The sequence below is a fragment of the Macrotis lagotis genome, chromosome 2 (assembly GCF_037893015.1).
Source record: "Macrotis lagotis isolate mMagLag1 chromosome 2, bilby.v1.9.chrom.fasta, whole genome shotgun sequence".
NCBI lineage: Eukaryota > Metazoa > Chordata > Mammalia > Peramelemorphia > Peramelidae > Macrotis > Macrotis lagotis.
Genome location: NC_133659.1, coordinates 265329252 through 265401340, shown reverse-complemented (window position 1 = coordinate 265401340; position 72089 = coordinate 265329252). Strand labels below are relative to the sequence as shown.

Genomic DNA, 72089 nt, shown 5'->3' with positions numbered 1-72089 from the left:
ACAAACTCTTTTTTAACTAGCTGAGTGACCTTGGGCAAGCTGTTTACCCTCTCTCAGTCTCAGTTTCCTCATCTATAAAATGAAATAATACCTTGTAAAGATCAAATGAGAGAATATTTACACAGTGCTTAGGCACTATATAAAGATTAACAATTTTTATCCTGATTACTGGGTACATTACTTTTTGTCTTATTCTCCCAGACAAATGCCTAAAACTATGAATTAATGACAAGTAGCCAATCTATATTTTTGGAGGTGGTTAAAACTTTAGAAATTCTTTATATGAAAGTTCATGTGAAATATTTCTGCCTGACCTGTGGTATGATCAGCCAAAGTCAGACACACTGTATCTTGACTCCAACATGGTATCGTCATTTTGGTTCTCTTCAAGAACAACCAACCAATCGACATGAAAAAATCACAAATATAACTAAAAAGATATATTTTGATCTATACCTATGATTACATAATTTTCTAACAAAACCCTAAGCATCAGAGAATCCAGAGCTGGAATGGTCCTTTGTCAGGGGACATGCCACCTACTGTGATACGGAAATAATATTAACTGCCATTTATAAAGTACTTTACAATTTATAGTTTCTGAACTTAGAATGATTAGAATCTTGAAACAGTAGAAAAACCTTTGGATTTGTAATCAACAAGCTTGAATTCAAATTCTGTTTTTGCCCAAGAGATGAGTTGCATTAGAAAAAAATCAAAACTCTTAGGGGCCAGCTAGGTGGCATAATGAATACAGCCCCAGTCCTGGAATCAAGAAAACCTGAGTTCAGATTTGACCTCAGACACTTAATAATTACCTAGCTGTATGACTTTGGGAAAGTCACTCAACCCCATTGCCTTGTAAAAAAAAAATAGTCAACATTCCTGAGAGCAGTCCTCCTGACCATACTGGCTTGAAATATTTTCTCTGAACCTTCACTACATACTTCTTTTTCAACCTTCTTGCATTTAGACCCAAGAAATTCCTGGTTTCCTAACCTAGTCTAGCCAGTGACTTTGACTTATTCAGATCCCTATCTGCTACATATCTTTCATTTCCAATCACCTTGGCATCCCACCTGGAGAAATAGGACAGTCCAAATTTTATAAATGCTGTTGTTCACTCAAGTCCAACTCTTTGTGATCTATTTAGGATTTTCTTAGCAAGGGTACTAGAGTGGATTGCCATTTCCTTCTCTAGTTCATTTTACAGATGAGGAAACTGAGGCAAACTTCATTAAATGACTTTCCCAGAGTTAGCTTATTCAAACATTTTGTTTGTTGCTGACTCCTGGTTCTCTATTCACTGCACCACCCCAACAACAACAATAACAGAAATCAATCAGTCTAGTCTCTGATCAACACTTATCCTTGGCATTTACACAAATTTACACAAATCCAAAGGATTTACATAAATCCTTCTCTAGAACCTAGAATCTAGGATGAGTTTTCCCCATCCCAGTAATTACCCTAATTCATTTCCATTTATTTTGCCCTCCCTTCCAGAACAATTCCAAGGCTTAAAATATCAAATGGCTCTCTTAGAGTCATAAAACATGGGGCAGATCTAAGATTACAAGCCAGTCTCCGGTATCCCTATTACATTTTTCCTGGACACTAAAGTTGTTTGTGGGGGGGGGGGGGAGTGAAGGGAGAGGGAGAAGAAATGCCTTGAAATATTCTGGATGGACTACATCATGAAAACATTGTTTTGAGTTGTCTGATTGAAAGTACATTTAGATCAATCTCTTATCCAGGATACTCATTATCAGTATATTTTCATTTATTTATTCAATAACATGAAGCAAACTAAGAACAGAGGACTGGCTGACCATTCCCATTTGTTTGCACATGCATAATGAACCATGCCTGAAAGTTTAATCATGAGGAAACTGAATAGAAATAGCTGTTCTGGTAAGTACAGAGCCCATTGTCATTTGAGAAAACCAAATCTTATATTCTGAGAGATTTATTAACAAAATCACATTGATTTATCTGGAAGCTTCTCGTCCAGTAGATGCCAAAGACAGTAATGTGGTTGATAAAATAGAGATTTGAGGTTATGGTAAAAGAGAAACTTTTTTCAAGAAAAGGAAATTTAAGTAGAAAGTTAACCATAATGCATTATTGGAATTAACATAAGGGGAAAATGTTAGACTATATATATATATATATATATATATATATATACATATATATATATATATATTTTTCTATTGCAGCCCATGCTCTGCATCTATTCTTCCAAAACCCACTCCCATTGGTAGGTTGGATCCATAGAGGCTCTAAGGGACTCTCAGGACCTGGAGTGTGATTTTTTTTAAGGCTATCTATAGTTCATAAGCCCCCATTAGCTTTCTTCCCTCTAATGATTATCAGTTAATATCAATTAGACTTAATTTGCTTTTAGAAAGAGGCATTTACTGACAAAATATTTCTCTCCTCTCCATTCACCCCCAAATTATATTTTCTACTAGCTGATTATTAAATTTTCAGTATGATTAGTTATACCTCAGAAAATACTAATCACTACAAATCAAAGCTTGATTTAATATTTTTGATTGTCTAGACTTAAAACAGTATTAATACTGCAAGTGATTAAACTTAAAAATATGTGTACATACTTCCTTTCCTCCAAGCCCAATTGTTAAATATTTGCCAGCACATCTCTCTATTACTCTATAAACATTTCTTGAGTTCAGCAGCAAGGCAGCAAAAGGTTCAGGGAAGTAAGTCACCATCAGATTGGAGTGACACTGTATTACTATTATCACTACTACTACTACTACTACTACTACTACTACTACTACTACTACTATCTCTATTACTACCACTACTACCACCCCCACATTATTACATTACTACTACTACTACTACTACTGCCATCAATGCTACCACCACCACCACCACAATTACTACTACCATCACCATCACCATCACCATCACTACCACCACTACTACTACCACCACCACTATCACTACCACCACTACTACTATACTACTACTACTACTACTGCTTTCACCACCACTACTACCATAAAATAATAATAATAATAATAATAATAATAATAATAATAATAGGCACTTTAAGGTTTGCAAAGTACTTTCCATCTATCATTCCATTTGAGCCTCACAACACCTCTAACCATGGCTTTTCGAAGTTATGGCTCTAGAACCCACACCCAGCACAATTGGTAAGGAAGGCAATGATGAGCCTTTTGTTTATTAAAGCTGCCTATTTGAATTTTACCAGATGAATTTAACTCTCAATTTCCCATTCCTCAAGAATAGAGCCCAAGGACTGAGCACATGAAGTTGACTAGAAAAAATGGATCAAAAGAACAGTATCTATTTGCCTTTGAAGAAACTGTTATTCTAGGTCCTTTTCTTTCCTTCCTCTCCACAAAATAGATGGCTATGTAGCCACTTTATTATTTATCACTGAATCTACTTATGGCTACTGTAACTTGAGTGGAATGTAGCAGCAGCAGCAGCAACAACATTGGAGCTGAAATAAATCTAGAGAGGTTCAATAGAGAAGTAAGGGATAGGGGCAGCTAGGTGGTGCAGTGGATAAAGCACTGGCCCTGGAGTCAGGAGTACCTGAGTTCAAATATGGCCTCAGACACTTAATAATTACCTACCTGTGTGGCCTTGGGTAAGCCACGTAACCCCATTGCCTTGCAAAAGAAACCTAAAATAAAATGAAGATGGAGAAGTAAGGGATCTAAAGTAGAAGACATCAAAGCATTCTCTGACCAGGGAGTAGGGAAAAAGAAGAAGCAGAATGGTCCTAGGAGACAGACCGTGGCTGCTGTGAAACCTCAGTCAATGGTGAGATTAGGAAATCGGTCCTAACACCCAGTGCTTCCCCATATTTCTTCTGGTTATTTTTAGTAGTGATCCCAGTGAATCATGAATATATAATCTCTTCCCTCATTCATTCCTTCAGCTGGTAGGAAAGAAGTTTGATGGGTTGGGGGAAAATCATATAGAACTAATTCAAGAACTGGTAAGGTAGTTTATCATTTTATGTGAGAGCTCTTTTTTAATTGTGTTTAAATAAAGATCATTTATTCTCTAAAAAGTTAATCTTCTGAATGTGACTAATTGATCAAGAAAAGATTTGAAATTCAGGAGGAATGCAACCACTTGGAGAACCACCTTGAGGTTTCCATAATTTTAAAATTTTGGACTTTTCCTCTTTTCTTTTTCCATACCCCTATATCAATATTGGATCAAGGCCAGTGGGGCTGCATCTCAATGTCCAAGAGAGTAAGATGAAGAGTGGTCTCAAAGTTTGTACACGAGTGATCTCTGGTGAACTGGGGACATAATATGACATTTAGAAAAGGCAGGTACTCTCTCACATAATCACTTGGTTTGTAATTGTGCCCCTGGTGGATAAAATATATAACATACTTACCTTTCTTGTCAATTACTCAGTTAATTGATGAAATTATTTTTTCTATAAATCGTAAAAAGCAGAGACACAAACCTGATGAGGCAGCTATTGTCTCAGTTGCATTGATAAAACAAGAACTATTTTTAAAATAGCTTTTTAAAAAATTTTATAGCATGAATGATTTACCTAATCATTTCTTTGAATAACCTAGTTTTATTCTTATTATCTGTCTTTCCTTTATCAACTCCCTACTGTTTGGAATTGAAGGCAGTTACTGTATAGTTTGGAACATTTTAAAGGACATCTAACCCAATCCTCTCATTTTCTACATAGGGAACTCAAGATCCATAAGTTTAGATGGCTTCTTTAAGTAAAATGAATAGTAAATGCAAGAATTTCAATCCCAGTCATATGACTCCAAATCCAGTGGGGTATTTTTCTATTGCCATATCTCTTTTTTATTTAAAAGGACATTTCTATACCATCTTATACCTTGATATATCTCTATTTAATGGTTGAAAGAGGATGATTTTTCAGACTTTTTCATAATAATCTTGAAGGCCGGGTATATATGAAAAAGATACTAGTCTCCTGAGTTCAAAAAGTCAGAAAGAGATCAAGTTTCTCTCTGATGCTTGGCTGTCTAACCAATAAGACCAACACAGAGTAAGGAAAGCTGTGATCAACTGAATCAACACAAAGTCTTCAATGAATATCTTTTGAGCACCATTCCCTTACTATGACTAAATCAATTTTCTGGGCGGCTAGGTGGCACAGTGGATAGAGCAGTGGTCTTGGAGTCAGGAATACCTGAGTTCAAATCCAGCCTCAGACACTTAATAATTACCTAGCTGTGTGGCCTTGGGCAAGTCACTTAACCCCATTGCCTTGCAAAAAAAATGTAGAAAAAAGTATATATATATATATGTATATATATATATATATACATATATATATATATATATATATATATTCACATTTCCTTTTGTAAATTGTTGACTCTTCTATGAACTCCAGTCCCAACAACCATTGGTATCACATTCTGTCCTTATTAGTGGAGACTGTTGGCTTATATCTGCATGAGGGACAGGGCAGAGGGGCTGTGAGCAACAGCAAAGAGAGCCTCTTCAGCCTCTTGGCCTCTTCTGATTCTGCAGTTGCTCCAGGTGCTTTTGGCTAACATCAAGAAGGAAAATGGAATATGCTTATTTCACTTCAGGTTGCTAAAAGAAAATACTCTGGAAGGATGTCAACAGGAGAAAGGAGAGCAGTCTCAATAAAGTCCCTACATTAAAGACTTAAGGGAGTGCTTGCTTCGGCAGCACATATACTAAAATTGGAATGATACAGAGAAGATTAGCATGGCCCCTGCGCAAGGATGACACGCAAATTTGTGAAGCGTTCCATATTTTTTTCTGTGGGGGGAGGGGGAGGGAAGCAAGATTGAGGGAAAAATGTAAAACTCAAATAATATCTTTAATAAGAATAAATTTAAAAGAAAGACTTAAGGGAACTCCCATTGAATGAGGATTGTCTATGTATCTGGCATATTTTCTCATATTTATGCATTCTCTGATTTCTGGTTTTTTGGAGTTTTTTGCCTTCGATAAATGGTCTACTTTCCTATCTATTATGTATGTTCATTATGGAGGGCAAGAGGACAAACCTTGGATATAAAGCTTGAGAATCTTCCTCCTCTCCCCAGTAATGATCAGAAGTTAGAATGACCCTGAAAACTTTATCCCCTAACCTAATAATTTTTAACAGGGAAAAATATATAATTCTAGTCCAGTAACCCTCCCTTTGAGGAGAGTAACTAAGATACCTGTCCCGAATTTCGTACTTTTCTGACTGGGAGGAATTAAGTCCCTCTTGGAGAAAAGTAGGGAAGAAGAGGATAGAGATTCCTATTCTACTTCCCTTCCATCAACACAACACCAGCCCAACAACTATTTGTGCTACAGTTTCATTTATTTTGCCTAATATTATGCCTAAACTTCCAGGGATCAGCTTGAATCAGGTCTTTCATATTAGATGAAATTACATGTAAATTAAAACCTGTGGCAGGCTGATAAATGTTTAACAAGATCTTCAAAGAAGAAATGAACACACTTTTAAGTTTAAATTGCATTATTAATACTTTATCCATTGCTTTCTTGAGTCTAGATAATCAACAAAACAACAAATCAAGCACTGATTTGAAGTATTTGTTATTTATAAGGTGTATATTCTCACACCCAGTTCAAGCTAGTTGGGCAATTCTTTCCGTGTTCTCCTATAAATTCTCTATCAGGGATCTAGCAAAAATCTGGGGGCTTATTGGGAGTCAGGGTCTCTAAGCTGTTTGACACAGTTGCAGCAAGAAGACTCAAGGCAGTCACACCGCCTGATGGAACATTTCCTTCTTCAAAAAAAAAAAATATATATATATGTGGATTTCATGCATACCAATATTTATAGGTCTATTATTGATTGCAATATTTACTCACCCTAATACTGGAATGACTATAAAGGAAGGATTTCAGAAAAATTCCTTGAATAAAACAGATTGTAAACTCTGTCCAAATTTAACAGGACTGCCTCTCCCTGAGGCATACAAAAGGCTTCAACATTATGAAATCTCTGGAAAACCCAACACTGGGAATTCCAAGGAGATGCCAGAATATATACAGGGAAAACAGATACAAGATGGGTCAGATAGAATTCTGGGGAAATTAGTAGTTTTACCCCCCTTACCATACACAGGAATATATGAAAAATATGGTGAGAAAATCGTTAGTATAGGTGACCGATATGTAAACTCCAGCAGCCTTAGTTTCATGGGAAAGAATAAAAAGGTCACAGAAACTGTGGCTTCTACCAACAAGGCCTGAAAGAAAAATTGGTTATTATAAGAGTTAACGGATGGGTGGACAAGCATAAAGACCCTCACTATAGATTGTTAAGGAAGTGTATCAAAAAACATTACTTACACAAAAAATATAAAAAACTTTCCATTAAAAGGATTGCTTAATTAATAACTTCAAATGAATTAACAATTATACAATGTAGTAATAAATAAAGTAACAGACAGGTTGAGGTCATCATGGTCTGAGTAGGGACAAGAAATCAATTAACTATATGATTATTACTTGAACTTGTAATCACATGATTAAAACTTGTAACCATATGAACTATATGATTGATGATGAAAATTGTACTCTTGTAACCAAGTAAATGATCTTAGCTAGCTTGCTTGAAACATACATGATTCTGAAACTATAAAAATAAATCCAAGCAGCTGACAGTCAGTCAACCTGCTCCTGCCTTTACCCACTTGTTGACTCAACTCATTTCACCGAATCTATCCCTCCTGTCAGGTTCCAAGGACCCTGCGGAGGCTGGACCCCCGCAGGGGCTTGCTCTGGATTTTGGCAATGCATACATATCAACAACACTCAAAGGCCATCCATCACTTAATTATTCCTTGCTCTTTCTATGTGAACAGTCTACCCTCTTTTCTGGTTATACAATTTTCCAATGACATTCTTTATGCTTCTTTTCCTTCCTAGTTGTTCCTGGGTGATATGATCAGCCCTGTGGGTTGTTTGACCAATTTTGTATCAAAGTCTGGACAACAGTCTTTAATGATCCACTTGGTTTTTTTCTTTGTAAATAGTTGGGCTGAATTCCTTTAAAGTCATTATGGATCAGTTTAGAAAGTTTCAACAGAGTTCTAGGGATTGATATAATTAACCCATCATTCACAGAGACATCTAGAGAACCTAATTATCTATGAGAAATTCCTCTTCATTTAAGATTCCAAACTGGATATCCTTCAAGATAGTAGCAAATGTTACTTGTTAAGCATATATATCTTTTTTTAATGCCCTCTTGATATTAAAAATCATAGCATCATCGAATAGTTACCTCTGTTATTATATATTTCAAGAATTCTTGAATGATCTTGATAAATACATAGAAGACTCTGTGTTAGAGATGAATTAATTCAGTTTTATCTCAGTTTAACAAAAGAGGAAGTGCTTTGTCCAAGGTCCAAGGTCACATAAATGACAGAACTAGTTCTTAACCCCAGGTCTTCAAACTATAAGAGAAATATCTTTTCTTTATACCAAGGATTCCATAACCTTTTTTTCCAGACTTCTTTGGCAATCTGATGAAACCTATGAACCCCTTCTTAGAATAATATTTTATGGGGTTTTTTGGCAAGGCAAATGGGGTTAAGTGGCTTGCCCAAGTTCACACAGCTAGGTCATTATTAAGTGTCTGAGGTCGGATTTGAACTCAGGTACTCCTGACTCCAGGGCTGGTGCTCTTTCCACTGCGCCACCTAGCCGCCCCTAGAATAATATTTTTAAAAGCATTAAAATAAAATAGAGAAAATTATAAAGGAAATAAAACAAATGGAAGTAAAGTTACCAAGATTTTTTTTTTTAAGTTCATAAATTTCAAGTTAAGGAACACAGCTAGTCTATACTATGAAGCCAACATCAAATTCATTTAATATTCAGTTAATCTGATATGAAAAGTTAGGATCTCTATGGTTTGTTAATCAACTATAGGAATCATATCTAAAGGAAGAAAAACCTTCAAGTATTCCAGAGTGCTCCATGGAGGCTGAGAAGAGAAATCATCACCATCAAAAAATATTCACAGTATTTGGTACATAGTCATGTGCAGGGTTATACTAGGTCAGGGCTAGGCAGTACTTTTGCCAGTTATCATTTGCGATGAGTCAGTCCTATACCTGTGCCAAATAGATGCTCTAGAGAAGTAAACAGGAAGTGAAAAGGAGCCACTTGTCTTTGCTTCAGCCTGATTTCAAATATTGCAAATTGTCATGTTAGTTATTGTATGCTGAATGTATATTATTATTCTAAAATATTTTTAGGAAGAAAAAGATTAATTTTCATCTTTTTACATACCTATCCTACAATTTAATAATGTTATTTAGCACTTTTTATGAGATAATATTTGCAAGCTCTATGAGCAGTGCCCGGCACATGGTAGATGTCTAATAAATGTTCATTGACCTGATGATTATGTTCCAGGCATTATTTTAAGTGCTTAAGATTCAGAAATCAGTGTCTGCCCTCCTAAGTTTCCAATGGAGGGATTCAATTCAATATGCATATGAATAAAATGACAGAGTAGATTGTAATAAGGACAAAAGAAAGTTCTAGAAAAGGCTATTAAAAAACTTGAAGACATTAGACTACCTTGGAGGTTCACCTTCCCACTTCACAAGAATATAAACCTGAGAGAATAAGCAGCCTGAAGGAGAGTAACCCTTTATAACAGGGAGAATCCCACTTATAGAATCAACAAAGACCCAGAAGAAAGTTACACTTCAGGAGTATTTCATGAAAACTCCACAGAGGAAGAAGAACTCTTGGTGCCACAACATATGAAATAACCCTTTCCTACTAGTGTTCCCTATGTGCATGATTTACTACTTTTGTGTTTTGTTGCAAGGCAAATGGGGTTAAGTGGCTTGCCCAAGGCCACACCGCTAGGTAATTATTAATTGTCTGAGGCTGGATTTGAACTCAGGTACTCCTGACTCCAGGGCCAGTGCTCCATCCACTAAACCACCTAGCTGCCCCTTACTTTTGTGTTTTAAACTTGAAACTACTCTCTGTATTGATTTTATGCATGTAAGGGGAGACAAAGATTGGGGGGGGGTGGGATGGGGAAGGATATTTGTTCTGATTGTAACCATAATAACTTAGTAAATACCTTTACTAAAAGCTACTGGATGTAAAAATGAGAAACTTACTGTGGGGCTTCTGAGTAATAGACAACCTCTCCTTCAGAATTTTCCTGAGTACCCAAAAGACAGCAGTTATTAGTACCTCTCTGGAGAGCTAATATTTGAGTGTGACTGTACAGTTAATGAGTGGTTCTGAAGAACATACTATAAATAATTAAGAATATGTTAAGGGTGTGGCTAGATGGCGCAGTGGATAAAGCACTAGCCCTGGAGTCAGGAGTACCTGGGTTCAAATACAGTCTCAGACACTTAATAATTACCTAGCTGTGTGGCCTTGGGCAAGCCACTTAACCCCATTTGCCTTGCAAAAAAAAAACTAAAAAAAAAAAGAATATGTTAAATATATAGCGAATAAAATCAAGCTAATATGAAAGAGGAGATACCAGCCTTTGGGAGCAGAGGGTTGGAGGAGAAGCTAAGGGGGAACTAGGAAAAAAACAGAAAGTGTATTCTTCAAAAATCTGCTGTTTCCAAAGTCTCTCTCTCTCTCTCTCTCTCTGTATATATATAAAATAATTTTGTTCATCACACAGTCCTGCAGGGATTGCATTAGTGTTCTCTTCACCTATCCATAATTACTCTCTTCAGACAGCATATAGGACAGGAATCTCCATTCCAGTTTGAGGGAAAGTAAGCTAACACATTCATATGTGGTGATTTGTTTGAAACTTCCTGTGTTACAGAGAAAAAAGAGCTGAGCAAAACCAACTGACAAAACAGTTGATTCCAAACCCGTAATTCCCCACCTTTCTAGTAAGTATTCAATCATTTCTTCTCTAAGATCCATTTTGGATCATTGAAATTAATCTTTTTCACAGAGCAAACTCCTCAAGTAGAAGCTATAGTGAGCCAATTGAGTTCATATTGAGAAAGATTATGAGCCAGACCTATTTAACAAAGACTTTCTCTGTTCTTTATTTAGTACAGGTCTTGGGTTGTTTATTTAACATACCTCTATTTACAGGGAAATTATCCTTTATTTTTCTGCCAGCAGAAAAAATAAAAGTGTGTTTATATTTCCATTTACCTTACTGTCATGGCATTTTCAATCCCAGTTGTGTAATAATTCTTAATATAGTCTCCCTACTTTTCAGATTCAAAGCTCTCTCTATAACTGAAAATAGTCCCTAGTAGAAAAGATTGTTTTTATTTTCTTAAAAAAATTTGGCTTATTATCTCTGCTACATTAGGATTTGGTAAAAAAATCTTCAGTGACATATGCAGTCATTTTAAATGTCAGAATTCTCTTAATTCATCATTTATTGAATACCTATTATGTGTCTCACATAGCTCTTGGTCTCTGTTTAGGATATCTATATCTACATCTCTCTCTCTCTCTCTCTCTCTCTCTCTCTCTCTCTCTCTCTCTCTCTCTCTCTCTCTCATCCCTGCTTTCAATGAGGTTCCAGTCAAGTTAAAGTGATGAAAGGGCTATATATGAAGAAGACAAGTGTCAAATCATTATACCTGATGGCAATCAACTATCAATAAATTTCCTCCAAACCTGGATCTTCTATTAAAAAACCTAGAGATTGGGGCAGCTAGGTGGCGCAGTGGATAAAGCCCCAGCCCTGGAGTCAGGAATACCTGGGTTCAAATCCGGTCTCAGACACTTAATAATTACCTAGCTGTGTGTGGCCTTGGGCAAGCCACTTAACTCCATTTGCCTTGCAAAAACCTAAAATTAAAAAAAAAAACCCTAGAAATTCTAATATCCCCTAAGTTACCAGAATAAAATTGTTGCTGAAAGACTGCAATCAGCATGGATAAAAGGAATATTCACATCAATGATATAGAGAACTAAAGTATTAGAGGTATTCTATTATTCAAAACCCCCCCCCTGGGGTGGCTAGATGGCGCAGTAGATAGAGCACTGGCCCTGGAGTCAGGAATACCTGAGTTCAAATCCGACCTCAGACACTTTCTAATTACCTAGCTGTGTGGCTTTGGGCAAGCCACTTAACTCCATTGCCTTGCAAAAACCTAAAAAAAAAATCACCCTGAAAAATACATGACAATGAAAATAAGTTTTTCCTCCTGTTTTTGTCTTTTGGTTCAGATTTGTGATTTTTATCTCAAATTACCAGAGTAAGAAACTATTTGTGTCAATGCATATATGATTTATAGTCTTAGAGAGAGCAAGACTAGAGCAGCAGTTCTCAAAGTTGGTCTATTTAGATCTCTGGGGGTTCCTGCGACCTTTGCAAAGGGTCTATGAAGTCAAAACTAGTTTCATAATGACACCAAAGCATGAATTCCCTATAAAATAGTCTTCCCTTTTCCAGTCTAAATATTTGTGTAGGACCAACTTTACTTCATATTCTCCATGTGGGCAAAAAAAGAGAAAGGAATAAGCATTCATTCATTTATATAGCACCTACTGTTTGCCAGACTCTGAGATAAGTGCTTTTTACAAATATTCTCTAATTTGATCCTAAAACAATCCTGTGAGATAGATATTGTTATTATCCTCCCTTTATGCTTGAGGAAAGCAGAAGCAGACAGAAGTTAAAGGACTGGTCACAGAGAAGGTAAGTGTCTGAAGAATGATTTGAACTGAATTCTTCCTGACTCCAGACCAGTATTCTATTTATTGTCCCACCTGGCTATTGTTTTCATCTAAAATAACATATTCCAACAGATTGAATGCAGGAGAAGATAGAAGAATACATCTCTTTTCTATATAGTGAGACATTAAAGAGATCTTCAAAAATATATAAAATACTGATATTTCTCCCTAAAATTTTTTTTAGTTTGGGTAATTATAGTTATTTTTCATAAAAAGACTTGTGCTAATATGTTGAATTTATTATGTTTAAAAATCAATATTTTAAAATTTAAACAGTTTTAATTACTGTTATGGTAGATATCAGCAATTATAGGTTTTTGCAAGGCAAATTGGGTTAAGTGGCTTGCCCAAGGCCACACAGCTAGGTAATTATTAAGTGTCTGAGGCTGGATTTGAACCCAGGTACTCCTGACTCCAGGGCTGGTGCTTTATCCACTGTGCCACCTAGCCACCCCGATATCAGCAATTATAACCCATAAAATCAAAAGCTCTTTGAGTTCTCAGTAATTTTTGAGTGCAAAATGTTCCTGAGACCAACTATCTTGAAGATTTTCCTGGGACTTTGAGAGGTTAAGTAACTTGCCTGTGGTCATGGGTAACATTTATGGCAGAGGAAAGACTTAAAACTAAGTCCTTCTAATTAAATAGTGGTCTTCTATCCACCATATCAGGAAAAGTAAGGCAGTTGAAATATATGGTCTATGAGATCCTTTCCAATTCTGAAGCCTAAGAAATTCATGATTTCATATTCATGGAAATTTGTTATATATTTTAGGCATAAAAGGGAGTAATCCCTATAATAAAATGTATTGGTAGACCAAAACCCAGTAGAAAAGAAAATAAGAATTTGTAATAAATTGATTCCCTAAATGTGAACTTTAAAAAAAAATCCTGTCAATGATTATAGTCAGATGAATGAATTCTTACCACCATGAAATGTCATCTCTATTTGTTTTACTATGAGCAATTTTATTGACTTACTTTATATGAATAGTCTTATCACTGAAGATGGGTCAGCATTAAAAGGATTTTCCAAGGGGGTCCAAAATAGGTTTGTTCAAAACCATATCATCATGTCTAAAAAATTTCTAGTTATCTATAAAAAATATAAAGAACAAAAGATAGTAAACTATATGGAAACTTTTTTTTTCCTGGAATGATATATTCTGTGGTTTGTTTAAAATTATAGGATTAACCAGATTTCCTTCAAAAAATGAAAGTGACCTTTTTGGGGAAAAAGAAGATTTGATATTTGTTAGATGTTTTATAAGAAATTATGGTGTATGATGGTTATTGGTGAGCCTATTTCCAAAGGATCTCTTTCAGGTTCTGTTAAAGAATACCCTTGCAGGGGTGTCTAAGTGGCACAATGAATAGAGTACCAGCCCTAGAGTCAGGAGGACGTGAATTCAAATCCAGTCTCAGATACTTAATAATTACCTAGTGGGTGTGATCTTGGGCAAGTCATTTAACCCCATTGCCTTGCAAAAACAAAAAAAAATAACAAAAAAAAAAAGAATACCTTTGCCTCAGGGTTTGTTCAAGATAATAGGAGTTTGTTTAAGCAATCTCATTATTATTAAGCATTTTACATTTTTAATGTTCTCTGCCATCATTAATTAGTCATTTTTCAGAATAACTCTGTGGGATAGAAGAGCACAATAATTCCAGGTGTATACTGCATTCTTGATCTACAAGCACCATCTACCTTTACTACATGAAAATGGTAGACAAGGGCTTAGGTTTGCCCACTCATTTACTGTCAGTCTAAAACATCTTTGTATGTCTTGCCACAACAAAATCCATTGAAATTACAAGTGGAAAAATGGACAGAACATCACTGAAGTTTCTAATTTGTAAAGAGTGAGATTTATTAAAACTAACTAGTTGTTATATTTCAGGCTTGTAGATTAATTCTTCATTACTATTACATTTATCTTCCTTTCATTTAAAGCTAATTAAATTTTGTGATCACTACATAAAAATCAGAGCAACATTTTAGTCCTTTGCAACATTTCCCTTTGGTTAAAAACTATGCTGCCACACATAAAAATGTATTTGACTCACTTTAGTACTTATTATAAAGTTTGCTCTATGGCAGAATCAAAGAGTGATGGTTAGAGAGAATCATAGAGACCAATTAATTTGATTGCATTATCTTGTAGAGATATATTTGAATTTGAATGATTTTCCCATCGTTGCATAGGTAGTAACAGAGCTGGGATTTAAACACAGGTTGTCTGATGCAAAATTCATTGTCTTTTTATTAGTGTTCTACTTTTAGCTGCCATAACTTCCCCAGATATATAAATAGCAACCTGATATTTAAGTTGGAATAATCATTAAACAACAAAAAACAAAGCAGGAGTCAATCAATTGGTGAAAAGCTAAATAAATTAAGGTACAAGAATGTAATGTAATTTTATTGGACTTTAAGAAATGATGATAGAAATAGATTAAAGGAAAGTCCAGGAATACTTATATGAACTGATACCAATTGATGTGCATAGTACGTGGAAACCAATTTACAACACTGAAAGAAAAATGACTGTGATTAAGAACTATACTCAATTCAACAACCAAACACTATTCCAGATGCTTGATGATAAACAATGTCTCCCACCTCTTTGTAGACATGAGATATACATTTCAGAAACATAACCAATTAGGATTTGTTTCACATGTCAAGGAGGGTTTTTGTTTTGTTTATGGGAAAGACCAGAGTTGGAATGCTAATGATACTGATGCAAAAGAAAATGAAGAAAAGAACATTTATGGATTATTAAAAGTATTATTAAAAATAAGCAGAAAAGAGTAGAAGGAAGTTCAAAAAGGAAGACAGACTGAAAAGGCAGTATTTGAATTATAGAAAAGAAAAGCAGACAGACAGGAAGAAAGCAGGAAGGAAGGAAAGAAGGAGCACAGAAACAAAGGAAGAGAAGAAGAAAGGGAGGGAGGAAAGGAAGAAAGAAAATAAGGAACTAAGGAACAAAGGAAGGAGAGGGAAGGAAAGAAGAAAAAAGAGGAGGGAAGGAAAGAGAAAAGGAAGGAAAGAAGGAAGGAGAACATCAAAGTTGTACATAGTGAGTAAAAAAATAAATTGTACATAATAGAAATTTGGAGTTTCAAATACAATTTCCTTTTTTGTTTTTGTTTACACATTGAAATGACCATGTTTATTGAGATTTAGTAAGATCATAAAAAAAAGAATTGTTTAATGTTCAAGCTTCAGGTAAAACATTTAGTTAGATACAGAGCAGCTGGAATTTTCTTCATTCTATAATAAAGTGCCCTGTTATTTAATTAATATTCCTATGCCAGAACAACTCTCCCTTTTAAAGGGGAAGGGGTTGTTGAACAGAGTAAGGGTTCTCCTCAACCAAAAGGAAATATCTTTAAAGACCAAGACATTTTTATAGTTTCACAAGGAAAGTTTATCAAAAAATTCCCATCTAAGCTAATAAATGTCTTGACCCAGACAGTGATATTCTTTCCCCTATCATCTACCCAACCATCACATGCTATAATTCTGACCTATTTATTCCACTCATCACACACATAGACACACATGTAGATAATTGTTGTCTATAATAACAGCCATCCTCAATACCTTTGTGTCTGAGAGAGGGAGTGAGGGAACTCTCAGAGGAAAGCTCCATTCTGCTTATGAATGAGACTCATCTGCCCCACCCGGCTTACAAGCTTTCACAAACCATGATTCTCCATACAAATCACCCAAGGTGTATCTTGATTCTCTCCTTAGCAGTTGGAGACTTGTTGTCCTCAAGTCCTTAGGAAAGATGGGTTCTCCTTTTAAGACAACTGAGGAGGGCATTCTCCCTGCCACTGCAGACTCATTCTGAGGACTGCCTTGGGTAGCAGGTGGAGTTATAATTATAGATTAGAAAAGAGCCAAATCAGCAGCTGCTGCTAGCTGCCTGGTGCCAATGAGAACTGACATCAGTGGGCCGTTGGCATAAACAGGTCTCTGAAAGTGGAAAAAAACATTTTAACCCCTGTGCTTGTCAGTTCGCTCAGTGGGAACCCAACAGAACACAAAATCCTGACTGGGGGTCACACAAAAAGCCACAACTCTAACCTAAGGAAGCCTTTGCCCAGAGGAAGCTTGGAGTTAGAGGAATTTCTTTCCTGTTTGGAGTGCCAAACCAAAGAAACAGGTTAGTAAGTATGATATGTACCCAATGCACTTATTTGATCTCCACTCGGGCTCATCTTGATCTTTCAGACAGAGAAGTAGACAAGAAAATAACAGAAGGGCGACATGATGGTTGGTTGAGTGAGCATTGTTGACAACATTCTAGCTAATTGTGGAAAAAAAAGTTGATTTTGTTATGTTCTTGTAATAATAACATTGGCCCCTTAAGCCATATTCACTAACAAGTATGTAAATGTGATACAAAAGGTGTCTATGGTACAAAATGGCATGAGATTTATGTCATGACAGCCACCATTATGTAATATATTTATCTAAACCAAAGATCCTCATTTCTAATTGGTGCAGTGGGAAGAAAGATATGTACTCAACTTCAGCCTTTGTTGTTTGCTATGTGTGACTTTGGACAAGTCATTTAACTTCCCTGGTCCTTAGTTTCTTCATCTATAAGAGGAAGTGGCTGGATTAAAATGTCTCTAAGATCCATAGATGATCTCCAAGATCTTTTCCAGCTTTAATTTGTGATTTTTATCTATCTAGCTGTCTATCTACCTATTTATCTATTGCTGTCTGTCCATCCATCTGTCTTATCTTCCCACATATATATGGTAGAGCTATTTCTCACTCTCTCTCTCTTCATATATATATATTTACAGATATATCCATATCTATATCTATATCTATATATACACATACAGACCTGTGATTCCATCCCTTTGGGAAACTCCCAGTGCAGAAATTCCCTCCATTTGGTTTAAGCAGCTCATAAAGTTTTAATTTAATAGCAAACAAATGTAGCACTGCCAATTACCTTTTGCATTAAATAATAATGACAGGGAAACTGGTACATAAAGGATTCATTTCATGACACCAAAATCAGATGTCAATTTGATCACTTTTTTAGAGAATATTTATGAAATGGATGTTAATTTTGTGTGACAGATCCAAATGTTTTTGGCCATCTCTATGATTTCAATCTCAGTAGAATTTGCAAGAGATTTTGGCTTACAAAAAAGCCATCACCCCCCCTTATCCTTGTGACAATGTTTTGAAAGTTGTTTTTGCATCATTTTGTTCTGAATATGTTTCATATTAGAGGCTGAGCAGGCTTTTCCTGTTTGCATTAGCCTTGATCTAGCACCTATTAAAGAAAAACAAAACTTGATATTTAAATGTCTCTTTGAAGCACTAGAATTTTGTAGGATGCTTTAGAAGCTAGACTTGATTAAAGCTATAGCCATGAATTTTTTGGATTTGTTTTGGGACTACCTACATCACTGGATGTGGTTGTTCAAGAAAGGTAGCTTACCAAAATGCAGGCTCTGTAGTCATGTAAGCTCTAACATACTGAACAATTCTCCCTATTGTCTTCTTTCCCCATTCCCAAAAGATTGTCTCAATATATCTAATAGAGGATTTTTGAATGGAGGAACCTAACATCACTGTATTTCAGAAATGAGAAAAATGGAAAAAGTTGGTTTCATTGTTAGAAATTATAGGTTTAAATCTTGTCTTTGCTACTTATAATCTTTATGGGCCTTAGTTGCCAACTGGACTGCCAAAGAAAATGATTGTACTCAATGATGATCCAGTTTAATATCCATAATCCAATGATACAAATTGCCGTTTTCAAGTGTTCAAGAGGGAAGGTGAGTTACATCTTTTGATAAATCTGTCAGGGAGATTTTACCAGAGAGATAAAACCCAAATATCTATAGCCAAACTAAAATGATCAAGAAAGAAATTTGAGTGGAAATTTCAAAAGTCATTTGCATTTTTCTTCCTGAGTTCAAGGAAAAAATACACTACTTTCTTTTTTTTTTTTAGGTTTTTTTTTGCAAGGCAAACAGGGTTAAGTGGCTTGCCCAAGGCCACACAGCTAGGTAATTATTAAGTGTCTGAGACCGGATTTGAACCCAGGTACTCCTGACTCCAAGGCTGGTGCTTTATCCACTGTGCCACCTAGCCGCCCCCTACTTTCTTATAAGTAGTGATTTAATTTTCCCTGAATTTCTCAAATGCATAACTCAAATCACAGGTAGATGAATTGATTATATATTACTTTGGTTATCAGTATTGAGTATTCATCCTTGAACTTTCAAATGAATGTAATGTGTCCAGTTTGCTAAACTTCTAAACTTCTCCATGATATAAAGAAAACATGATAGAGGGCAGTATCTCCATATAGTAACTCACTTGAGACTGCTTTAATGTCTCTTGTTTCCTTCAACTAAATGTTATTGTCTAATATAACTAATAAATAATTCTGAACAAATTGAACATAAAACCTTGACAGGCTTTGGGAAAATTGGTATTCCCCAATACAACTGATTCCAAGGAGTCCTTTCCACTCCATTCATATTAAATTTATGTAGAAATCCTGTTTTGAAAAACAATTATCAATATTTCTGTAGAAATAGCGGAGACAAACCAAAATACTGATAAATATAATGACTATAATAAAGTAAAAACAGCATCAAATTCTGAAAAATACACAAGGAGAAAAAAAGGCTCAGAAAAGGACATAGAAACAACCAGAATAGATTTTAGTTGTTCAGTCATTGTCAGACATGTCTGACTATTTATGACCCCATTTGAAGTTTTATTGACAAAGATATTACAGTGGTTTGTCATTTCCTTGTCTAGCTCATTTTATAGATGAGGAAACTGAGGTAAACAGGATTCAGTGATTGGCCTAGGGTCACTGATTTAAACTCAAGAAGTTATCTTCTTGAATCTAGTTACAGGACTTTATCCACTGCATAAACTAGCTACCCCTAGCTTAATTACTTTCTTGTTAAAGTTATTATGCAGTTTTTAAAACTTATAGTGAGAGTTCTTCCTGAAATATTCAGTGGTTATAACATCTCAGAATCATAGATTTAGAACTTTAAGGGACATCAGAGATATTCAAATCCAACCTCTTCATTTTAAAGATAAAGAAACTGAGGCACAAAAAGATTAAAGGATTTGTCCCGGGAGAGTCACACAACTAATAAATAAAAAAATCAGTATTTGAATCCAAGTCTTCCAGATTCCAAGCCCAATTTCTTCATTGTCTTTGCCTTGCTACCTCTCCTCAGTTTTCTTTGTTTGGGCACTTAAATGTTTGCATATTGATGGTCACTAAATTTATAATTTTAAAAATGTTTAGAGTACTGATAAAATAATAGCCCTTATCTAGTCTTTAATCTCTAAATCTCATGGATCAAGGATTTTTGCCTTAAGCGTTTTCTTTAAGATAAAAATAAGCAAAAAAAAAAGCAAAAAAATAAAAAATAAAATAAGCATTATTTATCCCATTTTTGATAATCAATGTATTTTTTTTCTTTTTTGTTCTTCCAGAAACCCATTATCCAGAAAATGACTGTCACTTACTCCAGTAAGGTAGCAAATGCTACTTTTTTCGGATTTCATAGGTTACTCCTCAAATGGAGAGGCAGCATCTACAAACTGCTTTACAGGGAATTTATTGCCTTTGCTATTCTTTACACGGCAATAAGTATGATGTACAGGTACTTTTGAGATATTTTTGTATGCCTCCTTAAATAGTAATTCAATTTGATACAAAGGTCTGTAATAATTGGAGCCCTTTGGCTGCTGATTGACTTTGCCTTAGATAGATAGATGATAGATAGATAGATAGATAGATAGATAGATAGATAGATAGATTTTTATGTATAAATTTGACTTACCTTTTTGCATGTAAACTTCTGATGTCCTCTCTTCCTTCAGTCAAGTTACACTGTTTAGAATATTAAGTATATGCTAACTATCAGGGCCAGATGGTACTTATATTGGTTGGATAATTAGCTGATTATTATCAAGTATCAAAAATGTTGATGTAGGTAGATCCATCCCAAGGTGCAGACAATATGAATATATGGAATAGCAAAGGCTAGAAACATATTGGCATGCCACCCACTAATAGATGGCCAAGTACCAGTTAGCTTTGAGCTGGTACTGTGATAGGTAGTAAATGATTACCAAGTAACTGAATAATAGCATTCTTTATTTAGTAGCAAGAGGTCTAAGACTGAAATCCTTATCCAGGCAAGTAATCTTTCCTCTAGAGCAATTTCTTAATCTTTTTTTTTTGTTTGTTTCTTGGGCCCTTCTGGCCATTTGATGACTCCTATAGCCCATTTCTAGAGTGATGTTTTTAAATGCATGAAAGAAAATAATATTCATTGCTGGCTCTCAGCAATAAATTACAAAGAAATTATAATGAGTTACAAAGGAAACCATTTTTATTGAAAAACATACATTTCATTTTTTAAAATATTTTATTTGTTTTTCCTATTACATGGTATTTTTAACCAATCTTTTTTTTTTTGCAAAGTTGTGAGTTTTACATTTTTCTCCCTCCCTCCCCTCCCCCTCCCCTCCCCTCCCCCTCCCCATAGAAGCAATCTGATAGAAGCTCTACATTTATAAACAATCACCTATATTTCTTAATAAAGAAACAAAATAATATAGTCTATGGTTTAGGAAAGCTGTATTCTGAAAATACAGGGTGGTAAAAGATCTTCAGTTCATGTTCAATTAAGACCTGTTAAAGGAAAAGATATGTTTGTTTGGAGAAGAGAAGACTCGGGGATTAAAAATAAACCAAAAAAACCCCAAGATCATGATTCCCAGATTAAGATCCTCTTCTCCAGAAAATAAAATCTAGAGCTAGGATGAAACTCACTGTAAATTCATCTTTATGATGGAGCTCAAAGTTATGGCAAGAGAAGTTCTCAAGATCAGATGCAGATTTCCTAAAATATCAAATAGTCTATATTTTCAGATGAGGTCAAAAATAGGAGGAGACATTTTATAACAAACCAAAACAAACTCTAAGTTGGATTTAAGTATATCTGACAAAATTTGATTCACAACAAAATGGTTTTACATTATATTTTACAAAATAGCATTTTAGTGATTTGTGTGTGTCATTAACTGAACTTTCAGAATATTGCAGGAACAAGAAACCAGTTCAGAAGAGTTGTCATACTGGTTTGTTTTCATTAACATGGATATGCTACTGGTTAATAGCTTAAATCAGCTTTTGTCCCAAAAGGGGGGACCTTAACTCCAATACTTAATGCATCCCATAGAATTTTATTAAATAATAATAGCTAATATTGATATAGTGCTTACTATTTGCCAGGCCCTTTACTAAGTACTTTATAAATATTATCTCATTTGATCCTCAACAACCCTGAAAGGTAAGTGCTATTATTTATTCCCATTTTACAGATGAGGAAACTGAGGCAAGTGGGGGTTAAGTGTGACTTGCCCAGAGTCACACAGCTAGTAAGAACAGATTTGGACTCATGTCTTCTGAACTTCACATCTGGTTCTCTATCCAATGAGGCTGCCTAACTGATCAATATTTATATGCAAATATCTTCTTTCTAAAGATAGCTAATGTCCACAACAACAACAAAGAATAATTCATGATTTAGTATTTTGTTTAAATTTTTGGCATCATTGAATCATGGAATTTTAAGAGCTAAAAGGGAATTTAGAGTTCTTCCAAGCCACTTGCCTTCATTTTACAAGTGAGATTAGATAAAAGATGTGAAATGACTCATCCATCATTTCAGAGTAAGAGGCAGAACCAGAATTCAAACCCAGGTCTCATGATCTCAAAGTACAGAACTGTTTCCATGACCCTATGCTTCCTGTTTTATGAAATTAATTCTTTATATGTTGACTAGCAATTTTAGCATTTGAAGATGCTATCTGAATGTGTCTCCTTCCAATGACTTGATGGATTTGAAAACCAAAATATAACTGTAAGAAATGTTAAGCAAATCCTTATTTACTCATTATTAATGTCCCTAATTTTATATTAAAAGATTGCCTAAAATGAACAAATAACTACATTTAACAATAGGCAGAGCTGTTTTTCTTCATAGATTTGTTCATTTTTCTTTCTTAATCAGACAATTAGGATTAGATAAGCTCTGATATCCTTTCCTGTCATATTCTCTAAATCTATGTCATTCAGTCTGGTAATAAACTACACATAAATGGATGGATGCATGGATAAAGAGACAGATGAAAAGATAAATGAGAGAGAGAAACAGAGAGAGAGAGAGAGACGGAGACAGAGAGAGAGTGAGACAGAGAGAGAGGTGCATTAATGAACCATTTGTAAACCATCTTTGGCTATTTCCATCCATGATTAAGCCAAAATATTACAGAACCAATCTGATTGTAATCTTTGGCCTAAGTGATCATCAGTCTTTCCTAATGACTGTGGAAATAGTCTGTATCTCATAAAGTTTTTCCTCTTAATATGAGGCAGGAACACCAAACTCCCCAATTCTCTCTTCTTTTTATGTTTCTCAGTTCACTAATCACTATTTTCTTCTGTTTCTCCGAAGTGGTTTCTCTCCTTTGTCCAAGTTGCAAATTTCCATTATCTTAAATTGAACCCTTGCAGCTTCTTAATTATGGTCCTTTTCTAGATTTTTTTTCATTAATGGAGCTGTTTTGCTTGACTCTTATAGATTACTCCTTGAATATATTGGTGTTTATTTTATAATCTGTGTTTAACTACTTAAATTTATTCAAAGTTTACTGTGCATCTACTATGGGCAAAGCAGTAGATAAATCACTAAGAAAAATGTAAAAATGAACTGGATCCAGCTCTGACCTTAAGGAGTTTATATTTTAATAGGGGGAGGATAAAACATGTTCACAAATAAATCTTTCTAGATTTCAGTTTTCTATCAGAATGGAACCTATATTCTGTCCTTCTAATGTGAAAAGCATTAATGAGCATTTATTCATATTACTTTTTTTGACAAGGCAATTGGGGTAAAATGGCTTACCCAGAGTTACACAGCTAGTAAGTGTTGAATGCCTGTGGTCACATTTGAACTCAGATCCTCCTGATTCTAAGGCTGGTGTTCTATCCACTGTGTCACCTAGCTGCCCCTCTAACAAACAGTTAGATAAATAAAGGCTTAACAATTAGATCAAATTAAGAGAATTAAGAAAAAATATGCTCAAAAATGCTTTGGATTGAATCAAAGCTATGAAAAGTATATTATTTTCAACAATCTTTATGAATCTAAACATACAAGTTTTTTCTAATTTTTATCTGCTTTTTGGAGAGATCTAAACTAAAATTTAAATTTAGAATAAATCATTCTAAATTCATTTTAATAGTCATTCTAATGGCATAAATAATTTCATTCATGGAGAAGTATCGCTGGTGAATTGGGGGAGGAGAAATGCCTCACTTAAAAGCTAATAGAACAATCTGTATCAGTCAGAGCCATTATAGAAAATAATCAAAACATGAAGCTTGTTTTTTTTTTTAATCATGTCTATTAAAACCCTCTATTTAACAATCAGTAATCTTTATGACTGTAACAAAGACCCACCGATCAGCTCAGGTACATTTCCTTTCTTTGCTCCTGGTTGCTGCCAACAACAACAACAACAACAACAACAAAACCTATTTTCTTTTGCTTAATTGTTTGCACTTAATATCACATGCAGAGCAGGTGCAAAAGTACAATATCATAAAGGGATGTGCCTTTTATTTTTGCTCCAGATTGTTACTTACAGGAGCCCAAAAACGTTTCTTTGAAAAATTATCAATTTACTGTGACAGATATGCTGAACAAATTCCAGTAACCTTTGTGCTTGGTAAGTATAGGTTACATGCAGAATGAAGCCACCCAGCTGTCTCCATTAGGATGACACAGATGACTGTGCATGGAAGTGTTACTAAGCTGAGAGGCATGTCCCAAAAGCTATTGCTTGCAATAAGAAGTTACCATCATGCATCAGAATTGCTCCTTCAAAGATGCTTTTGCTAAATTAACACTGGACAAGTTTGAGATATTAATCTCAATGCCTTCTGTTCACTAACTGTCTGTTTTGCCATCATTATCTCAAGTCTAATATCCACTTACCAGGTTCTACGTGTACCAGTCACAAATGTATATTTCACATTTCCTAGGCAATATTATAAAGGTTCGGGGTCACATCTCTCTACCCCCAAAGGGCTCAAATTCAAAAAAAATGCATCCATATAAATTATACTTTTAAGTAAAGAAAAATCACATTAACTCTCTTATTCTTTAGGGTTTTATGTAACTCTGGTGGTGAACCGATGGTGGAACCAGTTTGTCAATCTGCCATGGCCAGACAGACTGATGTTCCTAATTTCCAGTAGCGTTCATGGAAGAGATGAATATGGGCGTTTACTCAGAAGAACACTCATGCGCTATGTCAATTTAACTTCCTTGCTCATCTTCCGCTCAGTGAGCACCGCTGTGTTCAAAAGATTTCCAACAATAGACCATGTTGTAGAAGCAGGTATTGTAAGTTTATTTTCCTTCCTTTGTGAGGTCCTTCCCACCTCAGCTGGAAATCTGGAGATACTCCCCAAAGATTTATTGTTCTGTGTTCCCCCCTCTCATATATGGAAAGTTTTTGTGATGTTGAAGACATTTTGAGCATCATGAGGGATAAAGGTGGGAGAGGACATGACCTCCCAGGATAATGCATCATTACTTTTGTTGTTTTTATGGTGGGATGGGAAGGGCTCGCTTTTTCCCTGAATTCACCACATGTAGTGGACCCACTTACTTTACCTAACCCTAATAGGAGTCTCTAAAGCAGTTCATAACCTGGGGGCCCATGGATAGATATCAAGGAGTTTATGAACTGTTTATGAATTGTTGAGGGGGGGAAAAGGGCATCTCAAGGTTGTTGTAAAGATAAAATGAAATAATATTTGTAATGTGCTCTGCAGATCTTCAAGTATTTATTATTATTAGTAGTAGTAGTAGTAGTAGTAGTAGTAGTAGTAGTAGTAGTAGTAGTAGTAGTAGTAGTAGTAGTATTATAGTGAGAAAATTCCCTCAACCACAGCAGATCACCAACTGCTCTTCAACTTAAGGGTTTTATAGAGGTATCTGGGACACCAAGTATTCAAGTGTTTTACCCATGGTAATTTTGAAGGAAAAACCCAGGTGGAGTGTGGATAAGTACCTCTTTTCCACCTGAAAGTCATGAAAATAGCCAAGGGTCAAGGTCAAACTCAGATACACATATACAAAAGCAAAGGCTCACCTTAGTCCTGACTGATCCCAGTTTTGTGCCATCTTGAACCAATGGAAATAGGGAAGTGGAGGAAAGAGAAGGTTAGTAAACTCTCCTACATTCACTTTTATTATTATTATTATTATTACATGGGGAAGTAAGGCCATGGCTGATAATTAAATGATTATCCCTAAAACAGCTCTAGGTGGGGGCGGCTAGGTGGTACAGTGGATAGAGTGCCTGCCCTGGAGTCAAGAGTACCTGAGTTCAAATCCAGACTCAGACACTTAATAATTATCTAGCTGTGTGGACTTGGGCAAGCCACTTAACCCCATTGCCTTGCAAAAAACTTAAAAAAAAACAGCTGTAGGCATAGACATAGACCACAGATAGAATTATTAAGTAGATGTGGTTTTATTTAACACCACCCCTCTTTCTAATCTTTTTTCATCAACCCCTCTATTTACAAGTCCTTAATATTCTTCTATTTGTCCCTCCCCCATTGATAATCAACATCATTTGCTTTTAATGTGCATGTCAATTGATACCATACCTGTTCTAGTGATGTCCAGTGATGCTTGCATTTGAAGACATCTCTTATAGTGGAATGAAAGGCTTTATGATGTTGAAGAAATTTTGAACATCATGAGAGAAAAGGGTGGGAGAGGACATGACCTTCCAGGATAATGCCTCATTATATTTCTTGTTTTTATCGTGGGATGGGAAGGGTTCTCTATTTCCCTAAATTCACTACACATAGTGGGATCACTTACTTTACCAACCCTGAGATTAGCTGAGTCATCTAAGGAGTTGAGATTTGAGACTGCACAAAGGGACATGTGTCCCATATGTTGACTCTCCCATCTTGGCACATGCCTCCTTGACTCTCCAGACTATCCTAGTCCTATGCCAAGGGCTCTGGGTAGAACAGGAAGTTCAGGGATGGGGTAAAATGTCATGGCTGATTTCAGATATAGGGCACAGCTGTTGACACCATAGTGGGCAGAGAGAACTGATAAGTAATAGGAGATAAGGGAGGTAAGGATTCACAAGGCTTTGGGGCAGGGGCACAAGAGACCCCATCCCTTCTGCAAAATTTAATCAAGAAGAAAAGGTCAAAAGTATAAACCAGACTCTAACTAGAATTCTAAAGAATCTGGTCATCTTCTCCAATAACATCATCTCTTGTCTCAGGGCATACTGTTATCTAGAGGGTCAAATATGACAAGAAAGTATGGTATGAGGGATGAAGAGAAGAATAATCTTGTAATTGAAGCAATTAGTCAAAGGCAGACAGGATTCTAAGTGGCCAGTTATAATCTGAGCTACTCCAAGCTCTAAAAAATCATGTAAATCACATTTATCTGGGATATAAGAACAATAACCATAAAGACCTAGCTGTCTTGGTAAAACTATGTTTGGATTGATGTTGTAGATAAGACGTTTTTAGTTTAATCTCCAGCGTGTGTGTGTGTGTGTGTGTGTGTGTGTGTACATATAAACATCTATCGATATACACATACATAGCATTTTATTTTCAGTTAAAATAAAGATTGGGCACTTTGCTCACTTGAAAGACAAAATAAGGTAATTAATCAGAATCAAAATTCTCTAAGTTTTGGTCATAGGATATAGAGCTGTAATTAAAGACTATATAAGAGACTATAATAATAGTAACATTTATAGCTTTCATTAAGGTTTACAAATCTCTTTACAAACATCATTGCATTTGACTCTCACCTTGGGAAATGGTTGATAGTATTATTTCTTTTTTATAGATCAGGGAACTGGAGACAGAGGTTAAGTGACTTGCCCGGGATCATATAGACAATGTATCTCATGAGATTTGAACTTTAAGTCTTCCTCACCAAATCCAGAGGTTTTATTCACAGGTTAGAGCCACCTGGAGCTGCCCCTTTCTATCCCTCCCCGGAAAATAAGCTCACTGAAAGTGGGGATCATTTCATTCTTTGTACCACTTGGCTCTCAATAAATATTTGTTCATTGATTGATTGATTATTTAAAAATCACAAAATTTAGCATTAGAAGTCATTTTCCACCTATCCCTGCAAATAATTTTTGCTACAACACACAGTAGGTGGTCATCCAGCCTCTTCTGAGGAGGAGGAGGAAACCATTATTACTGAGAAAACACAATGCATTTTTAGACAACTCTAATCTTTGAAGGTTTGTTCTGTAATATTGGGCCTAAATCTGCTTTTTAAAATTTTTTTTTAAGGTTTTTGCAAGGCAAATGGGGTTAAGTGGCTTGCCCAAAGCCACACAGCTAGGTAATTATTAAGTGTCTGAGACAGGATTTGAACCCAGGTACTCCTGACTCCAAGGCTGGTGCTTTATCCACTGTGCCACCTAGCCGCCCCTCTGCTTTTTTTTAATCTGTTATTCATTGTTTGTACTCTGGGTCTAGCAAAATAAAGCCCAGACCTCCTCCATATCTTGTTGTTTAGTTGTTCCAGTCATATAAGACTCTTCGTGATCCCATTTTGAAGTTTTCCTGGCAAAACTACTGAGTGGTTTGCCAATTTCTTTCTTTGACTCCTTTTATAGATGAGGAAACTGAGGCAGGGTAAGTGACCTTCCCAGGGTAACAAGGTTGTAAGTTTTTAAGGTCAAATTTGAACTCATGAAGATGAGTCTTCCTGACTCCAGGTCTGGCATTCATCCAATGTGCCACCTAGATCTCCAATATCATCTCTCTGTTTCTATAAGCTATTTTTCTCTTTGGAGGTAGTGCAGGATAATGGAAAGGGTGGGGGGGAGTTAAAAAAAAACCTGGACTTAAATCTTGGTTATACTCCTAGCTACCTGTGTGATGTTATATTTATTTTATTATTTTTCATTTTAAGGTTTTTGCTAGGCAATGGGGTTAAGTGGCTTGCCCAAGGCCACACAGCTAGGTAATTATTGCCTGAGGCCAGACTTGAACCCAGGTACTCCTGACTCCAGGGCTAGTGCTTTATCCACTGCTCCACCTAGCCGCCCCTACCTGTGTGATCTTGAGCAAGTAATTTCATGTCTCCAAATTTTAATTTCCTCATCTATATGGTCAGGAGTTTGAAATAGATGGAATCTATGGTCTCCAGCTACCTTAAATCCATGATCTTAATGCAATCCAATGTGCTATTTACTTTTTCTTTTCTTTTTTTCTGACTGGCATAATGTACTGTTGCTCCTATTAAGTTCATATTAATATTATTGGCTCATATCAATATTATTATTAAAACTTCTCAATCCTTTTCAGACAAATTGCTATACAACAATGCTTCTCCTATCTTGGATTTGCATGAATGACTTTATTTAATTCAAGTATGACTTTACATTTATCTTTTTAATTAATTTGCTTGATCAATTAATATTAATTAAATGACATTTATCAATTGCCCAACAACAACAACCATTATCATGTCAGCATCAAGAGCCATGCGGATCATCTAGCATGTAAGCTATTCTCAGATCTATGTTAGCCGTAATCATGTGGAGGAGATGGGGCTCCAAAAATGTTAAGTGATTTGTCCAAAGTCATCCAGATAGTCAAGAACAGAGTTGACTCCTCTGAGTCCTGGCCCGCTGTTCTTTCCATGGCATCAGTCTACCTCTGGTTTGGGCTCCTTAGCACAAAGTTGTTTGCCTGCAAATTCTTCAGTATAAGCTTTCTCTGGCCAAGTGTTTCAGACTTGCCCTGAAACCTTCCAACCATTCAGATCATCCAGCCAAATTCTTACTCCTCAGTTCCAAGAACTTCTTAAAGTGACAACCCTGGTCCAAGGTTTCCAAGATTGTTACTAGTTGAACTATGAATTTTTAAATAGAATCATGCCCTTCTCAGAGAAGATGCTTCTTCAAGTTACTTAGTAAGAGAAAATCATAGATTTTACTCTAAAAACTCACATGCAACTTGCAAAAATTCAGCTAGATCAGTGAAACTTCTATCACTCAAGAGTTTTATTATATTTTGACATTTCCAGCAAAATTTAGTAATTAGTTTAACTCTCTTTGTTAAGTTGTTATAATGACAAATATCTGAAATTTTAGGACATGATGGAAAAGCTAATTTAATTTAGGGGAGGAGCCTTCCTAGAATAATAAGATTATTTAATCTGTAATCTTCCCCTAGTGAGATGCTAATGTTTGGGGCTTGTAAATTGGGATAGGACAGTATTAGATTTTTGGTAAGGAGATTTTGGATCTGTCTCAGAGCAATGACTCAGGGTGGGAATACTTCTGGACAGATCAGACTCCAGTCTCCTACAGGTTGTCAGTGGTTGATTCAATAGTTGAATTTTTGCTTGACCCCAGGCTTATATCCCCAGGGTGCTGTCCACAGATATGTGTTAGAAATATTGTCCATATCACTGTAGTTTATCTTCTAGGGTCTGCCCTTCCCTTTCCATCCTAACAGGTCAGTTATTCAGAGGGTTTATATCTCCACTACCACTCCTCTCCCCTAAAAGAAAAAGAAAACCAACTGATTTTGCTTCCCAGTAAAATAATCCCTAGTTATAGGTACAGTTATTTCTTCTACTTTGTGACTTTTCCCTTGTAGTATGAAAGGAGGGCCAAAAAAAATTTTACTCAGATTATCTAGATCATAGGCACCACACCTGTAATGTCACTTAATTAATATTAATTGATCAATGATGATATATTTAGAAAAGAAAGTCAATCATCTGTAAGTTATTCAACAAGAATTTATGTTGTATCCCAGGGCACCTATGTGGCCCAATGGATAGAGTCAGGAGAACAGAAATTTGAATCCAGCCTCAGACACTTGACTTATTAGGTGCGTGAACTTAGACAAGTCACCTAACCCTGACTGCCTCACATCCAGGGCCATCTCCAGGCATCCTGATTCATATCTGGCCACTGGATCCAGATGGCTCTGGAGGAGGAAGTGAGGCTAGTGACTTAGCTCAGCACCCCCCTCACTGAAAACCAATTCATGTGCTTGTCATGGCATCACCTCCCTGATGTCATGGTCTTCTTCAATAAACAAAGGAAAAAACATTATTAATCTTGTATCCCATCTGTGGAGATAGAAAGAAAGACAAAAAAACAGGCTGCCTTCAAGGAGCTCCCATTCTAATGGGGGAGACAACATGTAAATAACTCTGTGCATGCCAGATATCCAAATCCTGTTTGGGAAACTCAAATTTTGGCAAGAGTCATGGGGAGATCAAATACTGAAGTCCCTGGGAAGTGGATTTATTCCTGTTGACATCAATGGTCAAATAATAGCCAGTCAATAATATAACCTTGAGAAGACAGAATTGTTAAGTGGTTATCCTAAATTTAGAAATACGATAGGAAGAATATAGTTTAGTCTGGGAATGTTAAGATTATTTATATCTGTGGTCTTTTCCCCTCCCAAGAAATTAGAAGAGCTTCATAGAAAATTTACGTCCCAGGCAAGGCTTTGTGCCAAAAGAAGCCTCCAGTGACATCACTGGGTACTCTCTGTACCCCTGAGCTTGATGGGTCCAGTGATACAGGGAGAACTATACCAGCTGTTCCTATCTTGGCATGTCTTTCCAAGGCTGAGTCAGTTACCCTGAAAGCCTCATATGATGACTCTAGGAATAGGCAGAATGCTTCAGTCTGGAGTGGAATAATTGCCCGGCTTATGGAAGTGTCTGAAGGAAAGGTCACACAAAAATGAATTCACATTAAATTAATTCCACTTTGTGAGACATTTCAAAGGGCTGATGCTTGACTGGCTTTATGTGATTCTTATTATAGGAGTTAACTCACATGAATCCATCAGGAGTTGGGAACAGATTAGAAATATACCAATTAATCAAACATCATTTTATTGGCAAGCATACCTGCTATCTACCAGGTACTATCCTAGGCAATGGGACTACAAAGAAAAAATATATACACCCCACAGGGAAGTTGGATGGTGCAGTGCATAGAATACTGAGCCTGAAATCAAGAAGACATGAGTTCAAATCTGGCCTCGAATATTTACTAGCTATTTGACCTTGGGCAAGTCACTTACTCCTGTTTGTCTTAGTTTCCTCATTTATCAAATGAGCTGGAGAAAGGAAATGGCAAACTACTTCATTCTCTGCCACCAAAAACCCTATATAGGGTAACAAGGAGTTGAAGACAACTGAAAGTGATTGAATAGAAATAATAGTTCTGCCAAAATGAATGGGCTTTGGGTATGGACCCAATGAAAGAGAATATGTCTGTTGTACATTAACCTAGCTAAATTCAGAGAGATTTATCACCAGATTGGCCACAGGAGGAAGAATTTTTTGTGAACAAAAAAATCATGGAGACTGTTGACTAAATCATAGAGAGGATCCAATCCAGGGATCTGTGGTCAGGGGAGGCAGAGCTGTGTCTCATTTCAAATTGTGCAATCCCTCACAAACTGGGTTGAGTGCATACAATAAGCTTGTGACCATGTTACCTCTGTTAGACTCCCCATAGGATATTTTTTTTAGGGTTTTTTTTTTGCAAGGCAAATGGGGTTAAGTGGCTTGCCCAAGGTCACACAGCTAGGCAATTACTAAGTGTCTGAGGTTAGATTTGAACTGAGGTCCTCTTGACTCCAGGGTGGGTGCTCTATCCACTGTGCCACCTTGCTGCCCCTGTTCTAACTTAAAGGCAAACTTGTGTCAATTTTGATCTTAAAAGCTTGTGAGCAAAATGAACCACTCTGCTACATTCAAACAAAAGATCCAATTAGTTAACAGATAATACAATTGTGAGCCAGAGACACCAGCTTCTGAGTTATCCATTATGAGCACCAAAATCACTAAATCATAGAGTTTCTGATGGAAGCAACATCCATGACCAACAAGACCAACTCATATTAATGTAAGAATTCCCAGGGAGAGTATAAATAGATATAAATTGATAGTAATTTAAGAGATAATATAATCCTCAAGGATTTTTTTTATTGAGTTCTAATGCCAACTTCTGAGAGGCTGTCAAAAATAGTTTATTGAATTGAATAGGAAATAACATATTTCAAGTATCTTTCTTTTCTATACAGGTTTTATGACACCAGATGAAAGAAAATTGTTTGATCATCTTAAATCTCCCCATCTGAAATACTGGGTTCCATTCATCTGGTTTGGAAATCTGGCATCTAAAGCCCGAAAAGAGGGAAGAATCAGAGACAGTGTTGATCTACAATCATTAATGACTGTAAGTATTTCATAATCTGAGGACAAAAGCCAGCAGTTATGGAATAAGAAGAAAGAATCGTCATCGCCATTATGTTGGTTGGTAATTTTGCTCTATAACAAAGAAATGAAAGCCTCATATAATATCACCTGAAGAACCTAGGCCTAGATGAGGCTAAAAGTATTTAACTCCAAGTAACACTGATTAGTTCTAGAACAACTTTAAAAATTATGAGTTTGCTTTAGGGTACTTAAAAACAATATCTCAACTTTATTGGGGATCCTCAAAATATCCAAGGGCAAACCAGTTCATGGGGACTGGAGTAAACCAGATCAGGAACCGTAAACCCGAGAAAATTAACATTCAACTATGAAAAGACGGGATATTGCTTGTCTGTAACATATTCTTTCTATTGGAAGAAAAGCAATTAATCCTTTCAAAAAATTAACAACAAATTAAAATCTCCTACGACTCCTTATTGAAATGTTTAGAATCACTGAATTTTTAACCCTTAGTTTTCCATTCAGAGACGAGCAGAATGTTATAGCAGTTAAGAACTGGCCTCCGAGTAAGTTAGACCTATGTTTATGTTCTATATCTGACACATGCTGACTGTGTGACCTTGGGCAAGTCATTAGCATGCTGATGGCAGCTCTTTAAGACTGTAAGTTGCAGAGCCAGTGTCAGTTGGCTTTGGTAGAGGAAGTTTTCCATTGGAAATCACTGGTCCAGTTAAAAAAAATCTTTCCACTATGACATCTGACCAACATTTGAAATCATAGGATGATAGACTCATAGAATCATAGATATAAATTGATAGTGACTTAAGAGATAATATTATCCAAAGCCCTTATTTTACAGACAAGGAAAATGAAGCCCAGAGAGGTTAATCACTAGCCCACCATCACATAAGCAATAGAGTTAGAATTTACAGCTGCTCCTCTGATTCTCATTTTTTTAATTTTTAAAATTTTTAATTTTTTCACATTTACTTGTTACTTTTATTATGATGTCCCTATAAAGTAGTTCATTCAACTATCATTCCTCTTCATTTTACAGATGAAGAAATAGTTTCAGGTTCAAGAGACTTGTTTATAGACACACAGCAAGAAAATCAAAGCCATATTGAACCCATATTGCTGATTCCAAGTTCATTTTTTCCCTATTAAGTCATATTGTCACACTGATGAAGGATGAAAAATGATATAAGAGAGGCAGCATGTTATGAAAGAAAGAGTATTGAACTTGGAATCAGATGAGACCTGGGTTTAAATTCTAACTCCAAAATGTACTTGGTGACCACGGGCTTGCACCTCTGAGCCTCATCTGTAAAATACCTATGAACAATGCTTACCACTTCTGAGGTTCAAATGAGATAGCGCATGAAATACACTTTACCCACTTTAAAGCTCTATGCATTCATCAATTATAATGATGATAATGATAATGAAATCTAACTTAAAAATCATGAGCCTTTGTTTTTTCTTGAAAATTACATATTGAGACAGCTGGGTGGTGCAGTGGATAGAGCACCGGCCCTGGAGTCAGGAGGACCTGAGTTCAAATTCAATCTCAGACACTTAATAATTAGCTAGCTGTGTGGCCTTGGGCAAACCACTTAACCCCATTTGCCTTGCAAAAACCTTAAAAAAAAAGAAAGAAAATTACATATTGGAATAGCTAGTGACAAAGTAGATAGAGTACTGGCCCTGTAGTCAGAAGGATCTTAGCTCAAATCCAGCCTTTGACACTTACAAGCTGTGTGACTGTGGGCAAGTCACTTAATCCCGATTGCCTTGCAAAAAAATTAGAAAAGAAAATTATATATTTAGATTAATGGAATATCCTGGGGCAGTTAGGTGGAGTCAGGAGGACCCAAGTTCAAATCCAGCCTCAGACACTTAATAATTGCCTAGCTGTGTGACCTTGGGCAAGTCACTTAACCCCATTGCCTTAAATAAGTAAAATTTAAAAAAATATATTATCCTTTAATGGAATATGTTTCCAATCCATCCATCCATCTTGAGGGTGACATGTTTATTTCTGTGGCATTGTTTGGCTCAAAGCAATTTTAAACTTCCTTTTATTAGCTGTTTTTAGAAACCCAACATATAATACTCTATGAGAAAATACATCCAATAGACATTACAGATTCAGAAGTCTACATTCTTACTCCTGGTCTATATTCTTCCCTCATCCATTCTTCCCTTTCCTACCTCCACCCCTCCCACTGTCATTTTAACAAGTCACAAAAGCTATATGTTTCTGAATTAGGAGATGAATCGCTATCGGTCTTGGTGCAGTCTCCTGTTTGGCTATGACTGGGTTGGAATTCCGCTCGTCTACACCCAGGTAGAGAATTACTTATGAACTTTGGTTGGGCTTCCATTTCACCACCCTGGTTCTCTCTCACTGAGATTTCTCTTTATTGCAGGTTGTCACTCTTGCTGTTTATACCTTCTTCTTTGCATGCTTGATTGGACGTCAGTTTTTGGATCCCACCAAAGGCTATGCAGGACATGACTTAGATCTCTACATTCCAATCTTTACCCTCTTACAATTCTTCTTCTATGCAGGATGGCTCAAGGTACTCAATTTTAAAACCTGGTCACTGAGAATTGGTTTGTAATTTTTCTCGTCAGTTTCATTTCATTTCATTGAGAAATTAAGATTATATCTGTACCATGTGCCAAACTGCCTTCACTAAGCCCTTAGAGAAGCTATTTTTTTAAAAATTTAGTTTAATTTTTTATTTTGTTACATTTTGACTTTTTATTAGAGGGAATTTCCCATTGGAAATCACAGGTCCAGTAAAAAAAATATTTCCACTATGACCTCTGACCAACATTGGAAATCATAGAACGATGGACTATCTCCTTTCCTCCCTTCCTACCCACAACAGAGAAGATCACCATTTGACACAGATATGTATGTATGATATACATACGTATGTATGTATGTTTGTAAAAATCATACTATTCATAATTCTACCTATCAGTTCTTTCTCTGGAGGTGGATAGCATCTTCCTTCATAGGTCTAAGTAATTGCTTTGAGTAGTTGTAATTCATAGAATCACAGTTATTCTTCAGACAATATTGCTGCTTCTATATATGATGTTCCCTTGGTTCTGCTCATTTCATTTGCATCAGTTCATGTAAGTCTTTCCATGTTTTTCTACAATCAACCTATTCCTCATTTCTTTTAGCACAATAGTATTCCACCACAATCATACAGTACAACTTGTTTTGCCATTCCCCAATTGATGAGCATTCCTTCAATTTCTTCTTTGACACCACAAAAAGAGCTACTTAATATTTTTTGAACAGATAGATTCTGTTCTTTTTTCCCTGCTTATCTTGGGCAGCAGATCTAATAGTGGTACTGCTGAGCCAGAGTATAGAAAATTCTATAACTCTTTGAGCATAGTTCCAGATTGTTCTCCAAGTTCAGTCAACAGTATTTTTAGGGTATTAATTTTCCTACATCCCCTTCAACATTCATCATTTTCCCCCTTCTATCTATCATATTAGCCAGACTGATAGGTGTGAGATGATGGTTTTAATTTGCATGTCTCTAGTCAATAATGATTTAGAGTATTTTTATATGACTATAAAGTGTTTTGATTTCTTCATTGAAAAACAACCTGTCCTATCCTTTGATCATTTATCAACTGGGGAGTCAGAAGCTCATTCTTTAGTGGAATAATTAGCAAGCATTTATTAAATGATTAATTGCAGTGGTTTCTTTCTCAAATAGTGTGTTATACTGCAGAATACAGTGGGTTTGAATTGGCGGAAGTAGATCTAATTCCCCTCTGCAGCTTGCTATTCTTCTGAATGACATCAAGCAAATCATTTAATCTCTAGGCTTCAGTTGCCTCATCTGTGAAAGGAGGATCTCCAGAGGCCCTTCCAGCTCTAAATCCTATGAACAAATAGTACAGGGACATTATGATTTTGCAACTGAGGAGTATTCAACTTGCCCAAGGGGGCTTATAAACAGTAAGCACTTAGATGAAGATGGGCACTTCTTTGATGTCTAATTATTTTTAATTTACTAGGTTAAGTGTCCTCATTAGGTTTACAATAATATCATTAAAGCATATACTTACATTGATTCTTTGTTCCCTAATACCCAAGAACCACAGAGTAAAAAGTATAAGCTTTGAACTGGGAATATATTCTCTATTTCATAAGCAATGAAGAATTAAGCATTGAGTTCAGATGCCAATCATTTATGGGTTGTCACCTTGTTTCTACCCTGAAAAAAGTAATTATTATACAACACAACAAATATCTTTAAGTATACATTATAGTCAAAGGCTGTCCCACATCATTAAACTTGACAGCTTTCAAAAAATAAAAATGCTGTGACACAGAACAGGATAAATCAGAATGAAGGTGAGAAATGCCAGGATCAATATTGACTTTGTATTTGAGGAAATTAAAACTATTTCTGGACAATTCCCACAGTGGCAGAGCCCGATCCAATTACTGAAATAGTTATGTTTGTTTTGATCTCATATGTTTGTGGAAATATCAGCAACCTGATTCTCCTGCTGGATTATTTCCTCTATGTACACATAAAAAAGGGGATCAGTGGTGGGAGAACCTGAGATGATATCATAATTAAATTATCCGGAATTCACTGTAACAATAAGCCTCGAAAGAGGGTGAGGGAGCCTGGAATAGAATATTGAACTAGAAATCAGAGTTCAAATCCCACCACTTTCTGGCTATGTGACCTTAGACAAGTCATTTAACCTTTATCTGTCAGAAGCAACTCTCTTAAGACTCATCTATTATATTACAGAGAAATTGTGATTTGGCTATGTAGTGAGAATTCCAACACTGAGAGTTGCATATGCTGAAAAATTAGAGATTTTTCTATTCTAGTTTCATAAAAACTGGATTTTTGAAGCTGTCTTCCAAAAGACCAAATGCCATCATAATGTTGTTGTTCAGTCATATCAGTTGCATCCAACTCTTTGTGACCCTGTTTGGGGTTTTCTTGGCAAAGATGCTGGAAGGGTTTTCCATTTTCTTCTCCAACTCATTTTACAGATGAGGAAACTGAAGCAAACCAGATTAAGTGACTTGACCAAGGTTACCCAGAAAGTGTGAATTCAAACCCAGGTTTCCCTGACTTAATAAATTAGTAGTGATGTCCTATTTCTTCCTCTGGCTTATTTAGGCAAACAGGATTAAGTGGTTTGCTTAGGGTCGCACAGCTAGAAGTAGCTGAGGTCAAATCTGAATGCTGGAAGATGAATCTTCCTGGTAATCTGTCTGTCTACTGTACCACCTACCTCTACCACCTTTATAGTAAACCACCAAAGTTAAAGTAGGTCAGGGGTTTTTGCAATGGATTACTTTATTTCAAGAGTTAAAAATCTCAGGGGCAGCTAGGTGGCGTAGTGGATAAAGCACCGGCCCTGGAGTCAGGAGTACCTGGGTTCAAATCCAGTCTCAGACACTTAATAATTACTTAGCTGTGTGGCCTTGGGCAAGCCACTTAACCCTATTTACCTTGCAAAAATCCTAAAAAAAAAAAAGTTAAAAATCTCAACCAGTTGGAAAAAAAACTATGCTTGTATACACCTGTGTCCAAGAATTAATTAATTATTAGATTTTAGAGTTAGGAAGAGCCTTTGACTCATCCCCTTTATTTTATAGATGAGGAAACTGAGGTACAGAAAAGTTAAATGACTTTCCCAGGGACACACAGTATCTGAGATGGGATATGAACTCGGGTCTTCTCAACTGCAATCCTAGTACTCTATCCACCACACCACACCTTCACTTTAAATGCTAAATCATACACACATATCACATTTTGCTGAGTAGAAAACTGAGCAAACAAATGAAAGGACCTGCCCAAGGTCATGTAAGTCCATATGTTGGAGTTTTAAGTGATAGGTTAAAAAAGTAAAGAATAAATTTGTTTCAATGAGAAAAAAAATTAACCAAATGAAGGTTATGTTAAAATTTTCCTTAATAATAGTAATGGCTAGCATTTGTAGGCTGCTTTAAAGTTTGCAAAACACTTTACAAATATTGTCTCATTTAATCCTCACAACAATTCGAAGTAGATTTTGTTATTATCCACACTAGAAAAGAGGAAGCTAAGACATACAGAGGTCTAGTGACTTGCCCAAAGTCTTCTAGCTATAAGTGTCTGAGACTGGTCCTCTGACTTCAAGTCCATTCATTGCTTTATCCTATGCCACTTACCTGCCTATAAGGCAATCATATGGAAAGGGTTATTTGATATTAAATCTTCCTCAAGGAGAGGTGTCTTAGGAAATTCTCAGTGTAGAAACACTTTATATTGGGTGAATGTAAAAGTTTTTATGTTATAAGACATAAGAACAAGAAAAGGAGACAGCTACCTCAGGGGATAGAGTGCTAAGCCTGGAGTCAGGAAGACCTGAGACCATTGCTCCATACACACACACACACACACACACACACACACACACACACACAGAGTTAGAGTTAGGAGGAGCCTTAGAGCTCATCCCCTTTAGAAATTTTTATTCTAATGAAGGAGACAGTGTACACAGAAACAAGAATTTATCAGATACATAAAAAGTAGGTGGAAGGTAATCTTAGAAGGGAAGGTGCAAACACTTGGGGAGAAAGGGAAAAAAATTTCCTAAGGTAGATACCATGGAAAGTTGTATCTTAAAAGAAGAGAGATTTAAAGAAGTAGAGATGAAGAGAAAAAGCATTTCAGTCATGGGGGCGGGCAATCTAGTGCAAAAGTAAAAATATGGAAATGGAATATTATGCATAAGGACAGCAAGTTGGCCAGTATGGCTGCACCAGATAGCCTGAAGGAGACTAATATATAATAAGACTAGACAAGAATGGATTTTTCCCCAATGAAATGATAATTGCACATTCAAAAATACCAATCTGTTCATGTTCCATGCAAACATAAGGCATGAGAAAGAAACACAAAGAAGGGTAGGAAGAAAACCAGACTAGCAGGACAGCTTTGAAATCTAGAGGCTGATGTTTTCAAATACTTGGAAAGTAATTCATACATAATAGATCCTTGCAGTTTCATGCACTTTTCCTGTTTTACTATGTGTGTTTATGTGTGTGTGTGTGTGCTTGTGACTAGAAGGGGATGTAGATAGTATACTGTTCTGAGGTCAAATCTAGACTCAGAAAGTTACTAGCTGTGTGACTTTGGGCAAGTCACTTAATCTCTGCCTGCCTCAGTTGCTTCAAGTATAAAATAAAGATAATAATAGTACCTACCTTCCCAGGGTTATTATGAGATTAAAATGAGATTATAATTCTAAAATATTTTGCAAATCTTGTACTTTCTAAATGCTAGCTCTGTAAATGCAAAAATGTCTATTATATTTGACATTTATTAAAGTTCTGAATAAAAATAAAACTTAATGCTTAAAATATGATGATTTGGCCATTACTACCTGGAACAGCAGAAACAGTTTACTTTCTGGATTTTGCTTGAGGCCATGATGGATTATTTCATAAGGGACAAGGAGTAAAAAAAGTTCTTAGTTCTTAGGCATTATCTCAGATCAGTGTTTGATTCAAACTATGTTCTTAACTACAGGTGGCTGAGCAACTTATCAATCCATTTGGTGAAGATGATGATGATTTTGAAACTAACTGGTGTATAGATAGAAATTTACAGGTCAGTGGCTTTTTTCTTCCCAAATGATTTATAGATATTTAGAGTGATTTGTCACTGATATATACCAAAATGTTAATAAAGGCTCTATAGTTGTGCTGTGAATGCAGTAAACAGCCTCAAGTGGTAAATGGAAGGAAACTGACTCTCCATGTCCAGTACGACCTGACCAAGGCTCATTTCCCCTCTCTGTGTACCTGCTCGTCTCCCATAGGACTGAATCTGGGTTGCAGGGATACTTAGCCCCGCCAACGTTCTTTGTAAGTTTGATCAACCCTTCAGAACCCTCCCCTCCATCCCAGTGGAGAAGCTGAGGCCTTGTTACTAATTCATTGTTCAATCTCTTTCTCCAGTGCCGCCAGACAGGTCAACAATCATGTAAATGGTTGCCCATCTCAAGATGGTGTAGGACCCCAAGTTCACAGAGGTGACCAGATGTTAAAGATGTCTGATCACTGGGAGTCTGGGCCAGGTCAGAATCAGTCAGTTAGTCCCTTACCCTTACCCCTCCAAGGAAAGCAGCCTGGGAGGAAGTGCTGCATAGGGAGGTATTCCTCTTAGGAAGACCCTACATCAGCTTCCTCTTCCCCCACAGGTACTTGACCAGTTGAGTAAAGGTCATTCAGCGCTCCAGTTACAACTGCTTTGTTTTTGTATGAGGCTTCCCTTTAAGGATCCCAACAACATAGAGAGAACCACATTGCACTAATGCAGCACGGTCCTTCAGCCTAGGTCCAATCTACTCTTAGCCCAAAATGCAGCACTAAGAAGGTAAGCAACTTCCCCAAGGTCACCTGAAACCTTCAAAGCAGAGTCATGGCTAGATACCAGTGCAGTCTCTGCTTAAGCACAGTAGGGTCATCATCATGCCATTGGGTCTATGCTGTTTTGTTCCAAAATCCCAGACCAGTCTGTGGAAACTTTATCCTACATAGAAAAAAGATGCGGTTGGGGTTGGGGAGAATTGAGTTCAAATATCGGCTTTGCCAATTAGCAACCTGTGTGACCTTGGGCAAGTCACTTGACCTGTCTCCATCTGCTTCTCCTTTGTAAAATGAGGAGGGTTGGATTGGATGACCTTTAAGGTCCATTCCAGCTCAGAGTTTCTGATTCCTGATGTATTCTAATATTGTGATACTGGTCTTAGGTCTCCCTTTTGGCTGTGGATGAGATGCACATGAGTCTACCCAAGATGAAGAAGGACATTTATTGGGATGATTCAGCAGCACAACCTCCATACACATTGGCAGCTGCCGACTATTGCATTCCTTCCTTCCTGGGATCAACGATTCAGATGGGGTAAATAGTATATCTTTTGTGAGCAATCTGAGTAGGTAAGAATTCAGTTCAGCTTCTCATTCTCTAGAGAGAGCTTAGAAGTACATGGAGAGAGGAAGAACTGGTTTTCAGTATAGCATCAGAAACTTATTAACTATAAATACTTTTTTTTTGGTCAATATGAAGGTGCTCAATCTAGAATGGCAGAGGGTCATACGGAATTAAATTATATATGATATATAAAAAAGTGATATGTTAAAAAAAGTTATAAACTCATTTTTTTAAAAAAGAAACTATCTAGTTGTGTCCTAGACAAATCACTTAACCATTATTTGCCTCAGTTTTCTCAGCTATAAAATGGGGACAATAATAACTTTCCAAAGTTGTTATGAAGCTCAAATGACTGCTTGGCATAACTAAATGTTAGCTATTATTATTGTTGTTATTGCTTTTTATGATTACTCACAAAAACCATATTCTCAAACCTATGAGTTTATTTAGTGTAATTTAGTTGCAACTAATGGTTTCAAAGTTGGGGATAAGAATAGAAAGGAAGACAAATATGTGAGCATCAGTTTAAGAATGGCTTGCTTTTCTGATCTTGAAGCTAATTTGTATTTTATTTTGGTTTTAATTTCAAGCAAAGAGTCTTCTTATTGTGGGCTTCTTAAGCATAGCTGCAATATTTCCATTTTTCATAAAATAATGACTTTATATTCACCTGAGTTCCCAAATAGTAAAGATATTCAAAAGAAGTTCTTTGATGGAAATGTTTATCTAAATGGAGTTCACATAATTCTAGGAAACAGAAGGTTCTGCCAGAGTAATGTTTTCAAATGACTCAGCTCTTTTTAAACCATGAGAACTTTGAATCTATTGTTGTTATATCAACATGGTATGCACTCAAGTAACCTGAGTCCCAAAGAAATTAGTGAAAGCAAATGAAAGTAAAATAAAGCAGGCCTAGTTAATGATCAAAGAACAACAACCACCAAAAAAAAAAACAAAACCCAAAACCCTATACCGTAAGTCTTTTAAAAAATGGCAAGGGAGGAGGTATGTTTCAAGGAGATTTTTTTTTAACTTACAATTAAGTTTGCGTTCATTATTAGTTACTCTGAATTAACCTCCAAAGGTAAGTTTACCTTTGTTGGATTCCCAGTATTCTCATAGTCCACTTTTCCACTCCACAAGATGACTAACCTGTTTTCCTCTTTTTCTTCAGGGCTTTGCTCTCAATTAACTATTAACTAATAATGGGAAAATTTAAATTATAATAAGGGATTCTTAGACCAGAAGTCCTTTAAGACTCAAAAGAAGTGAATCCCAATGAGAGAATTTCAGACACTATGACAAGTGTTGAGGGAGATATTTTTGGGGACCTTCAAATCATCCTGCTAATATGAGAAAGTGTATTTCAATTCCATTTAGCAAACATTTATTAAATATCTACTACTTGAAGGGCATTGTCCTAAGTCCTGGAAAGCATATGGAATTTGTGTAAGACTTAATTGGAACTATAAATTCCCCCTGCAATGACTAACCCTTTTTGCCTAGTTCAGGCTGTCCAAGGGTAGTCTCATTCTGTTTTCCTGTCATTCTAGAATTTCCTTAAAGAGTAATTTATTCATTCCCATATTTTGCCATTTAAAATTTTGAGTAACACATTCTGTAAGTCCATCTGGCAATTTTCTGTTTTGTAATTGAAAGTGTGATTTTTCTGATAGATTTGTTTTGTCCTGCAAGATGGTTCTAGCTAAAGGGAGAGAGTTATTGATATCATTATTCCTGATAAATGCAAATCATTGTTATTATAATCATATCATTATATAGAATTACTTCAGGGTATTAAATTTCCATTTCCAGTGTTTAATCAATTGTTTTTCCATAGTGTTCTATGGTCCAAAGTGTTTCTCTCTCTCTCTCTCTCTCTCTCTCTCTCTCTCTCTCTCTCTCTCTCTCTCTCCCCCCATCTCTTTCTTTCTGTCAGTCTCTGTTTCTGTCTCTGTCTCTCTCTTTCACCATTATTCATCTTAATCCTTTCACCATGTTCCTTTATTTCCATTCTCAATTCAGATTTCTACAATCTCCATGGCTTTTAGAAACTCAATTGATGGGGCAGCTAGAGCACAGTCCCTGGAATCAGGAGTACCTGAGTTCAAATCCTGCCTCAGGCACTTAATAATTACCTAGCTGTGTGGCCTTGGGCAAGCCACTTAGCCCCATTTACCTTACAAAAACATTAAAAAAAAAAAGAAAGAAACTTAGTTGAATCACATATCCCTAAGCACACTGTATCTAGGTACTGAATCATAAAATGTTAAAACTCCAAAAGACCTTAAAGATCATCTAGTTCAAACCTTTCATTTTACAAATGAGAAAATTTACAGAAAGGGATATAAATAAAAAAATGTTTTTGGCATGAAACTAAGAAGAGTTATGGGAGCTGTGGGACAGGAAAAAACCCCATAAAATGAAGACCAATATGCCTATATTATATGAAGGCAAAATAAAAATTGTCAACCAAGAGAAAGAGAATTTCCATCAGTGATAGCAGCTGACACCAGAAAAAAGGTGGAAGTGGGAGATTTATAAATAATTAATTGGATTTGAGTAGAGTTAGTGGGTCAAAGTAATGATTCTAATATTAGAAATTAGATTTCATTATGATAAATGACCTTGTGGCAGAGGTCATGTGGTCAGGATAGAAACCATCTGTCAAGTTATTATGGAAATTAACATATTAAAAATGGTAGTTGCTTAGCCTACATAATTTATTTACTAAAAACAAATATGCCATTAATTGTTTGCTTATTATTGGTTAAGGCAAAGCTCATTCTAGTCTTTAAGAGTCATGGCTGGGGCAGCTAGGTGGCACAGTGGATAAAGCACCGGCCTTGGAGTCAGGAGTACCTGGGTTCAAATCCAGCCTCAGACTCTTAATAATTACCTAGCTGTGTGGCCTTGAGCAAGCCACTTAACTCCATTGCCTTGCAAAAAAAAAAAAAGAAAGAAAATAAAAAAAGAGTCATGTGTACAAATCTGATTGCTGAACAGATAAGATGGAGGAGGTTTGATTTCTGAATTAAATGCCACAGTTATAAGCTACCAATAGAATGTCCAAAAAACCAACAAAAACCAGTCAACACAACCACCTGTGAATCCTTCCTCATTCTTTTCCCCATATGACAACTACTATAGGTTTATGGAATCTTAGATGAAGAGCTTGATGAAATTCAAGAGGTCATTTAATTCATTTCTCATTTTATAGAAGAAGGAAATTGAGACCCAGAGAGATTGTGACTTCCCTATTGTCACTCATATAATAAATGACTGTAAGGATTTGAACCCACATCATTTCTGTAAGAATGATTCTTGGAGGCAACATTCATTTTTTGTTCATATATACTGAGGAGTAAATAAGTATTGTTCTGAAGAACATCTTATTCTTCATGACCTTTTTTGAGGCTTTCTTGGCAAAGATACTATATTGAGTTTCTATTTTCTTCTCCAGTTTATTTTCCAGATGAGGAAATTGAGACAAACAGGGATGGGTGACTTGCCCAGTCACCCAGCTAGTAAGTGTTTGAGGTCAGATTTGAACTTTAGGCAGTTGAGTCTTCTTGACTCCAGGCCCAGTACTCTATCCACTCACCTACCCAGCTGCACCTAGGACTAAGTAACTATTCTTTGCTTAAGTGTAGTCAAGTATTTCTTGCCTGTTGAATCTAAGTGAAAATTTTAAAAGCTATATTTTGACCTCTTTTTATCAGAGATGAATCTTCTTTTCAATATTTATTCACCACTCCCCCATTAAAAAATAGACTTACTAAGGACAGGCAGTGGGTAGGAGATTTGGAATGGAAAAAAGGCAGTTGGACTAAAAAAATATAATTAAAGAACAAGAATAGAAACTAGTTCTCTTACTCATCCTAGCTATGAATAAGCAGAGTTAAACCAGGTGCTAGAACATTTATTAATGGGCAACCTTATTTCTAATTGGAAGGAATATTAGGGAATGTTTGAATTGGGATGGGGTTAGTGAATAGGTGCCATTCTATGAAATCAGAAAAAAGGGATATCTTAGTGTTAAGAGTCAGTTTTCTTTGAGATGCTATCTCCCTCTTTTCATCAAAGTTATGGAAATAAGAAAGTTATTGAAATAAAAAAGCAGAAATTCTCCTGCTGTCATATTAGTCATCTTAATATACATATCAATTCTGAAGCAGGAAAAATGTATTCATTCCTGGCATCCTTTAAGCACTTTGGTAAACTCTCCTTAAATAGCTATCAAACTCCACCTCCTATTATTTTTTTATTTATTTTTTTTAGTTTTTGCAAGGCAATGGAGTTAAGTGGCTTGTCCAAGACCACACAGCTAGGCAATTATTAAGTGTCTGAGGTCAGATTTGAACTCAGGTACTCCTGACTCCAGGGTCAATGCTCTATCCAATAGGCCACCTAGCCACCCCTACCTCCTATTATTTTCTTTCTTTTTTTTTTTTTTGCAAGGCAAATGGAGTTAAGTGGCTTGCCCAAGGCCACACAGCTAGGTAATTATTAACTGTTTGAGATCAGATTTGAACCCAGGTACTCCTGACTCCAGGGCCGGTGCTTTATCCATTGTGCCACCTAGCTGCCCCTTACCTTCTATTATTTTCAAAGAAAACTTGGGCTCTTTCAAGATTTTCTTATTTTACCTGGATCAAACAATATATTTGTATTCGTTTCCTCCCTAGAATTATGAATTTAGAGTAGAATAAAACATTAGATATTCTTCTCATTTTACAGATGAAGAAACTGAGTCTGAATAACTTCCTCAGGAACAGAGGGACCTTCCATATCTTCATTCTACTCATTTCACATGACCTACCCCTTCACTTCGTCTTTACTTAGAGTAGATCATATCTTTGCTCTTGCAGTTGCCTACAAGTGTTTTACTTTCATATTCAAGAAATCCTTTATCTGACCACAATCTTTTTTCATCCTTTCTCTTCCTGTGCATTATGATCTTTAATCCTATTTTTTATTCTTACCATTACTACCACTGCCTCTACCTCTCAGTCAGTACATTCATTTCTCTGGCTATACTCTCCTTATTGGACCCCTTAGTGAGCCAGTTCAACTCTTTGTTTTCACACTCTTGAATTTCTTGTTTATTGTCAAACCCCAATCCTGGATTACTCTCACCATCTTTCTCCTTTGGTCCTATCCATGTTCTATGGAACCAAACTGGAGGAAGTCATTGCTGAGGACCTTGCCTCAAACTTCACCAAAATATTGAAACTATTTGCCACAATCTCTCTATTTTCTCTTCACTGAGCTGACATTATTCTGACAGCCCTATCTCCTTCATTTGAGCCTCTGATTAAAAATAACCCTTCTCCTTGCCAAGGACACCACCACCTCTACATTTGCCCTTGGTGAAATCACCTATCATTTTCTCCATCAGTTTGCCTCCAATATGATTCCTACTTTCTTGTTTTTTTATCTCCCCATATCTACTGATTCCCTCCTTACTCTACAATGATATATCTGTTTCCCCCAACAAACTCTATATATCCTACAATCTCTGGCCAGCTATTGACCTATATCTCTTCTCTTCTCAGCTAAACTCCTTGAAAGACCAATCTACAATCAGTGCTTCTGCTTCCTCTCCTCCCTGTCTCCTTCAAATTTCTTGTAGTGTGGACTCATCATTAAATTGAAACTGCTTTCTCTAAAGTTACCAGTAATCTCTTAATTGGCTCAGCTAATGCTCTTAACTCAATTCTCAATCTTCTGATTTCTCTGCAGCAGCTGATACAGTCAATCACCTATTCCTGGATACTTTGTCTCTGGATTGTTGTACCACTGCTATGTGTTTCTCTTTCTGGGTTCTCCTCATATGTGAATGTACCTTGTTAGTCATCTTTGTGGCATCTTCACGTGTCATGTCCCCTAATCATGAATATTCTCAAGATTCTGCCCTGGACTCTCATCTCTTTCCCCTATAAACTCACTTGATCTCATCAGCACCCAGGAATTAAATTATATTCTCTAAGCAAATAACTTCCCAAACTATAGTTTTAGTCTTGGACTCTACTGATGTCCAGTTCTAGATCACAACCTGTCTACTAGACATTTCAAACTGAATGTCCCATATGAATCTCAAATTCAACATGTCATAAACAGAACTCATAAACTTTCAACCCAAGCTCTGCCCTCTTTAAAAATTTTCCTATTAGCTATGGAGTTTATGAGAGTCCTTTCTCATAACCTAGGTTCATAATCTCAGTGTTATTCTGGACTCCTCTTTCTCATTCAACCCACATATACACTCAGTTTCCAAATCCTATTATTTTTTTTCTTTACAATATGTTGTATCTAGTCCCCTTCTCTCTACTCACATAGCTACCACCTTCATTCAGGACCTTACTACTGCTCACCTGGATTATTATAGTAGCCCTCCAGTTGACATCCCTGAGCCATCTCTCTCCCACTCTAGTCCATCCTCCACACAGTTGCTGAAATAATCTTTCCCTAAAAAGTGGGTCTGACCTTATCATCTATCTTCAATAAACTCCAATGCCTTCCTATTGCCTTCGAGATCAAATATAAACTCTTCTAATTGGTACCTAAAGCTCTTCACAACTGGGCTCGATCCTATTTTTCCAGTCTTACACATTATTCCCCTCTATTCATTCTCCCATCTAACTATACTAGCCAACCTGCTATTCTATCTTTCATCTTCATACCTTTGAAGTAGATTTTGCCCATCTTTGGAATGCTCTCCCTTCTTAACTCTAACTTCAGGTCTCAGCAAAAATATTATCTTCTACAAAAGGCCTTTCTCACTTTGTAATACAGCTGCTCTAAAGTTCTTTCCAATTATTCTCTATTTATCTTGTGATTATCTGTATATGTGATATATACAATATGTATATATCTGTATCTATGATATACTTTCCATTAGAAAGTAAGGGGTTTTTTTTAGATTTTTTTCAAGGCAATGAGGTTAAGTGGCTTGCCCAAGGCCACACAGCTAGCTAATTATTAAGTGTCTGAGGTCAGATTTGAACCCAGGTACTCCTGACTCCAAGGCTGGTGCTCTATTTATTGCGCCACCTAGCTGCCCCTAGAAAGTAAGTTTTTTTAGGATAGGGACTGGTTTTGCCTTTTCTTTTTGTTCCCAAAGTTTAGTATAGTGATTGGCACATGGTAAATGCTCAGTAAATGTTTGTTGATTGATTGAGAGAGGTTAAATAACTTGCAAAGAATCACATAGCTTGGATCTAAGGTGGGATTTAAAACTAGGTCTCCCCACTGACTACAAGTCCAGTCTACTACAGACCATATTGCCTCTATATTATCTCAGGAATCCTTTCCTTCAAACACATTTAATTTGGTCTCTTCTGCATTTTAGCATCATTCTCTGATGATATGTAAATATCTGTGTAAATTGGGTTTTATTAACTTAATTTTGGATATATTCTTACTCTAGATGAGGAAAAAGTCTCCAAGCAGCAAAAACAGATATCATTGCTAAGATACTTAGCAAGAAAACACACTAGCAATTCTAAATTTTCTTAGCGTGAATAATAAATATCCATACTTGATACACTCATCTTTACCAGGAAAAGTACAGAAAACCTAAAATCAACCAGGTTTTACTGAAAAAAGGGAGGAGAGGGAGTTCTAAGCATTGGAATGAATCAGAGTATATCTGACACTGGCTTAATTATGGACTTGAAGGAACATGCTTTTCTCCAAGATCCATGAACCTGAAGAGCTCCTGGATGTGTATTTAGGAAACAATGGGAGTTAGCCATTCACATACATTTTCAGAACTTTGAAAAATAAAACAGGTGAGTCAGAAATCTAATGTCCCCCAAAGCTACAGTTAATCTAACACACCAGAGCAAATCTATAAAAGACAAAGAAGCCATTGCCTTCTATGGATTCTAGAAGTACTGTAAATAAACCACCCACCCATCCATCCATCCATCCATCTATCTATTCATCATCTATTTATCTATCCATTCATCCATTCATTCATCTATCTATCCATTCATTATATATATATGTAGATATACTCATTACACACACACACATCCATCCATCTAGACATCATATATATATATCTATATCCATCGATCCATCAATCCATCCTGTCATCCATCCATCCATCCATTCATCCATCCATCTATACAACCATTCATATGTAAACACACACACACACACACACACACACACACACACACACACACACACACCCTTATACCCATCCATCCATTCATCCATCTATCCATCTATATATACATAATTACATCTACTTATTCATCCATCTTTCTTTATATCCACCTGAATGCATCATATACCATCAGGAAGATTTAAAATCCTAGAAAAGACAAATGCCATAACTGCTCCTGAAATGAGTCATCCCTCATATATGTGTTGGATTCTCTAACCCAGTAACTGAATCCACAGGCTTTTTCTGGACTAACCTAAAAGCATACCATTCATGCTACTTATCTCAGTTTCAGCTTTAGCATCCATGCTATGAATTACAGAACTCTTGCAACTTCTACCTTCCTCTTTCAGAGGCATTTTTCCTTTCTTTTATTATTCCAATAATTAAAAATTTAGTAGTCTAAATTTCTTGTGGGGGCTAAATAAAGGAAAAGGCTTTATTGTTAATTAATGATCACTTATTAATGATCACTTTTACAAGGAAGGGAAATGCTGAGTGATAGGAACTCATGATGAGTTGAAAAATTGTCTTGGTGGTTCATTTTTTTTTCTTACTAATTGTGAAAAAAATTAATTTTACTTAAGCTTTATCCCAAAAGTCTCTTTTTCTTTTCTTTTCTTTCCTTTTTTTTTTTTTGAAACCCAGACTGGTATGTATCATGTATATTTAAAGCACACACATGAAATAAATATACTTTTTTTTGTTTTAGATTTTGCAAGGCAATGGGGTTAAGTGACTTGCCCAAGGCCACATGGCTAGGTAATTATTAAGTGTTTGAGGCTGGATTTGAACTCAGGTACTCCTGACTCCAAGGCCAGTGTTCTATCCACTGTGCCACCTAGCCGCCCCTTGATATACTTTTTTATGTTTGGAAAATAAAGTTATTCTCAATGGCATCATTCCCAATATAATAGGAATATATGTACATATGTATATTTATATATGAACATATTTATGCCTGTTATATACACATAGAAGTGTAATCAATAGAAACTTTATTCAATGTAATTATCAACTGATCTTTTCCTGAAATAAAAGCCCCTTTTGAGTAATTATAAAAGAATGTTTTAATTAGAAAAGAAATGCATAGTTTATTATGATCTTTATATTTGTAATAAAAATAACCTTAGATGACCTAATCCTGGAACAACAAGAACAAAAGAGCATCAGTTTATCTGAGAAATTTATTTTATTTGCTCTGTTTTCTCATCAAATTTCATTTTCTTCCCTTCTACCCTATAACTTTATAGAAGGGAGGAACAATAAATTCATTGATTAATTGATTATAAAGAAGGAAAAGATAGTCACTGCCCTCAAAGAGCTTATAAATTAATGGGAATGACAACATGGAAACAAATATATACAAAGTAAGTTATATACAGGAACATCCCAAGGAACTGAAGATAAATTCAGTTCATATGTTAAACCTTTTTAATGCCCAAACTGAATGTCTCTGTTGACTTTCAGTCTACAGTCTTCTCTTTTTTAATCTTATAAATATTACACTTTCATATTCTCTTTATGATAGAAGATGAAATAGTTTTTGAAAGAGACACAAAAAAAGAACCTTTGGAGGGAATTGTTCATAACTCTAATCTCTATTTTTCTGTAGTCAGCTGCAGTGAGATGCATTTTCCTCATTTGATTTTTTTTTTAGCATAGTGAATAATAGATGTGCCACATCCCTCCACTAAGGCAGACAGACAACTCATTCATCCATAACTTAAATTCTTAGAGATTTGTCTGGGGTGTTGAGAGGTTGTGACATGGCATAATTGAGAAGTTAGTATATGGCAGAAATTGAATCCAGGTCTTTCTGATTCTACATTTACTGCTTCTTGTGAAATAGGGTAATATGATTCCTGGAGGAAAATAAGGCCCAGAGATGTCAAAGCAATTTGCTTCTTGTCATATAAAAAGTTCTCCAGTCTTGTGCAATTTAGAAAGTAAGGATTAAGGGACAAAGTGACCAACAAATTCACTCATCCATCAATGGTAACAAAGTTAAGGTGTTAGTATCATACCGGATCAAAGAGAAGCAGAGGTCATTTCCCAACTCAGAGGGTTCTATATCTTTTTTTGTAAATTATTTTTAAAAATCATTAAAACATTATCCTCTTAACTTAGAAAAAAATTATATTTATATCTCCATTTAAAAAAACAATATCCTCTAAAAGTTCTGAATTTTCATGAAATCATAGACTCATCACTGAAAGGATCATCGGCAAAATCTGCTCTATTTATTTCTAGGAGTTCATCATTCATCCCCTTTTTTAATACATCCCTTGACAGGAAGTTCATTTTGTTCATATTTGCAAAAACATAAAATAGTCTTGGGAAACTTTGATGGAAATAACATTAGTTATGATTATGATTGAATAGTCAAATTAACAAGTGCAAGGAAGAACTATTATGCTTGTATTTATTTACTAGTTGTTGTACAGTCATTTTAGTCATATCCTTCTCTTCCTGACCCTGTATGGAGTTTTCTTGGCCAAGATTTTGGAGTGATTTACCATTTCCTTCTCCAGTGGAGTAAGGCAATCAGAGGTTAAGTGACTTGCCCAGGGTCATATATCTAGGGACTACAGTAGGATTTTAACTCATGTCTTCCTAACTGCAAGCTCAGCACTGTATCTGCCTAGAGCTGCCTCCATGGTGACAAGGCTAATTATCTAATAAAGTCTTCCGACTTGAGTAAGGTCATTCATGGCCTTGAATAAATGAGTAAATGCATTTTCACAAAAATATTTGAATCTGACCATTGATACATTTCACATTACTAATCCAAATGAGTTCCCATTTCAATATGTGAATGCCTGTTGTTAATCTATCAATAAACAGATATTAAGTGCAAGATGCTATCTAGACATTGAAGATATGTTATAAAAGTAAGTAGGTCTCTATACTCAAGAATACTCTATACGTTATATTTGTCTAGAACAAGGTGAAAATTTAAAAGGAGAATGAACAAGGTAAGATAATATATACCAATAATGTTAGAGACATGGTAAAGAGGCAACTTGAACAGAGTGACTTGGAATCAGGAAGATTCAAGTTTAGAATCTTACTCTGATACTCATTAATCACGTGAACCTGGGCAAATTCTTCAAGCTCTCTGGACCTCTACTTCCTTGTCTGTAAAATGAGGATAATAATGCCTAGGGTCACTACCTTATAGAGTTATTGGGAGATTTAAATGAGATAAAGCCCTTTGCTAACTCCAAAATGGTATATTTTGTCATCCAGTCAAGTCTAATTCTTGATGACTTTTTTTTTTGCAAGGCAATGGGGTTAAGTGGCTTGCCCAAGGCCACACAGCTATATAATTATTAAGTGTCTGAGGGCGGATCTGAACCCAGGCACTCCTGACTCCAGGGCCGATGCTCTATCCACTGCGCCACCTAGTTGCCCGCCTTGATGACTTTTTGAACCAAAAGTACACCAGCTGTTTATGGGGTTTTCTTGGCAAAGATACTGGAGTGATTTGTTATTTCCTTCTACAAGGAATTAAAGCAAGCAGAGGTTAAGTCTGAAGTCAAATTTAAACTTATGTCTTCCTCTCTCTGTGTCTGTCATTGTCTCCACTGTGCTACCTGGCTACCTCCAAATGGTACATATATATATATATATATACATATATATATATGTATATATATGTACATATATATATATTTATAACTCCAGTATACCACATGTATTAGATTGTTTTTTGTTTGTTTGTTTTGCAAGGCAATAGGGCTAAGTAACTTGCCTAAAGTCATACAGCTGGGTAATTATTAAGTGTCTGAGACTGGGATTTGAACTAAGCTCCTCCTGATTCCAGGGTCAGTGCTCTATCCACTGTGCCACCTAGCTGCCCCTAGATTTTTTTTTTTAGTTTTTAACAAGGCAATGGGGTTAAGTGGCTTGCCCAAGGCCACACAGCTAGGTAATTATTAAGTGTCTGAGGTCAGATTTGAACTCAGGTACTCCTAGCTGCCCCTTGCCCCTAGATTCTTAATAAATTCTTGTTATATTGAATTGTACTGAATAAATGCTATATAGGAGCACCAAAGGTAGCAAGCTCATTGAGGGCTGGGGTTACTAAGGAGGTCTTTGAAGAAGAAACTGATATAGTTATCATCACCTAAGTTAGTGATTGGCACAAAGTGCTTATCAATTGATTAGGAGGGAGGGAGAAACATTCCAAGTTGGGGGAATGCCAGAAGCAAAAAGTCAGATTGAGAAAACTCTATAATTGAAACATAGGCATTTATGTGTAGATGCAAATTCAAACTGCAAATACATTCTAAGAAAACACAAAAATCAGGCTTATTAAAATCATTCATTGAAATTATAGTTAATATTCTCTTACTCTGGATAACTAGTATAGCATAGTATATATACAGTATTTTGACCTTGGAATCTGGCAGACCTAGCTAGCTTCAAATCCTTTCTCTGATCCTTGTTAGCAGTTTGGTAGAGATAAATCACTTGATCTCTCTGAAGCTAAGACATAGGTGGATAATGATTTGAATCACAAAAGCTGAACTAAAACCAGGACAACTAGATTTTTGGAGGTGGCTAACTGAACATTTAAATTTAAATTAAATTAAATTAAATTTAATTTAATTTATTTTAAAATTAATTTTTAATTGTACAATTTTAGTCAACTTTTATTACTAGGGAAGGAATTTTTATTTTAGTTAATTTTACAGTATTTTCTGGTTCTCCTGTTAAGCTTTCAATTTCATTCATAAATTGGGGAAGGGTCATTTTTTTATGAATGGTACCCATTTGATACCCATTTTTCTGCTATATTACATCCCAAGTCAGTTGAAATCACTGTTATCTTGCAATATCTCTTATGTGGTTCAATCATATCCAATTCTTCTTTAGGGTTTTCTTGACAAAGATACTGGAGTGAATTGCCATTTTCTTTTCCAGCTCATAGAACAGATGAGGAGACTAAAGCAAAGCGAGTTAAGTGACTTGCCATGTGATTAAGTGATTTATCTTGCCCGGGGTCAGAAGTCAGTTAAGTGCTCTGAAACCAGATTGGAACACATGAAGATGAGTCTTTTTTTACTCAGTTGCCCTAAAAACAACTATGGTAGTGGAAATCACCATTATCTTGCAATATCTTTTATGTTACAATTCACTAAAAAGCTAAAATTGATCACCATAAAAGATCTTAGGAATTCTTCTTTTGTGCCAATAAATTATTGATGGTGTTCCAGTAGAATGAGTCCCAAGTCATGGGGTGGCTAGGTGGCACAGTGGATAGAGCACCAGCCCTGGAATCAGGAGTACCTGAGTTCAAATCTGACCTCAGACACTCAATAATTACCTAGCTGTGTGGCCTTGGGCAAGCCACTTAACCCCATTGCCTTGCAAAAAACCTTAAAAAAAAACAAAAGAGTGAGTCCCAAGTTGGAAAGGAGATAAATTTGATACTTCCTAAAATGTATTCTTAGATGACCCCAAATCCACAAATACATTGAGGGAAAACATCCTATCATATCTTAAGCTTATTGATTCACTTTTAAATTCCTATTGCGCACTGATTTTGACTTCTTGACCTATTATTTGTGAATCACTTTGAATCCCGTTGATTTTCTAAAAATCTATAACCTTATATGATTTTTAAAACCTTTTATTCTTTCAAAACCAAATTTCTTTTAACAATCCGACTTTATCATTCTTCAGAACATCCTTCTTGTGATTTCTAAAAGTCCAGATAATTTTTTTAAGTTTTCAAATTTTCTTGTCTTCTAATCTGATCTAATCAGATCTGTGGTTTGCTTAGTCAGAAAAAGATCTATATATCTGCCTCCCAGATGAGGAAATGAGAAGTTAGCACACTGATGAAGGAGATTGTAATTAGTAAGGAGACACAGAAAAAGAAGGGAGATTTGGATGAAAGTCCCACTTTTCCCAATTCTTTTAGTTTCCCTTATTTGAATTTTCTGTGAGCCCTGAGGTGCCACCTGGATTTAATCTCAGAATCTTAAAGGACCAAACCCTCTAGGGAAGCAATATTCCAAGGAAAGTGAGAAGTCAATTCCAGGGGGCTTCACTACCTGGGAAAGATTGCCACAATTTGGTATGACAGCAGATAAAATAAAATGGAACATATCTGAGAAAGCATCTTTCCTTCCTCCTCTTTGCAGAAGTGTAACTGTGAATATACACCTCAAGAGAAATTTCCTTTCCAGCATCCCACATCAATGGATCTGAAATACTCCCTAGGATAGAGGAAAGTGGGAAGAGTCTCAAGTCAACAGTAGCAAATTTCTTTCCTTCCCTTTATTCTGTGTCCGTTTAAAACAAATTCACCATTTCTTTTTTTCTTTCAGTCTCTATATTTGCACTATCTGTATTTAAAATTCAACAAAATATTTTTTGAATCTCTTGTCAGAACTCAATTGAAAAATTGTTGTTTTTTTTAAACAAATGATCACATAAAAATAGAAGGGAGTGGGCAACTAAGTGGTAGAGTGAATGGAACATTGGACTTAAGAACACAGGTTCAATTCCAGCTTCACGTAGCTGTGTGATCCTGAGCAAGTCATTTAACCTCTGTCTGCCTCAGTTTCTTCATCTCTGAAATGGAGATAAGAAAAACACCTACCTCTAGGGTTGTTGTAAAGATCAAATAAGATAATACTTGTAAAATACTTTGTAAACCTCAAAGTTCTATCTATGTAAATGATAGCTATTATTATTTGTGCTTAGAGTAAGATAATGATAAGGTTGTTTTTCACATTGTTGAGATGTAATGTGTACCTCAGGGTACTTAGAGTTGGCATGTTGGGTTTTTCCCAACTTCATTTATGATGATAAACTTTAATCAGAAACAAAGTATTGGTTTCATGACTCAACAGCCCCAACAAAAGGCCATGGTAGAAGTATGATAGAGGCCAACATCAAAAACTGACAATGAAGACAAGAAATGATGATAAGATACTTTATGTAGTATGGTAGGGGAGGTTGGAAGTTGTGATCATACACAGCGGCAAACAGGATGGAGTTGCCTGGGCTTTGGTGTTGTTTAGGGTAACCAATATCCAGGGGGTATACTTTCTTGCAATAATCCTCCAACTCATTATCTCCATGGATCATAGTCTTCCAGTGGCCCCAGATTACCTATATGGCACCACCACCACCCTGTCTCTTGGCTGCTTCAAGTTCCCAGGTCAACACATAATGCCCCTTTCCTTGACCCTTCTGAGATTTGGGAGACAGCAAGGAATATTCAGACCAGACGCTCTGGAGACCATTTTATTAGACTTTATTTTTTTGGTAATGATTTTCACTAAATCATCAACTAGACTTGCATAATCTATTGAAAACTAAACTATTCCTAGGCCAAAAATAACAGGCACATACCATCCTTGAGACCTAGTAACAGACTAAAAGACAGAAACTTCTGTTCCTGGGGGTCATGTGTTTATCTCTGGTGTCTGGCATAATAACCATGGTTTATAACAGAGTAAAGCCAACATTTGTTTTTTCTGACTGCCTGCCAAGAAAGATGAGAATGGGCAGTGTGTAGAGGAAAGTATATTGGAATTGGAGTCTGAGGTCCTATTTTTTGTGGGCCAGTCCCGACTCAGCCCAGTTCAGTGGTTCAGGTTTGGGAATGAAATGAAATGAGACCCTCTTAGACTATCTGAATTGTAACAAAAAAAAAAAGAGAGAGTTTACTTAGCCATAGCAGCAAAAGAAAATTCAGCAAGGATTCAGTTTTGGTTCAGGAAAGTCATATGGTAAATACAGAATGCAATCAAGAAAGAGCAGGCATTGAAGCCAGGAAGAGTTCAAAATCTAACTTATGATACATACTGGGTGTGTGACGCTGGGTAGGTCACTTAACTTCTCAAGACCCTTAGTCAAACAAGCCTCTAAGACAAGTTGCAGGTTATCTTCTTTAGTAGAGAGTTTTTTTCATAAGAAAACTAACTTCCTTCCTTAAAAAATAGGATATATAGATATATAAATGGATGATGGATGGATGGATGGATAGATATAGATAGATAGATAGATAGATAGATAGATAGATAGATAGATAGATAGAATCTATACCTATGATTTTATTGGAATGGCAGGAACATCTAGCATTTGGAAACATCATTTACACATGCAGACCAACAGCAAATTTGGTCTTTAAAGAGTTGTCCTATGCATTTAGAGGTTAAAGAAATGACCCTTGGTCACTCAACTGGTCAGTCAGAATTTGAACTCAGGGTTGGCCTTCTTTCCACTAAAGCACACTATGTTACTTTTTGAATAAAGAGAAAAGTCTATAAAGGCATTCATTAATTTTTTAGAAATCCTGTATTATACAATTAGATTACAATTAATGCAAATAATGAATCCCCTGGAGTAGTTGCATTATACAAATTCACACTGCATATTTCCATTGGGCTAGAACCAATGGGCAGGTAGATAGAGTGTTGGGTCTGGTATCAGGAAAACTCTTCTTCCCAAGTTCAAATCTGAACTCAGTGTGAACCTGGTCAAGTCACTTAACCCTGTTTGCCTCAGTTTTCTCATCTGTAAAAAATGAGCTGGAGAAGGAAATGGCAAACCACTCCTGGATCTTTGCCAGAAAGAAAACCCAAAATGGCATCATGAAAAGTTGAACATGATTGAAAAAACTGAATAATAAAAGAACCAATTATCATATTTTACATAACTATAACTTCAAATATTGTGAATCCAAATACATAGGACTCAACTATATCATGGATTTATAATTCAAACAGATCTCAGAAATCACCTATTCCAATTCTTTTATTTGACAGATGAAGAAACTGAGACCCATGGAGGTTAAATGACTTTGCCAAAAATACAATATCTTAGGCCAGTTTTGAATTCAGTGTTCTTTATCCCTGTATCATGAGGCCTTCCTATGCCAAGCAGTTTTCTTATTTTGCTGAAGCCTTGTAGAGTCCACCAGACTCCAGTGCTTCCTGAACTGAACAAAGTCAGAACTGGTTCTAGTCATCCCAGAATAAATAGGAAATGATAGAGAACTCTAATTTGACCTGAGTCCCAGGACAAATAGTGGAGAATCTTACTGATCTATTGACCTTATCTCATCTCCAGTTTCCTCCATTGGGAAATGAATCCCTGTCAGGCAAGACCCAAGAGCTGACCTCACACAACCTTACTGGCTGGGCTAGTGTGACAGTCAATCGTGAGTCATGTTTCTGTAACCTAATGGCAGCTCACCAGGGACCAATGGGGCCCACGGCTGGATTTCTTAAACTAATAGCCAACTCTCCACTATAGCATCATTATAAAAGGATACCACGCCAGATATTTAGCTAATTGATCATTCCGATTGTTGGTCTTGTATTCACTTCTGTAGAAGAATGGCATTTTTCCCTTTATCTTCTTTCTTCTTTTCTTCCTGATTTCTCCCATGATATTTTCCTCATTATACTTCATGTCATATGCATTGTGTCTGGCCAATCTCATTTTTTATTATGTGTCCTTTTTTTTTTTTGCAAGGCAAATGGGGTTAAGTGGCTTGCCCAAGGCCACACAGTTAGGTAATTGTTAAATGTCTGAGGCCAGATTTGAACTCAGGCACTCCCGACTCCAGGACCTTGCTCTATCCACTGTGCCACCTAGCTGCCCCTTTAAGTTGTAACAACTTAATAACTGGCATTTCTAGAACTGCCTAAGGAAGCCATCTTAGTTTCAATATGAGCCTTGAGTAAAACAGAAGAAATTCTCAGAATTATAAAGGATATTGGTAGTAATAGTATTATAGAATTAAAGTTAGAAAGTTCCTCAGATGCCATCAAGTTCAACCTACTCATTTTACATATGAGGAAAGTGAGGCACATGAGTATTAAGATGCTATGGAAATGAAGACATAGCTTAGTCTATCAACGTCCCTTATGGTCCAGTCTATGATTCTGACGTGATTTTTTTTTCTGCACTCTTCATGTGTGGTTACAAATAGTTCACGGTTCTTGTGAGCCTTGTGAGGTTCTCACAATAACCTCATGAGATAGGCAGTAATAGCAATATTTGTATAGTATCATCTTCCCTTATAGATAAAGAAACTGAGACCCAGAAAGGTTGTGTCACAGCTATAATTGGAACCAAGTTCTCTCAATTTTCTTTCCAGAACCTGAAATATTTAAAATAGGAACCTGAAATATTTTAAAAGATTTGTAGGGATTCAAGGAATATAATTCCACTACATCATTCACTAAGGAAGCCCCCCTGCATATATTTACATAAACACATAGGAAATTCATTCTTCGCATGAATATCTTATTTTTAAAGCTCCCATTGTAGTAGACAAATCCAGGGCTATACTCAAGTGGATTTAATATTTTGGATCTCTTTATTTCCTTTTGGTTGACTGTGAAATGTTGGAAATGTGTTATCAGCTGGTGGGTAATAGGGGAAGAAGAGTAGATGCCATTTTTTTTTCCTGAATAGTTAAAGTCTATATTTCCCAAGATAGCAGAGTTAATATTGTTCCTTTAGGGAAAACACCACAATTCATTCATTTACCTTCTTATTAGTCTTTCACACAGTCATACAGTGGTTAGAAGACTGAATTCAGGAACACAGCTTTAAATCCAGCTTCACATCCTTACTAGCTAGCTGTGTGATCCTGGGCAAGTCACTTAACCTCAGTTTCTTCAAATATAAAATAGCAGTGATAACATCTATCTCCCAGGGATTGGGAGGATCAAATATTATTGATAATATTTTTTTAGGGTTTTTTTTTTTTGGTAAGGCAAACAGGGTTAAGTAGCTTGCCCAAGGCCACATAGCTAGGTAATTATTAAGTGTCTGAGACCGGATTTGAACCCAGGTACTACTGACTCCAAGGCCAGTGCTCTATCCCCTGTGCCACCTAGCTACCCCCTAAATTTTTGAAAGTAGAGATTATTCCATAGGATAATAGATTCAGAGCTGGAAAGGATCTTAGAAGTCATTGGATCCACCCCCCTCATTTTACCAATGAGGAAACTGAGGCAGAAAGGTTAAGTACTCAACTTAACTCCCTTTCTCATCTCTTTTTTTTTCAATTTGGAAAAACAACTTTATTTTGTTTTATATTTTACTTCTCTCTTTTTCCAACCACATGCAATCATTTTTTTTTGGAAGGTTTTGTGTTTTACATTTTTTTCTCCCTTCCCCCACAGAAAGCAATCCTATCTAGGTTCTACATTTAAAACCAAATTGATAATAATAATGTTTGTTTTGTCCTTCAAGAGGAGCACGTTTTTTTAGTTTTTTTTTTCCAAGGCAATGGGGTTAAGCGGCTTGGCCAAGGCCACACAGGTAGGTCGTTATTAAGTGTCTGAGACCGGATTTGAACCCAGGGGCTCCTGACTCCAGGGCCGGTGCTTTATCCATTGTGCCACCTAGCCGCCCCCAAGATGAGCACTTGCATTGGGTTTGGGGGGGGGGGTCGTGCTAAGTCACCAGCCCCAGCTTTCTCCCCCAGACTCGAGATCCATCCTGATCACGCTGGGAGGGAAGAATCCAGTCCAAACGGAGTCAGGCTAGTTAAGTGATTTGCCCAAGGTCACCCCAGTTAACGGGAGGCAAGGGGCTGGGGCGGCTGGGTGGCACCGGGCCTGGGGTCCGGAGTAGCTAAATTCAGACACTTAATGATTGCCTGGCTGTGTGGCCTTGGGCGAGCCCATTGCCTTGCAAAAAGGTAACCAAATAAAAAGGCAATGACTTTGCGGGCGGTGGCGAGGGGCCCGCTGTGTGCTGACGCTCCGGGTGCCTCTGTTTCAGGCTGTCCGGGTCCGACTTCCCCGGCGGGGAGGAGTGGCTGTGGGATGAGGAGAAGCACGGTCCCCGGCGCTCGGTGATCCGGAGGGTCAAGCGCTTCCTGAGCGCCCACGAGCCCCCCGGCGGCCCGGGGCGGCGCCGCTACGGCCGGCAGGCCAGCGACAGCTCCGTGTACCTGCCGGCCGGCGACCTGGGCCACCTCGGAGACCTGCTGGCCGTCCCGCCCCGGAGCCGCCACCGCCCGCCGCGGCCCAAGGAGCAAGCCTCGCCCGGGCACAGCAGCCCCAAGCTGCACTCCAGCCTGGGGGACCTGTCGGTGATCCGGGAGGGCAGCACCCCGACGAGCCTGAGCCCGCAGGCCAGTGGCAGCGCCTCCCCGGCCAAGGCGGCCCTGCGGATCCCCGAGGTGTGGGTCACGTCCCCGGAGGCCTCCTCGCCCTCCTCCCCCGACAGCTTTCAGCCCAGTCCCCGGGGCTCCAGCCCCCAGGGCTCCAGCCCGGACTCCTGGACCCCCGAAGCTCCGTCTGGAAGCCAGGCGGAGCCCGGGGACTCCAGCCTGGCCGCCGCGGGGGGACAGACCCCACAGGTCCTTCCCCGCGAAGCCCGAGCCCAGATTCTGGAGAACGACAAGTACCCGGCACGGTGGAGCCTCCCGGGGTTCCTGGAATCGAGCCAGACTTCCCTCGCGGGCCTAAACCCGGAGCCCGCCTCCCCGGAAACCATCCTCTTAATAGATACAGAAACATCCTCGCAGTCCAGTGACATCTGCTTCGTGGCGGCCCCTCAGACGCCTCCAGATGTGCCTTATTTATTAGAACATCTGGAGACCAAAGAGACAGATATCACAGACTTCAATCAGGAGCAGCCTGAAGCCCCCCCGAAAAGTTCTGAGGTCTGGTTCTAGCATAAGGAGCTCGTTTGGGTCACAGAAAAACCAACCAAAGGAACCAGAAGCCCTGGGGGTCTTTGAAATCCCCGTCTTCTGTGATCTATTTAAACTTTGGGAAGGGGCGGCTTCGTCAATCAGAGTTTTCTAAAAAAGAGAGAGAGAGAGAGAAACCAATCAAGAATCGTTTATTAAGCTCTTCCTATGTACCAGGCACTGTACCAGGGGAATACTGCTAGCATTGTAGTAAAAGCAAATCTTATTTATCATAGAGTTGTTTCCATGAAAGTTGTCCAGTTTTCAGTATCACAAGCTTTCTAACTATTCAAACAAAACAACACAAGACAAAACACCTGTCACACTTCTTTTCTTTGCCTTGTCCTTAAACTGACTTTCTGCCGTTCTCCATGAAGACAGGGAAGTGAATGAATTAACCTCTCCAGATCCCTTCCCACCACTGGTTCTGTAAATGGGAGATGCTATCAACATAACCATACCATCATGCATTTTACGAAGTCTTACTATTATCTCACCGACATTGTCTCATCACGTACTCTGCAACACTTTCCCCCCTTCAATTTCCTTCATCATTTTGAGATAGTTTTCTTTTCTAACTTTTGTTCTCCTCTCTTTTTATTCCTCTATCTCTCTCTCTCTCTCCTCTTGCCTTTCATATTCCTGATCCCTCTCTGGATCTGGGGGACTTTAAATCTGTCTCTGCTTTTTCTTTTTTCCACTTTGTCTTGTTTCTAACTCTGTTACATTGATTTGTTTCTCTCTGTTTCTTATTACTTTGTTAGGCATTAGGATAAGGATTTTCAGGTGAGAAATTGGTGCAGGTCAGTGCCTGCTCTTCAATTTGTAGTCTTAAAGACCCTCTGAGAGCTTGAAGTCACTTGCCTAGGTTCACGCAAGGTGAAACTCAAATCAAAATCTTCCTGGCTTCTGGGTTGGCTCTCCAGCAACTGTGCCAAGCTGTCTCTCCTCTCTTATATTGTTAAGGGTTATAATTATAAATAATAGGGACCGGGCCTGTGATTTATTTCAGGAGTGAACTTCTTACAATGCAATAGGGAACTCTGATATTAGAAAATTCCCTTTCCCAATGCAGCCAAAGCTCTCCTAGATGAAGAAACTCCAACAAATGAAGCAGGTCATATAGAGAACTCCCAATTTACCCATGCTGATTAGTACCCTTCTGCAATGTATAGCCATAAGCACCAAGAGGTTAAATGACTTTACCCTGGATGTGTCAGAGATGGGACTGGAACTCAGCTCTTCCTGGCTTTGAGTCTGTTATTCAAACCATTACACTAGGCTACCTTTTAATAATATTAAGCAATGACACAGCCTCACTACTGTTTAATCTAATTTCTTGGAAAATGTCAACCAGTCTAATTTTCCACTTTCCCAATCTGAAAACAGAGATATAGGAGTCAGTGGTCTGCTCCTAGCTACTTTGTACAATTTCTTACTGGTTCTACTCTTTGGTCTTAAATGCTAAAAGAAACTGGCATCATTTAAAACTTTATTTGCAGGAACCATGGGGACAAAACCCTACCTTTTGGGGTTATGAATTACTCCAGAACTTAACATGGGACCACTTGCTGCATATCCTGAGCCTGATTCTATGGTCCACTAAGAGCACTTTTTGATGATTATATTGGCACAGAGAGGTTGAGCTGGTTTAGGACCACACAAGAAAGTAGCAGAACTAGGATTCAAACCAAGCCTTCTGACTCAAAATCCAATGGTTTTCTTCAAAATGACAAGGTTAAATGACTTGCCAGGGTAACCCAGCTATAAGCACCTGAAGCTTGATTTGAATTCAGGTCTTCCAGCATTCTATTCACCAAGCCACCTAGCTGCCCTCAGATAATAAATTACACATACATAAAATTAGCACAGTTTGTGCAGAAGCTGTGTGTATGTGTGTGACCTAGACCAAGGTACTTAACATCTTATGACCTCTTATTTTCTTATCTCTACAATTTGGGTGTCAAACTAGATGAATTTTAAGGTTTTTTCCATTTCTAAATCCATTATCCTATTGTCTTACAATCTTATTACTATTGCTGTTCACTGTTGTTTTCTTTTTTCTTCTGTATTTGTACTCCCAGAAAAAAATGTATTGGAACTTTTCTTGTATCAAAGTTGATACAAAAGGTATTAATCTTTCATTAGAAATCCTTATCTTCCACATCAGTCTCCCATTTTTTTCCTTTTTCTGAAGACAGAATGAGTCAGATTCTGAGCCCATTTAACTCGAGGAAGCTTCATCTCAGAATTCAGTCTTTCAGTTGTGAAAGACCAGAGAAACATGAGAACAATTGTTCTCCCATCCAAGATGGAGTTCTTCCCCTTCCCACCATATGACACAAGTACTATATCAAACATTAACTGTCATTGTCTTCCTTTTGGCTACAGCCTCTACTACACTTCCAGAGCTCTGGAAACTTCAACACTTTGAGTTAATGGTCACATGTTCTTGGAGTCTGACCAATTCCCAAAACTACCAACTTAGCTCTGCTCCCCATGTTGACATTGTGCCCAAAAACAAAAGAATCTGGTGAGGTCAACAGCTATTTGGCACATCCCATTACTCTCCCAAGTCCAGGGCCCAGTCCTATTGAGCCTTTCACTTGAAGTGTGAAGCCAGAATTCATTGAGATATAATACCACTTATTCTGTTCCTGATTCCTAAGGCTATATTCAGAACTAGTTCCAGAAAGAAAGAAAAAAGTATGCAGAATTATGTGACTCTTCTTCCCCACTCTAATCTTTACTGCATTCTTCTCCCTAACAATCAAATACTCTCTCTCCTTCTCCTCAGAAACCAATGCTCACAAGAACTCAGCAGAATTAGAGAAATTTTTTCATTACAATGGAGATCTTTGCATTTTAATTTTTTTATTAAGACATCTTTTTCTCTCTCTCTATTTCTTAGACCAGACAAACCATCAAAATATACTCATCGAGTGGTCATTATATAGATCTGTGTTTAAAGCCATCTGGAAAGCCTTGTGATTCCAGATATGATATCTCCTTTGTCCTTCAAAGTCTTCTCATTTTCCACTCTTACGAAGACTATTCAGAAGCGTTTTCCAATATTCACAATATTTGTGAACTTCTTACTGCTTATTTTTTCTTTTCATCTCTTTGCATTTGACTTCTTAATGCTTTTCACCACTTCTGTCACTCACCACAGAAATCCATGGCTACTGTTCATACAAAAGATCCTTGTATCTTGAGAAGGGAGAGGGGAGATCAGGAGTTCACATGAAGTGAACTAAGGAAACAAGCCATATATAGAGAAATGCAATTCAGAGAGTAGGATACAGGAACAAGAGGGTGTGGCTACTAAAGGAAGGAAGCACAACTTGGCACCCTCCAAATTCCAGCATTTTGAAGCCTAGTCCACCCCAGTTACAGCTCTGCTTCTACTCATCCAACTCACTTACCTCGCATACACCATTACTTGAATCAGCTCCTTAATGGAATTCTCAAAGTAGATCATAGTTAAATTTTAATGATGCTATCACCATTAATTTGTCTAGAGACAGAGCTTGAATGATGTATAGCTTCAGAGTTATTTGAACACCTATTCTCACAGCACCTAGTTCCTTAAGTAATTAATAATAATAATGTAAACTTTTAAGAAAGCTAAATAATGATAAAATTCCATCTATTCCTCCCCTTTGTCAGAATCGTGCTCATCAACAATAGTAAGTCTTTATGAAGGCTTAGCAGATCTTGTGGAACTCTTGTGTAGATCACAAGGATAGATTCCAATGGATTATATTTAAGACTGGCAAGGATTTACAATCATTTTAGACATTTGAGATTCTTCTAGCTCCTTCCCACCAATCCTTGAACTCTAACTGTAGCTCTATTGAGAAGTATCCATGAAAGAAGAACCGATCCAAATCATAAATCTCAGGATTGCCTAGGTCCTCTGGATTCTAGGGGAAAGGATATGCAGAGTAGTAGGAAAAGAAAGCTAAAGATATGACAATGAAATCCATTAACCAGAAAAATAGGTCCTTTAATATGTGGAATTGATTGGTTGGTAGCAACTTCCCTGGGGATTTTCCTGTATGTCCTATGTATTTGTGATCGATTCTCTCCCCTGGCAAGTTGAAGGAGAAAAATTAAAGCCCTAATATGAGTAAAGGGTAGCAATATGGGGAGACTATTTAAACAATCAGTTAAATTCTATTTTCAGTCTTGATGCAAATGTAGGCTGTCATAGAAAACCTCTCCCTCTCTCATAATATAATTACTGATACAACCCTATTTTAATACTCAAAATCATAAGCCAGAGAACCTGGATTCTTGAAGGTTCCTAATCGAAGGACTCCTAGCAACCCTCATCTGAATGATGTTTGAAATGTCATTGATATCATGGCTATAGTTATCTGAAATTATAGTAAATATTAATGATGAGAAGGAAAAGAAGAATGTCTCTTAAACACATATGACAATAACTTGTGTCAAGGAATGATAGTATCCAAGTTGCTGCTGAACAACTGATATATATGTGCCTTGTTTTGGACCAAATAAACAAAACTGGTATTACCTACTTTTATAGAACTAATTTATTTTAGAATAAAGCATTTGGTATGGGCCCATTAACCAACTGCAAGGGAGGCTCAGGTTCAGAATTCATAATGAATAAGTTTTGAGCTACAATAGTACTACTAGTACCTTTACTAAGATACAAGAACATTAGCAATCAAGTATACATGATGAAAGTTGGACACATTTGTGGTCAGATTTGATTCTCTGGGCTTTCCTTATTTCCTAGGAGATAAGATCCTAGATCCTCATAGTGTCAACCCCATGGGTAGGTGAAGGTCTCTCCCATAGGAAGATGAGAACCTTTCCAGATCAGAAGAGCAATGTCACCCTTCCCATAGAATGTGTTTATTCCAAGCTAAATTTCAGGTAGACCTGAAAGTCATCAGGGTAATTGTAAAAATGTAGCCAACATGTCTCTGGACTTGGCCTTCCTCTAGTTTCATAACTCTGCTTTTCACATAGCTAAATTTCCACTGTGAGTCCCTCTAGAATACTTCTTTATTCAGATTGTATATAAACAATCAGAATTTGAAAAAAAAAAACTACAACCAGAATTTGAATCAAGGTTGCAACAGGATCTGGTCAAAGTCCATTAAAGTCGAGTTAGACAAAATATACTCAGAAGCCAAGAAAATGTACTAGATGTCAGACCGTTGGCATAGATCGTAAGAGCCAACTATCCAGGGCTTAATTACTTCTTGGGTATTATAGTTAATGGATAGGAGGATTAAGAGGCAGACCAAGGTACAGTAATTGTAGAACCACTTCTTTCACTCTTCCCCACCACTCCTACACTTAGATGGGATAGGGATTAAATAGTGATTTTATTGGTATGAAATCCTCTTGAGGAAGAAACTACCACTTCAGAATAGCACCTTCTTTGCAACCTTTGGTCTTAAAGAGTTGACTAGAACTCAGAAAGATTAAGTGACTTGCCTAGAGACTCAGAGCTAGAGCATGCCAGAGTCAGAATTTGTACCTAAGTCTTGTTGGCTTTGAGGTCAACTCTATATCTGTAATGCCTACCATACACAATGGTAGATTGGTAGTGGAGACTCCAAAGCAATGCAAGTTAGGAATTAACTAGCAACCAAGAAAAATCATGGAAACTCATAAGACCTGACCATTCTGTCATTCAATGATCAGAATGCCATTCTTTTAAACCCCTTACTTTAATCAAATCTTTCTATCCAACTCTCCAGACTGATTCTTCCCTTTGGCTACTAAATGCAACCCATCAGCAAGATATCCTGAATCAGGAGTTCTTGACCTCAGGTTCATGAACTTCTTTTAAAAAAATATTTTCATGTATATTTCAATAAATTGGTTTCCTTTGCAATTCTTTATTTTATTTTGTACATTTGAAAGCATTATTTCTAAGCATGGTCCACAGGCTTCACTAGGCTTCCAAAGGGATCCTCTAAGTACTCTACTTTGAAAGAAAGTACACTCAAAATAGACCATCTCCTTTATCAGACAGGGCTTGAATGGTGGCAGTGAAACACTTGACACTTTGGTATCTTGTGCCAAAGGCAAAACTGAGAAGGTGCTAGAATAGTAAAAATGTCCCAGACCTACTATGCCTGTAATAAGACTATCTTCTGTGCTATTACCTGCTCTCTTCCCTATCACTATTTTTATCTCAGATGAAATACCCCTAGTTAAGGCTCTGATATTAATATAATTTATACTGCCATCTTAGCGGGTATTAGACTCATCTATGCAGTCATGCCAAACTCCCTAAAAGAAAAACAAAAGTCATAAGAAAATGTTTTAGGCAGGAAAATATCTCCTTTCTTTCAATGAAAGCAATTTGTCACCTTGATAATAATGATCATGTTTGTCTATCATTTTTGAAAAAGACCAGGGCATCATGGAGGTGATACCATGACAAGCAGCAAAATTGGATTTGATTGAAGGGGTGCTGTGCTAAATCACCAGTCTCATTTTCCCCCTCTAGAACCTTCTGGATCCAGATACGAATGAGGACAACTGGAGATAACCCTGGATGTGAGGCAGATAGGGTTAAGTGACTTGCCAAGGTCACACAGCTAGTAAAAGTCAAGTATCTGGGGTTGGATTCTAACTCTTGTTTTCCTGACTTCAAGAGCAGTACTGTATCCACCAAACTAGCTGCCCCTCTCACCTTGGTTTAAGTCAATGAAAGAGACTGGGATGGGGGAGAAAAAGGAATACTCATGGAAAAGAGGAAAGAAGTAGAGGAAGAAGAAGAAGAAGAAGAAGAAGAAGAAGAAGAAGAAGAAAAAGAAGAAGAAAAAAGAAGAAAGGAGAAGAAGAAAAAGAAGAAGAAAGAAGAAGAAGGAGAAGAAGAAGAAGGAGGAGGAGGAGGAGGAGAATATGGAGGAGGAAGAAGGGGAAGAAGGAGAAAGGAGAAGAAGAAACCAACATTCCTATTGCTTTTTCAGTTGATAAAGCACTTGATCATCACAGTGACCTTGTGAGGCTGCTATAACTGTTTTGTCCATTTTGCATATAAAGATCATGGGAAGATAGACATAAAATTGGAAAGTTCAACCTCCTTGTTAAAGGACTTTCTCAACCAGGTCACACAGACTGAAGCTCAAAGTATCAATGATTTGCTTAAGGTCACCATAGCTAGTAACAATGGAGTAGAATTCATGTTTTGAACTATTAAATATTCCTGACTATTGTTCTAGAAAATGATTAGTGATTATGGAAGTTAAGGAATGAGGAGAGAGGGAAGTAATAGCCCAGCAGAAAACACAAAGTATGAGAGAAAGGCAGTAGCTAATGACCCTCTGAATAAGAAATTAAATGGAAATTTAGGTGGAGTTTTGTGGAAGACACAGATGACACATAAAGGATGGTAGACAACAAAGAAAAAGTTTGGAAACTCAGAAATGCATAAAATATATGTATAGTGTTATAAAACATCACAACTAAATATTACAGAAAGGTACTATGTATACCCCATGAAAGAAAAAAAAGAACAAATTCAGACTTCTCCAGGATGAAGGGAGAACCAAAAAATTTTACCCAGATTGTCTAGATCATTGATGTCATATCTGTGGAAGGAGATATGGAAGGGATAACTGTATTTTGATTATTGTATTTTAATATAATTGGGTTGGGGGGGTAATCTTTTGTTTTTGAATTTTTACATTTAAAACATCCTGATAACATAACTTCACCAGATTGCCATAGGGGTACATTACATACACACAAAATTGGAGAACTCTTGAAGAAAAGATTTGCAAAAATAAAGATATGGGGTTTTATCCCTTATCCAGCTTTATAAGTTTCCTGAAATCTTTCCACAGATTAAAAAGTCTCTGGACCTTATTTAGGAGTTATTAAAAAATTCTTTTCCACACTAATAAAAATAAGATTTAAAAAGACTAAAGAAGAGAAATATTATAATTAAATCTCTTTTTCTTTGTTTACTTGTAATCAGTATACTTCATCTTGACTTTCAAAAACATACAGTCACCTAGATAAATAACATCTTGAATCCTGAAATCTAAACACCCCATGAGACTCCTACGTTTTTATCTCTGGCAAATTGCCACTGATTTGTACCTGTTTCATGCATAGATTCAGTTTGTCATGGTCCCTTAGCTTGACTTGACATTTAGTCATTTGAGGCAACAATTCTTTACTTTAAAAAATATTATTTTATTTTATGTTTAATGGAATGAAAAACATTTGTTGCTAAGAGTAATGTTATTATACATGTTTCATTAGGGAAAAACACTCCAATGAGGATGAAAATAGCATTTGTCTGAAGGGAGTGATGTGAATACACAGAGAACTCTTAAACCAACATAGATTTAAAAAATATATATATCCAGAAGATAGAAACAAGACCAGGTAATGAGGGATGAATATGAGTGTGGCATTGTCCTCCAAAAACAGTATCAGAATAAACTAAGGTTGGGTGGGAAAATAAAGGACAATCAAAAGGTTTTGTTTTTCTAAAGGAGGAACAAAGGAGATAGGATCATTTTGGAGAATGAATGTGATGATTATCAATGGGCAATAAAGAAAAAAACAGCCTTGTTCAAACTTTATTTTGCTCCTGGCTTCTCTGTCAAATAAATGAATTTACTAATTTTTATACTTTGAGGCCCTTCACAATCTGGTCTCAACTTCTCTTTTCAATCTTGTTGTACATTATTTCCCTTCCCATACTGTGCCATCCAATAAACTGGCCCCTCTCATTGTTCTTCTTCAATACACTCCATCTCCTGACTCCAGGCCTTTATAATGAACATGTCTCACGTCCAGCATGCACTCCCTCTTTAACTCCCATACATTTCTTCTCTTCTTTTAATATATTACTCAGCCTACATCTTCTGTTTGAAAATTTCCCTGATATCCACAAATGTTAGTGCCTTTTTCCCAAAATACCTTATATTTAACTATTTTGTGTGTGCTCATATATTAAAATATATATATATATATATATATATATATATATATATATATATATATACATGTATAGAAACTTTATATTTAGGCTATATGTTTTATAGGCAACTAG

General features: G+C 36.7%; 1 protein-coding gene and 1 non-coding gene across 2 annotated transcripts; both read left to right on the top strand.

Moving 5' to 3' along the window:
• Positions 1-5711: 5711 nt before the first annotated feature.
• LOC141515618 (U6 spliceosomal RNA) lies at positions 5712-5818 on the top strand. Its single transcript, XR_012476381.1, has one exon. It is a non-coding gene; the product is annotated as a U6 spliceosomal RNA (small nuclear RNA).
• Positions 5819-16741: 10923 nt separating this feature from the next.
• Positions 16742-68021, top strand: BEST3 (bestrophin 3). The gene is made up of 10 exons (XM_074226124.1): positions 16742-16925; positions 20267-20436; positions 24483-24577; positions 25019-25252; positions 33009-33163; positions 35417-35494; positions 35577-35729; positions 40740-40820; positions 41965-42116; positions 62101-68021. The coding sequence occupies exons 2-10, from the start codon at positions 20285-20287 to the stop codon at positions 62999-63001; spliced, it is 2001 nt and encodes a 666-aa protein (XP_074082225.1). The 5' UTR covers positions 16742-16925; positions 20267-20284; the 3' UTR covers positions 63002-68021.
• The last annotated feature ends 4068 nt before the right edge of the window (positions 68022-72089 follow it).

Coding starts and splice junctions, on each gene's coding strand:
- BEST3 (XM_074226124.1), top strand. CDS start 20,285: ATGACTGTCACTTACTCCAGTAAGGTAGCAAATGCTACTTTTTTCGGA. Junction 33,164..35,416: donor ATCTACAATCATTAATGACT/GTAAGTATTTCA, acceptor TTTCTGAATTAG/GAGATGAATCGCTATCGGTC. Junction 35,495..35,576: donor TTCCGCTCGTCTACACCCAG/GTAGAGAATTAC, acceptor TCTTTATTGCAG/GTTGTCACTCTTGCTGTTTA.